Here is a 72,089-nt window from a genome sequence, read left to right as displayed (position 1 = left end):
TACTAGGTCAATGTAATTGACAAAAAGAATATATGAACATATATTATAAAAAACTAAAAGCTAGTTTGGTAAAAAAAAAAATTAAAAATACCCATCTTTTTCATATATTTTTTTCATTTTTGGAGCAAAAATAATTTTTAAAAATTGGAAAATATTTTTGGGTAAATTACGGTGACCACACTTGAGGTTTAGAAAAATTATAACAAGCCCCATAAGTTTGACATTATTACACATACTTATATTTTAGTAAGGCTAAAAATATTAGAACAGTTTGACATTATTACACATACTTATCTTTTAGTAACACTAAAACTATTAGAATTAATGTAGATGGTTCGTAGATACATAAATAGACAAAAATAAAATATGTTTTTTAATGTAAAGGTATTAAGTGTAATGTGAATATAGATGTTGCTTTCACCAAATAGTAATGATTGGAGATCAAAAACTCATATATAAAAAAAATATTTAAAAAAATGTTTAAATTTATTCTAAGTTTGAGTTCTATAATACAAAAGTTAAATTTACATCATATACAATTTTTTATTTTATTTTCCTATGTTTGAGTTTTTAATTCCTAACATTATTATATACTAAAATACAAGTTCTAGGACGGCACGTTTTTAAAAGCATAATTTTCTGGATCAAGTTTCTTGGACATAGAGGTTGGTTATCTCAAAAATACTGCTAGTACCTCTGTAGGCATAATACATACCACTTCAAAGGTTCAAACATCTTTCTTTGTAATATGGTTGAGCTCATTAAATTCCTATGTTGTGTGTGTGATTTTATTTATTTATTTTTGTTTTTTTTTTTTTTTTTTGTGTGCGAAAAAAAAAATAAAAATAAAAATCACAGCTACACGGAAGCAGTGAACAAACAATGAACATGGACACTTTATGCATAACAAAAAGGTGAGGTAATCAAAGTAAAATTGCAAACTGTATTTCTTTCTTGTCTTTTTGACAATGAATAAGTTTAGAAACACAAAAATCAATTACACAGTCAAACAAAGAATCTATATGAATGACCGAGATTTTTAAGAAGTGGAATCCATGCATCCAATTCTTTAAATTTTATCTAGTCATATATATTTAGTGTTGATAACAAAATTATTTTACGAATAGACTTCTCTCTAGCCCAGATTAGAGGGTGTTGTTCGGGCCTGTGGGTTCACCATGGGCCCTATTTCGATAATCCGAATTGTTAATTTTGTCGAGTTTTGTGTGTATGTCATCCACACAAAAAATTAGCTCGATTCGATAATCTTAACTTGTTCAATTTATTACATTTGTCTCCAAAGAAATAGATGGTAGGTGTGTTTTTTAAAATAGGTTATTCTTTTCTTCTTCTTTTTTTTTTGTGACAAATGCAGTAAATTGAATAGGCTATAATTATCAAATCGATTTAATTTTTTTAGTGAATAATATTCATGAATGGTCCGACAAAATGAACGATTCAAATCATTAAAGCGGAACATGCATTCTAAATGTTTAATTTCTCAACCCACCTAATTGACAGGATGTTGATGAACTCTGTCTTCTGCTTTGTAGGTTACTCCTAATCTTTATGGTTAAAATTTCTCAACCCACCTAATTTTTTTTTGTTGTGAGGCTACATTCAATCTAGTTGTTCTTCTTCTTCAGGACTGATGTATTTTAACAACTCACTAATGATGATAATGTTTTGGTGACTTCAGGTAACGTTGTTGCTGATCATGCTAAATTTGAGCAAGGTGCTTCGGCAGGAAAACCCAGTTGCTCTCCCCTACCGCCATGCAGCTCCTCCTCCTCCCCTTCTTTACCACCTCCTCTGTGCACTACCAACTCCTTCATTGCTTGTAGAATCCTTTTCATCACTCAAGCTTTAAGAGTAAAAATTCAATATCACGGTAATACTACGTCATCATTGGTCCACAATTTCACCAATTTATAATGAGTCTAGCTCATCTGAGGTAAAATTGTACAGTAAACTATTTTATTTTTATTTTTAAAAGCTGTTTATTGAATTTTCAATTCGTATTTTTTTAAGTGAACTATTTTAATAATTTTTTTAAAAAAAACTTTTCAGATGCACATAACTTAAATAAACTTAAAAAGTATAATATGTGAAAAAATCTTTAAAAAATTCAAAAAAATACAAAAAAAAATATATATGAAAATTTAATATGCTTTCGTATTTTATTGTATTTATTGATTTTTTAAAAATATTTTTTCACAATTTTTTTAATTTTTAGTAGCATTTAAATTAAGTGTATCTAAAAAGAAAAAAAAAATTAATTAAAATATTTGAAAGTTCACTGAAAATATAAAAATACAAATTAATATTTTGAAAAATAATTTTCGAAAACTAAAACCAAATAAACTAGTAATTTTTATTGGGTCCACATCTCGTGGTTGCTGACATAGAGGAAAACGGACATCAAGGATTCGCTAGAGTGTTTTTTTCCTAAAGTTTTCTAAAGTGGTGTATTGTGTGGTTGAGATTTAATGCTGAAAAATTGATATGACTTATCATTAAATCTCAACCACACAATACACCACTCTAGGAAACTTTAGAAAAAAAAAAAAAAAACTCTAGAGAATCCTTACTCGAAAACGGAGCATTGACGGCTCGGTTTATTTTGAAGTATAATTCCTGATTCAACTATAGACTATAGTACTATGTGTGTTTGATTTTTACAATAGTATTGTCCTAATATAGGAGTACTTGTATGTATAGATAAATGTTAAATACACACTAATTTTTATATATCAAATCATATATATGGAAAAAGTATTTTAACAATTATAAATTATAATGATAAGACCTTTTAATTCTCCATAAATAATCACATCATTATGTACAAAATTTTGAGGTTTTTTTTTATTTTTTATTCAGGCACAGCTTGTTTCTAGTTCAAATCTGGACTGGAGCATGTCATGCGAGGCCATGGGCATTGTATGAATAATCCGAATTATTCATTTTGTCAGGTCTTTCGTTTATATTATCTACACACAAAAATTAGATTGATTTAATAATCACAGTCTATTTAATTTATTGCATTTATCATAAACACAATAGACGGTTTATTTTCAAAAAAACACTTACCATCTTTTTTTTTTAAAGACAAATGTGATAAATTAAATAGGTTAATATTATCGAATTAACCTAATTTTTTTTGTGTGGATGATATACACACAAGACCCAACAAAATAAATAGAATCATTTAAACAAAACTTATGGTGGGCCCCACGAGCTTGAACAATACACCCCAATCCAGATTTTGGATTGTAGACAAGCTATGCTTTTTTTATTCAACTGTCGAGAAATGTTAATTACATAATAATTTTTATATAGCCAATCATACAAAATCATATGGAAAAAGTATTTTTACAATTATAAAACACAGGCTAGATTTTTTAATTTTTTTATAAATAGATCACATCATTAGAAATGTATTTTTATAAAACGAAAAATAAGGAAAGGAACAATAAAGAGGATGTGCTCCTTGTAGTACTTGATCTATCCACTTGGCATTTATTGGCTTACTAAGCAGAGTAAATGATCTTTGACAAAATCATAGAATCCCAAAATCAACTCAACAAAAGAAACTAACTTCAAGCAAGTGACTCCACGTAAATATTATATTTAGTACAACTCTCTACATGAGAACCCCAAAATCATAAAGAAATAACATATATTACATGAAATAGAATGAACAAATTAGGGATTACAATTCCTCATTTATGTATGTAATGACAAATTAGATTGAAATTACAATAGAACTTATCTTAGCTTAGTGTGCATATGGTTGGGAAAAAAAAAGTAAAAATAGAAATTACCATAGAACTTATCCTAGCTTAGTGTCGTCGGATGATCTCACTCCAGTTGTCTGCAAAATTGAATCGTTGTAATGGTGTATTAGTAGTGGACAACACACTCTCACACAATGGTTTCTCTTTTTAATATGCAATGGCATTGTCAAATGAGAAAAAAATAACAACGAAAATGAGTAAACTTAACAATGTACTAATTGGAGAGTCGATCACCATGGGGCCATTATCACCATGGGTCTTCTCAATTATAGCACCCTTCAGCAAAACCAACTAAAATCTGAGTGTGAGAGTGCAATCTAACAAACAATCAAAGTAAAATTCCTTTTTGGAGTCTAGTTGAAGATTGACGATGGTTGAGTACCGAGCAGCCATCACTCTAAGATAGAGTTTAATAAACAAAAGCCACTTAATCTAACAATTGCTAAGTATAAGAATTCACAATTTAGCAATTGCTAAGAATCAAGAATAATTTAATCTACATTTACCTTTTTTCCCCAAATAATGATTGAATCTATCATAATTTAATATCTTATTTGATTCTATCATAACATTGACATGACCAACACTTAGAGCATTCAAGCACTATTAATCAAACTTGATAGGAAAGGTTGTCAAGTCATTTACTTGGCCTGTTATGATAGATTCACTCACTATTTGACCAACAAAACAGTTGAATTATACAAGTAGTTGGTTTAACCAAAAGAAAATAAACTATCATAATTGAGGCATTTTACAGAACATGGTATATGCACAAAGATACAAATTATAAGAGCTTGACTGTACCAAAATAAGCAAAATACCCATAATGAAATTCTCAAGTTTAGAGAGAAATGAGGAGATGGAAGAGGAGCCAAACTAATTTGTAGAAAAGTCCTCAAGAAGCATTCAACAAAATTTCAAGTGGCATTTTGAACACAACAATGTGAGATTTTATTGGCAACAATGCACATAAAAAATTAAATAATTAAAAAATTAAAAATAAAAAAAAACCACAAAAAAGGAAAATAAAAAAGAATTAGAACACAAAAAAAGAAATAGAACACAAACCCAAAAAAAGAAAGAGAAACCCAAAGACATAAATAATGAAAGATAGAGTTTAATAAACAAAAGCAACTTAATCTAGTCAAGGTCTTCAGCAGATGAATTTCACAATACCTCTTTAGATCTTCAGGGCTTTCCTAGAAATCATGAAGTTTTACCTGATTTCAAGCTAATTTAATCCCTTCATGCTTATCAAATTATCTAATACTACACACACACACACACACACACACACACACAAAAAAAAAGAAAGAAAAAAAAAAGAAGAAGAAGAAGAAGAAGAAGAAGAAGAATTCATTACATGAAATAGCAAGTAATGAAAAAAATATTAATTTTGCAATCTTAATGATACGTCAAAGTTTCCATAAATTCAGGACTTTTTGCAATCCTCAAACCAATGCTCAATTCCCATCCCATCATTTACCTTAGTGTTAAATGATTTTCGTAATGAGAGGAGAAGTGGAAAAAGTGAAGAATAAAAGGTATGCTCGTCCCTAAAGGCACGATGTAAATAATATTGAGATCAAAATGTAGTTGAATACAAATATAATTTATCAAAAAACATACAAAAAACTTAAAGACACTGAGAAATAACCCCCTCCCCCCCTAGGCATAGGTATATCTATTGTTTTTAAAACACTTCCAACAATTTTTTTGGTATCACACTCCACAGAACTCAATTAAAAATAACAACCACTAGGCATGGGTATATATATTTATTGTTTAATAAAAAATATTTCGTTTTCATTATTCATTTGTTACCAAATAATACCAATCAAAGCTATGGCACATATATCAATACTTTACAATAAAAAATAAAATAAAAAAAAATTGCCAAACACCAAATGAAGCACACCAGTCAGTGCTATGCAATCCTTAAAAATAGAATTCAAAATTAAATAACAAACAATGCACACAAGCCAGTGCTATGCAGTACCAAAAAATTAAATTCAAAATAAATAATAAATAATGCACACCAGCCAATGCTCTGCAATCTCAAAAAATAAAAATAAAAAATTAAAGTGAAACTTCATAGAAGAAGAGATTCGAGACTTTCCAAACTTGAATATGAGACTAAAATTGTCTTAAACAACGGTCACCTGGACAAAATAGAAAATTTTTTTAGAAGGAACTTACAGAGAGGAAAAGAAGCGTGTTTAAAAAATATAAATAAAAAAAGACCACCTACTTTAATATGCGGTACACCATTGATGTGTCGCATAGAACTAATGTAAGAGTGATAATGATATGAACAATTCTGACTGATTGTAAGCAATGGACATTTTCAGAAATTGTATTTTTTTTTTATTATTGTATAGAAGTGAATGTCTCTATTTAATCAGATAGACCAAAATAGCAATGGAATAAAAATTGTCTCAATATCTTACCATATTGTGACTAGATGTACTGGAAGAATTTTTTGCTTCATTTGGTTCAATGTTCAGCTTCAGATTAGACCACAACAAAGTCTTAAGATAAAAAACCTGTAAAAAAAAAATAATAATAAATGACAAATTTTATCCTAAGATGTTTTATGTATCATCAAATCAAATATTCAAACAAAATCACTTCAAGGATACAAAATTTTCATAATGGTGCAACCGAAAGATGTAAATCAGTTCGCACCCTCCTAAAGCACATGAAATAAACAAAATGAGTTGAAGCAGATTCTTTAGGGTAGTTAACAGTCAATGGCTAAGAACTTGAAATGTCCGAGAATATCAATTTAAATTTAGATAGGGATTTGAAAAGGAAAAAGAAAAGATGAGGAAAATATAAAGTTATTATGATTCAAACACAGCCTTACATATTTGTTGATGGAATGGTACCAATACATGTTTTATAGAGGGGCCAATTTGAGAGAGAATAGACAAATGCATGCTCTTTACAAATATCAATTAGTAACCAAACAAATGTGACATTTCAATCCACAAATGTAAGTGCCAAAAAGCATGAGAAATCATTTCTATGAACATATGAAGAAACAAACCAAGCCGAAGGTAGTAAATAGCAATTAAGCACAATCACTGTTTCAACCTTCCATATTGAGTGACAATTTTTGAACTTGAAAGATCCATTCATAGAAAAAGACTTATCTCATCTCATAGCAGAAAAACAAATAAAAGTCACCCATTCATAGAAACTCATTTCATTGAAAAAGACTTATCTCATCTCATAGTAACCTATTTCATATTCATATAAATGAAATCAAAATCATAAAGAAACACAAACAATTATGGCCAACTTCTCTGCACTCCCCTTTCAGTTATCCATAAAGAAATTGAAGAAAAAAATTTTAAATCAACACTACATAAACAAACCTGCTTAGCAGCTAAAATGACTCATGACAAATAATAGGGAACTATAATTAGACCAAGCAACCACATGACAAAACAAATGTTCTGCAATAAGAAATAAGTATATATGTTTTATTTCAGTAACTTAGAAATAACAAAATTAAATTTAAAAAATTTCGTAAACTAAAAAAAGATTGAACAATTTAATTCCCAATGGAAGCCAAGCATCCTATTAAAGAATTAGGATACCTTTAATGGGTTAACATGGTGCACTGAAATGCTACGAACAGCAACTGCAAAAAAAAAAAAAAAAAAAAAAAGGCTCAAATTCAAATCCACCCATAAGCAAAATATGAAACCAACCTTTTGAATCCATTTAATTTGCTCATGGAAAGCAGCCAACCCATTGCCACAACAAAAACAAAATTTAGATTAAAAATAAAATTTGATTCCCAGTTGAAGCCATCGAAACCATTACATACTGTCAAAGACACACACTCACACACAACATCACATAACATCATAGATTCCTAGGCAAAGTCACACACACACACAACATCACATAACACAACATATAATATTGTCAAATTTTAGTTCCAAAACTGAATCTAAATTGGGGCCTTTTACCTGACATCACAGATTAGTTCCATAGACTAGTTCCACAACATCACAGATTAGTTCCATAACACTGTGATTTTGTTGTCCTCATATTCAAAGAGGTTAAAAAAGAGAAGACAGAAATAGAAAGGAAAAAAGAACCAACAACTAAAGTTTTCTCTTAAATAAAATGTAAATTTATAAATCCTGAAGATATATGAGCAAAAAAACCAATTTAAGAGACAATTAGATATCAATTTTGATTTTGACAATAGGGGATTCCAAAACTTAACACAAAGTTATTCCCAAAATAACTCAAAATTTACCAAAATTTAGCAATAAAACAAACTAATTAAAATACAAATCCAGCATAATTAATTACAAATCTAATTAATTAAGGTTTCCAGCAACTTTTCCCATGGTTTCAACATATCTGGCATAACTAACTAATTAAAATACCTATTTCAGATGACATCTCCACCAAGACCAAGACACTGAAACAGAGCCAGCAAGACCAAGACGAATATCCACAACCTTTATCTGCTCCATTGTCGCCGTTGAAGTCGTTGCACCATATGAAGCAGAAAACATAATGGTGCTTAAAGATAGAGTAGAAAAAATATAAAGAGATAGATTAATAGTGCTCAAACAAATAACCCAAGTCAATTAAGAAAAATAACAATTAAGAACATCAACACTTGTTCTTGAGTACAAAATCCAATAAAAAAAAATTAATTTTGATAAAAATACAATCATAACAGACCTTTCAGTCAAACCCATAAATGACAGCAACCAAAATTCCATTTTCTTTACTTCTACCGCCACTTTCTTGGCAGCCAAACAGAATAGAAATATTTTTGTAGAACTACATCTAATAAAAAGAATGGTATCTATGCTGATAACAAAAAAAAATAATAATAATAATAATAAAAAAAAAATAAACCCAAATACAAAAAGGGAAAAAAAAAGTGTGTGATCGTTGAAGTGAGATGAGCAAACTAAGATGAACAAAAATTAGAACAAAATTGAGAGAGATGAACAAAGTAAGATGACCAGAATTAGAATAAGATGAACAAAATTGAAGTGTGATTCTGAGAAGTAATTGAAAACCCTAATGAGATTTTGATGATAAGTAAAAACCCAATAAGCGTATTGAGTACTAGAGAGAGAAATGGACCTGATTCGAGATCTTTAGTGTAATCATTGCCCCAATTCGTTCGATCGATGTTTTGTCTGTGTTTTTTTTAACAGAGCAAGCCCATGAAGACATGAAGACAAAAATAAAATTGGTTTAAAATTCATTCTTCCGATGTCATTAACTAGGGGTTTAAAATTGGTTTTGTTGATTAATATGGTAAAACAGAAATAGAAAAACGGTCTGATTGGAGAAAAAACAACAAAGAAAAACAACCGAAGCAACAAACAACTGCTACTTGAAGGCGAGAGTGGGGAGTTTGAGGTAGGGTTGGGAAGAGAGGGGGGACTGAGACCTTGAGCGGAAAAAAGAGGTGTTACTTGAAGGCGAACAGCTGCTACCGACGACAACCACCGAAGCAACGAAGAGCCGGTGAAGAAACAAAGAACCACCGAAGGAGTGATGAGGAATGGGCTTGAATACAACCATTGTAGAGATAGAGATGGGTTTGAAGAGAGAAACAGTTAAATGGGTTTGAAGAGAGAGATGATGAAAGCTTCGTTTGGGAAGAAGGGTTGAGGCTACTTTAGCCACAAAAAGATAAAATAGGCTTTTAGTCCAATAAGATAAAACATCACATTTAATTCATAATCATTACATTATTTCTCTTACAAAAAGTCAAAAAAGTCAAAAAGTCTTTTCCAAACGAGGCTTTAGCCTCAGGCAAAAATAGCTAAAAAGTCAACCCACTTCCCAAACAAACTCGAAATGACTGAAATGGGTTTCAAAATTGAAGTGTATATCCAACGGTCAAGGTAAAAAGACAACTCTCAAATTAGTCTCAGCCTTTCAATCTCATTGTCACTTAAGATAAATGTCTCATCTAGTTTGAAAAACAGAGCTTCCTTATTATATAAATATAATATTATTAACTAATTTAATAAAATAAATAATTAAAATTATCAAAATGAGGCACGGATTGAGATGAGTGATGAAAGTGGACAGACATGAGCACGTGAGTGATGACATCACCATCGTCAATATCTATGAGAGTTGTGTCCACAATGCTGTGGTTGCAATTAGTTATCTATTCAAATCAATAAAAAGAAAAAAAAAGAAAAATGTTAAAAAATAATCTATAAGACCGCTGGTAATATTAAAAAATAATGTAAAAAAAATATATTGAAATATATAAAAAACTATTTTAACATTTTGCGATTTTTAATCACAGTAAGGCTTGGTTTGGCATGTCCTAAATAATACAAAAAGTCAAAAAGTCACTATCCTATTTAAGTCACATCATCTTATTTAAATCACATCACCTCTCTAACACATCACATCAAACCCAACCCAAACCCAACCCATATAAGCCAATAAGTCAAAAAGTGCACTTTTTTAGAACATCCCAAACCAATCCTAAATCAAAGAAAAACCATCTACTCAAAGTTGTCTCTACATAAACTTGTTACAGAGATTGACAGCATATATAAGTTTGTCGTTTAATAATAGTTAAAAAAAACAATAAATGTCTCCCTAATATATGTTTTCCCAATGTTTTACTAAATAAAAGCTTAAAATTATTTAATTTTTTTATCGAAGCGACTGGTTACAACTTAAATCTTTCCCTTAAGTTTAATTTTCACTATTTAGTTTCAGGAAAATGTCTCGTAACTCAAATTTTGTGGCTCAAATGGCCAAAACGAGTTCTGTACTCAAAACGATGTCGTTTTGACCATTTGAGCCACTTTTGAGCCACAAAATTTAAGGTACGTAGCATTGTCGTTAGTTTCACGTGTATTTCTCTCTCTATCTCTCTCTCTCTCTCACACACACACACTTCTTCGTGTTCTTCTTTTATTTCTCTTTCTGTTTTATTTTTTTGTTTTGGTTTTGTTATCAATTTGATCTCTATTTGATTTCTTCTTCCTTTTTCCATACCTCTTTCAAAACTTCATTTCTTTTTTAATTCTTTCTCCTTTTCTTATTTCTCTATTTTGGTTCTTTCTTTTTTCTTCTTATTCTCCATCAATCTTTTAAAAATTAAAAATGTTTGCAAAAATTGAACAACCAGTTTAAGGAGGATGTGATGGAGTTACTTATTATTAACTTTGCTTCATATTCTAGGATGGTTATATGTTTTTCAAAATTGATGATATTTGCAAGTGTCTAAATAAAGTTTTTCTCAATAACTAGCAAAGTAAGAAAACTGAATTTGAAATTTCAATTGTAAAATTATGAGATTTATATTCTGGAACAACTTTTGGTCAAAATAAAAATGTATGATGATCGCCTAGTAGGCCGATAGTAGTACATTGCTTGGAACGAAGCAAGGGCCAAGGAAAAAAAAGGCTTGTGCAACCTATCGTACTGATAATGATAATGAATGGCTCTATCTATGTCCTATAATTGTAAAAATAAAGTTATAAATAAATGAGTGTGACAAAACAATGGGTTGCGTTCTCAAAATGGAAGGGGTTTTTTGTTTTGGTAAGATAGGACAAAAGGTATTTTAGAACCACTATCAATCATTATTTCTATGGATACAAATCTTTGCCGGTTAGACAAGAGAATAACAAGTTATAAATTTTATGTCGATAGGATACGTATTTCTATAACTATCAAATTCATAAATGAAGTAATGAATAGTGGCATTACAATCCCAACCACCACAACAAAATAATGCACGTTAAATAAAAATATATAATGATATAATTTTGTGATATTTTTCACATTTTGTATTGATGAAAATTAATATTGCATTTCACATGTTTTTTACAAAAATTTCTTAATTATATATCTATTCTATTATATAATACAAGAGCCTGAGATGTTGACACTTTTTTGTCATAAATATTTACTCCCAAATTACCCACAATTCAAATTCTTCTGTAACTGTCAATTTCAACTCATAAGGAAATTTTAAGCACACCCATGTAGGTGTGCACATCTAGTATATATATATATATATATATATTGTTGGAAATGGTTTTAAAATTTTGGATAAAATTAGAATTTTTTCCTAAGTTCGGTCTATTTTTTAGGTGGGCCCCGAGTATCAATTTACTCGGGTCAAAGTGGTAACGCGTTCTATGCCGCGTTGTGATTCACGTGGTATATTTGGTTGCTCAAAACCATTACCGAGTGAATGGGAAATTGAAGCCAAAGTGTGCTCCATGGAAATGGAGTTATGGTAGAAATTCCTTAAAGTTGTAAATTGGCTTGTCCCACATTGATTTGGTGGGAAGTTTTGAAAGGGTTTATAAGGTTTAGGGTGAGATACTTGGGGTGTGCCCCAAGGGGTACCCAAATGTTTTAGAGGGAGAGGTTATGGGCAAAATGGGCTAGACCCATTGGACCCAAAAATCACCACACGCGCGCGTTGGGTTGGGCTTCTAATCTTTTTGGGCCAAAAACATTTGAATTTAATTTTATTTTTTATTAAAATAAAATCCAGAATTCAAATTAAACTGGTTTGGATTTATTGTTCATCCAAACAGAGCCCTTCCCGTTTTCAAACAGAATTAAACTGTTTTGGATTTATTGTTCATCCAAACAGAGCCCTTCCCGTTTTCAAACAAAATTAAACTGTTTTAGATTTATTGCTCATCCAAACAGAGCCCTTCCCGTTTCTATCTGTTTGAATAAACAGATTCAAATCTGTTTAAATTTGAATCTAACAGGTTTCATACCTGTTCAATTCAAAACCAAAAGCCACCTTTACATCTATAAATAGACTAGCCTCCCATTTGGATTTCATTCTAATTTTCGTACTCCATCCTCTGCAAATTATATTCTTCATCTTGCTGCATTTTATTTCCGAAAGAAAGAGTGTAAACACTTAGTGTGTTCGTAAGGCAAACAATTTGTAGTGCTGCTATTGTTTGTGGTAAGATCATTTCATCCTGAGAGATAGACGTCCAAATTCTGAAAGCACCGTGGAGAGGACGAATCTGTCTTAAGGACACAGTGTTAAACACTGGACTTGATCAGAAAAGTTATTCAAATAAATTAACCAAGTAAGTTGTTTAATTTTATTCTGTTTTTATTTGTTTATTTAATCAGATTTTATTTTTGTTTTTGTAACAAAATAAAATCTGTGGTTTTATTTATTTATTTTTATTTCGAGTTTGATATTTTGTAATCAAACAAATTCTCTCCTTTTCTTTATTGCTTTTATTCTTGTTGTTGTTTTGTACACAACAGAATTTAATCTTTTTAAATACAGTGAAGATTGTCCAACAATCTTAAGACAGATTCCTTTTTGGGTATCTTCATTGTATTTAATTTTCTGTGTTTTCAAATTAATATTCTGGTTGGAAAAACGAATAGTGATTTATGCTATTTGACAGATAGTAGTAATATACTGTCTCTTTTCTTTGACAACAACTAGTAGTACGATACTGGTGTCATTAACAATTCAGAATATTATTTGGTGTTACAGAAAATTATTTTGGTATTTTAATTTCCTAGTTTTAGTAACAAGGAAAATAAAATTATATTATTTTCTAGTTTTAGTAATAAAGAAAATAAAATTATTTTGTGTTTTAATTTATTTTCTGATTTTGGTAACTAGAAAATTATTTTGTGTTTGTTCTGATTTTTGTAATCAGATAGTTTTGTGGTATTTTATTTTCTAGTTTCAGTAACAAAGAAAATAAAATTACAGTATTTTCTAGTTTTAGTAACAAGAAAAATAAAATGATTTTGTGTTATAATTTATTTTCTGGTTTAAGTAACTAGAAAATTAATTTATGGTTTGGTTTTCTGATTTTTGTAATCAGATATTATTTCGGTATTTTATTTTACTAGTTTTAGTAACAAGGAAAATAAAATTATTTTGTATTGTAATTTATTTTCTGGTTTTAGTAACTAGAAAATTAATTTTGTTATTCAATCATGTAACTTTGTGACTCGGTCACAATCTGTTAATTGTATAAGTGACTTATGGTTTCGTTTGGTAGACCACTTATTTTTTGAACTCTTTGTGAAAAGGTGTTAATTATTTTGACTTTATCATAGTTCATCGTGAGTATACATGGAAGAATTTGTTTCTAGAGTAAAATATTAGTTTTACAAACTAATTTTATTTTATTACAATGTGGATTCATAGTCTTGAATTGTTTCTGCACTTGAGTCGGAAAATATATATATATATATATATATTCACAAGAACATTTTAATGCATATTTAATTTGTTTATTTATGTACAAATCAAACTTATTAAATGAAGGTATATTTTGTCATTTTGAAGTTTAAAGTTTAAATGCGTTGGATTTTATTTATGAGTTGAGAATCCTTTTATTTCATGATGCAAGTGTTGGGATCGTGCATGATTAATTTATTTTGTTAAATTCATTATTTTTAGTTGATGCGTTTGATATGCATGTATGATATCAATTCAAGTTATTTCTTAACAATAATTTCAAGTGATTTGGAATGATAAATTGTTATGTCGACTTTGGACATAAGCAGGTTAATTTGAATATTTCTAATCAATTTTGAATGGGTGTTTAAACACCAGAGAAATTTAAACATGAAGATATATGTAATTATATCAGTCTGTTTAATTGGAAAGTAATTTAAGAAATCTTTTATGTTGATTATTGATTTATGTGACATGAGATGTCATTAATAATTATTTTACTTGCGTAGTAGAATTTGTTAAACCATGAACCATTTTATTAATATGGGGGTGTATCTCTTGCATTAGTTGAGATAATTTAATTTTCTTCTGTCACAAATATTTTTATGACAGTGACATTTATTTTGTTATTGAGTTGCAAGAATGTATACAATCAAATGGGTTTTTGAATTGTTTGATTCTTAGGCAAAATTTTTTATGATGATATGATTTTGTCAAAACATTAATTCTGACTTGAGTAGTCATAATTATTTTGGTTTTTTCTTGAATTTGTTTTAAAATTCATTGATTTATATTAGAAGTGATAGGGGTGGTGAATATGATGCACCATTAAATGAATTTTGTGCACAACATGGCATTATTCACCAAACTACAACCCCTTATTCTTCACAGCAAAATGGAATTGCTGAAAGGAAGAATAGAACCCTAAAAGAAATGATGAATGCCATCTTACTAAGTTCAGGCTTACCACAGAACTTGTGGGGAGAAGCAATATTGTCTGCTAATTTTGTTCTTAATAGAATACCCCACAATAAAACCAACAGCACTCCTTATGAATTGTGGAAAGGTCGATTGCCTTCCTACAAATACTTAAAAGTGTGGGGGTGTTTGGCAAAAGTTGAAGTTCCTGTTCCTAAAAAGACTAAGATTGGACAAAAAACAGTAGACTGTGTGTTTATTGGTTATGCTCAAAATAGTAGTGCTTATCGGTTTCTGACTTATAAATCAGAAATACCTGATATAAATGTGAACACTATTATAGAGTCAAGGAATGCTGTGTTTTTTGAACATGTCTTTCCTTACAAGAAAGGACAGGAATTAAGTTCACAGAAAAGAACTTATGATTGTACACAAAGTCAAGAGACTAATGACAATCAAACACAAGAGACTAGTAATAGTCTCGACCAACAGGATTTAACTAATGATGAACCAAGACAAAGTAAAAGAGCGAGAACATCAAAATCCTTTGGTCCAGATTTTCTTACATACTTGTTAGAAAATGAACCTCAAAGCTTTAAGGCAGCAATGACAGGTCCTGAAGCACCTTTGTGGAAAGAGGCTGTTAATAATGAAATTGAATCCATTATGCAGAATCATACTTGGGAATTGGTGGATCTTCCACCAGGTTCTAAACCTCTTGGATATAAATGGATATTCAAGAGAAAAATGAAAGCAGATGGTTCAATTGACAAGTATAAAGCAAGACTTGTTGTTAAAGGTTACAGACAAAAGGAAGGTCTGGACTATTTTGACACATATTCCCCTGTGACAAGAATAACATCCATTCGCATGCTTATTTCTATAGCAGCGTTGTTTAATTTAGAAATACATCAAATGGATGTTAAGACAGCTTTCTTAAACGGTGATCTAAATGAAGAGATCTATATGGAACAACCCGAAGGGTTTGTAATATCAGGGCAAGAAAAGAAAGTTTGTCGACTGATAAAATCTCTTTATGGATTAAAACAAGCACCTAAGCAATGGCATGAAAAATTTGATCATGCAATGCTTACTAATGGGTTTAAGATAAACGAATGTGACAAATGCGTCTATGTTAAAAACACTGACCAAGGATATGTCATAGTTTGTCTTTATGTGGATGACATGCTTATCATTGGAAGCGGTCAAAACATGATCAAATTAACTAAGCAGATGCTTAACAAAAGATTTGATATGAAAGATATGGGGGTCGCAGATGTTATATTAGGAATGAAAATTACTAAAACATCTAACGGATATGCATTATCTCAATCTCATTATATTGAGAAAATTCTTGATAAATATATCAAGGATGATTTGAATTTAGCTAGAACACCTGTAGACATCAGTCTTTATTTATCAAAAAATAAAGGTGATGCAGTGTCTCAGTTAAAATACTCCCAAATCATTGGAAGCCTAATGTACCTAATGAATTGTACTCATCCTGATATAGCTTATGCTATCAGTAAATTGAGTAGGTACACTAGTAACCCTGGAGAAGACCATTGGAAAGCGATCATTCGAGTTCTTAGATATCTAAGGTTTACTCGTGATCATGGTTTGAACTTTACTCGATATCCAGCAGTACTCGAAGGTTATTGAGATGCCAATTGGATATCGGATACTAAAGATTCAAAATCCACTAGTGGATATGTCTTTACTCTAGGAGGCGTTGCTGTTTCTTGGAAGTCCACGAAACAAACTTGCATCGCACGATCCATAATGGAATCCGAGTTCATTGCTTTAGACAAAGCAGGTGAAGAAGCAGAATGGCTTCGTCACTTCTTAGAAGACATTCCAATGTGGCCAAAACCTGTGCCAGCTATTTGCATTCATTGTGATAGTCAATCTGCAATAGGCAGGGCACAGAATCACATGTATAACAGTAAGTCACGACATATTCGTCGTCGACATAATACCATAAGGCAATTGTTGTCAAACAAAATAATCTCAATAGATTATATAAAATCTAAAGAGAATATTGTGGATCCGTTAACAAAAGGTTTGACAAAAGAGCTAGTGTATAAGTTCATCGAAGGGGATGGGATTAAAACCTATTACATAAGAGTCGTCATAATGGTAACCCTACTTATATGACTGGAGATCCCAAGAACTACGTTCAAAGGGACAACTAAGTTATGTATGGCTCACCAGAAATCACCAAGGGATTAAAAATTCCCTACCCATTCCTATGGTGAGAGTGATATCTGCAACATATGTTGTATGCAGGGGTATAAGGATAAGCTTTGCTTTTAATGATTACTTATATCTTGATTAAGGTATAAAAGCAAGACGAGTATAAGGAGATACTTACAATAAGAATCACCTATATGAGTGTTGAACTGGGGCCGGTTCTATGAGAATGAAAAGGCTAAATTCTCTAGAAACACTTATGAAAACCAGGCGCGTTCAAGGCCAAAATGAACACAACAGTGAGAACCACGATGTGTTAGAAGATATTTTGTGTGAAATCTATTGTCTTGGCTTACACAAACGGCTGAACAATTCAAGGCATCGCGTCCATTGGTTAGCCAGTAAGTCCGATAGGTTATCACTAGGGAAGGTTCAAAACCGAAAACTACCTATCCTGATGCAAGATATTTTCGACTTATACTCTTTCGTTAAAGTCTGCATATTGTTGCATTTCCGTTGTCATCAAATTCCATTCATGTGGGGGATTGTTGGAAATGGTTATAAAATTCTGGATAAAACCAGAATTTTTTCCTAAGTTCGGTCTATTTTTTAGGTGGGCCCCGAGCATCGATTTACTCGGGTCAAAGTGGTAACGCGTTCTATGCCGCGTTGTGATTCACGTGGTATATTTGGTTGCTCAAAACCATTACCGAGTGAATGGGAAATTGAAGCCAAAGTGTGCTCCATGGAAATGGAGTTATGGTGGAAATTCCTTAAAGTTGTAAATTGGCTTGTCCCACATTGATTTGGTGGGAAGTTTTGAAAGGGTTTATAAGGCTTAGGGTGAGATACTTGGGGTGTGCCCCAAGGGGTACCCAAGTGTTTTAGAGGGAGAGGTTATGGGCAAAATGGGCTAGACCCATTGGACCCAAAAATCACCACACACGCGCGCGCGCGCCGCCGCCGTCCGTCAGGTCGGGCGGGCTGGGCTGGGCCTGGGCTTGGGCGTGGTTGGGTTGGGCTTCTAATCTTTTTGGGCAAAAAACATTTGAATTTAATTTTATTTTTTATTAAAATAAAATCCAGAATTCAAATTAAACTGGTTTGATTTATTGCTCATCCAAACAGAGCCCTTCCCGTTTTCAAACAGAATTAAACTGTTTTGGATTTATTGCTCATCCAAACAGAGCCCTTCCCGTTTTCAAACAAAATTAAACTGTTTTGGATTTATTGCTCATCTAAACAGAGCCCTTCCCGTTTCTATCTGTTTGAATAAACAGATTCAAATCTGTTTAAATTTGAATCTAACAGGTTTCATACCTGTTCAATTCAAAACCAAAAGTCACCTTTACATCTATAAATAGACTAGCCTCCCATTTGGATTTCATTCTAATTTTCGTACTCCATCCTCTGCAAATTTTATTCTTCATCTTGCTGCATTTTATTTCCGAAAGAAAGAGTGTAAACACTTAGTGTGTTCGTAAGGCAAACAATTTGTAGTGCTGCTATTGTTTGTGGTAAGATCATTTCATCTTGAGAGATAGACGTCCAAATTCTGAAAGCACCGTGGAGAGGACGAATCTGTCTTAAGGACACAGTGTTAAACACTGGACTTGATCAGAAAAGTTATTCAAATAAATTAACCAAGTAAGTTGTTTAATTTTATTCTGTTTTTATTTGTTTATTTAATCAGATTTTATTTTTGTTTTTGTAACAAAATAAAATCTGTGGTTTTATTTATTTATTTTTATTTCGAGTTTGATATTTTGTAATCAAACAAATTCTCTCATTTTCTCTATTGCTTTTATTCTTGTTGTTGTTTTGTACACAACAGAATTTAATCTTTTTAAATACAGTGAAGATTGTCCAACATATATATATGCCCATTTGCCACCTGATAGCTATATACAAAATTTCATTTAATCTCATGTATTTTCATCTCACGTTCTCATGGTGATATGATAACTTGAACAGGTTTATGAAGTTGATTTTGTGATCCATTGCGTGGGAAGGTTTAGTGGGGTTCCAAACATTCCAGAATTTCCTCCAGGGAAGGGTCGTCAGGTGTGGGAAGGGTCCTCAGGTGTTTGAAGGGCAGGTCCTACACTCCATGGACTGTGCTTCCATGGATCATCAGACTGCTAAAGAATTGGTCTGAGGAAAGCGTGTCGCCGTCATCGGCCTCCAGAAATCAGCACTTGACATTACCATGGAGTGCTCCACAGCAAATGGTGAGAATTGAGAATACCACACAAAAAAGAAAAACACTCAAAATTTTTCAGATCATTTGGTTTTGCACCCCCTTTTTCCGTTGTGCACAGTATGGGTTGGCCCCAGGCCAGCCTGCCCGGCCAGGCCAGTCTGATTTTTACCTAACCCAAGCTTGTACCTCAAACAGGCTGGGCTTGAGCTGGATGCTAGGTGTTGAAACCTGAACATGCTCGATAGTCCAATTCATTGGCCCGTGAGAGGCAATCTACCTGCCTAGCCCGCTAGCCCAAGAGAAATAATAATAAAAAGTAAAACTTTGTTTATTTGAAAAACATTTTCCTACAAAAGATATTTCTCACAGAAAATATTTTCCTATGTTTGGTTGTGAACTAATGTATGTGGTACTACCAATAGTGGCAGTGGTGAGGTGGCGGTGGTGGTGCTATGGTAGAAGTGGCAATAGTGGTGCTAATATGGTGGTATTGGTAAAATTTTAGTCTGAAAAACTTTTACTTTTTAAAAGAAGAAAATATTTTCTGCCCAAAAAAGTTAGATTTCATTGATTCACAAAAAATATTTTTGTTGACTTTCGTTTTTTGTCAAACCAAAAGCCAAAAAAAAAAAAAAAAAAAAAAAAAAAAAAAAGCAGAAAATATTTTCCGCTGAACAAATCTTAGCTAGTTGGGCTTAACCCACAACCCAATCTGTTGGGCCTAAGGTTTCTTGCTTTCGGCCAGCTGGGCAGCATGGCCTGCCCAGAAAAGCTCGTCAGGTATGCCTGGGCACTAATTTCACAAGTTGGGCCAGCCTGGCAAAACCCAATGTTGACCCTTAGTGCACAATACGGTCAATTTCGCAGAGCTGCTCTGAACAATTTCATAACATCATTTTCATTTGCAAGGTTGTGTTTGTTTGTTATCCATGTTTTCATTTTTTTTTTTTTTTTTTTTTTGGGGTTGATTTGCAAGGGTGGATCATCCATTTACAGTGATATGCAGAACCGAACACTGGAACATCCCTGTCTACCAGCCATGGGGACTTTCCATAGCATATCTTTACCTTAATCGCCTCTCTGAGCTATCGGTCACAAGCTAGGTGACGGGTTTCTCCTCAGTCTCCTGGCAACATTGCTTTCACCTCTGGTAACCTCTCTCCTAATTCACAGTTCCCAGATAATAAATTCAATCCTCTAAATAATGAACCTAATTTAAATAAGGGAAAAGTTAGGGATCATAAAAATTTTGTCATGAAAATGATCATGAAAAATTTATGATCTATTACCTTGATTAGTGTGTGGTGCTTTATTCTAAGTGTAATCCAAGGGTCACGAAGCTTTCATGATTATTTTCATGAAAGGTTTTTCATGATACCTAGCATTGCTGTTTAAATAACAGAGATGGACGTTTTCGAAATTTGTCGAAACTCAATACAACACAAGCTTCGTCTTGCTCAGTTCAGTATGGTCCCAAAACACAGTTTTTTTACAAGAACTAAACTCTTGTTTGATCTCAACCGTGCCAGAGGACTTCTACAATCGGGTTGAGAAGGGAAGCATCAGATTGAAGAAAGCTCCAAGTTTCAATTTCTGCAAAGAAGGCATTTTGGTTGATGGTGACACTGAAGCTGTAGAGATGGATATGGGCGCCCATGTGGCATGACCATTAAATTTGATTTTGAATCCTTATCCAAATAGGTTTTGATTTTGAAATCAAACCTATTTAGGATAACCACTCTTGAAACAGACGTTATCAGTTTGAACTGATATAGATAGATATAATATATATTAGATATTATCTGTATCTTAACTGATATGGATAGATATTATAATATATTAAATATTTGTTATATGGTTATGGGTAATCCAAGAGAAAAACAACGTTGAGTCTGTTTCAACCCATACACTGACTCTCTCCCAAAAACACAACGATCAAGTCTTTGACACTGTGGTTAGTGTGGGTGATATTCAATCTGTGATATCACTCCACTGCTGGGTTGGTTCATCAAGAAGTTTCCTGGAAGCACGTGATTTATCCAAGAAGGTTCTATCATCAAGAAGGTATGATCTGATCATTTTAATCCGCTGCATATTCTGTGTTTTTTTGTTTTGATTTACATTGGTATCAGAGCCAATGATGGATATTTTCGTGCTTTCTTTTATCATGTGTATATTTATAAAAGATGTGGAGATCCAAAATATTTTATTTTTATGATCATTAATGTCATTTTTAAGAGCATAAATGATTTTATTTTGGAAAAAGGAGTCCGGCAGTACAAAAATCAGAACTGTCAGTACCCTGGAAGGCGGCGCGTGGCATTCACGCGCCACCACGCCGAAGCCACGCGCGCCCACGCGCCTACACGCGCCAGATGCCATGCTGACGCGCCTGCACGCGCTATCACGCGCGCGTCGGCGGTGCTGTCCACGCACGCGCGCCGTCCGCGCCCGCACGCGCGCCGCGTGCTGGAGCCGCGCGCCGAGCCGAGGCTGAGCCGCGCGCCGAGCCGAGGCTGAGCCGCGCGCCGAGCCGATCCTTGAGCCGACTTGCGCTGAGCGGAGCCGAGCCGAGCCGAGCCGAGCCGTTTTTCCGTGCTGGCTTGGCTCTAAGGCTCTGTTTGTTTGTTTTTTAATTCTGAATTGCGTTAATTGGCCATAATTTATTCGTTATAGCTTTGTTTTAAGCATGGTTGGTACCCTTAGACTCAGAATTAATTTTTCTATATTATGTAAAATTTTGAAAATTTTACGAAAATATGTAATATTTTTCCTGTGTTAATAATGCATTTTTTTTTGCTTTAAAATGCATCTTGTGTTGCATGATTAATTTTCTGGGGTTGAAATTTTTATTGTGGACTTCTGAAATGTTTTAATATCTACTGGTAATATTGTCTCATTTTATCAGTTTCTGGATTTTTTATTTCTAATTTTATGTGTATTTATTAGTCATTTAAAATTCCAGAATATTTCAGAAAAATTTCAGAATATTTCAGAACAATGTACATTTTAATTATGGCATAATCTGAATATTGTTTCTGTTTACTAGTTTCTGGATTTTTTATTTCTAATTTTATGTGTGTTTAATTAGTTATTTAAAATTCCAGAAAATACCAGAAAATTCCAGAAAATTTCAGGATGATGTACTTTCTGTTATGGCATAATTTAAATATTGAATACAACATATTTTTTTGGGTTTGTAATATGTTGTAATTAGAAGAGCATGATTATTTATTTATTTATTAGAATTCCATTATTAAATAAATATAGCATGAGTTATTTGTAGATTTACATTAAAATGCTATTGTATGGAATTTATCATGCTTTGTATATGCCATAGTCAGTGGGAGGTTATTCGGTTGAGAGAAATCTTTGTAGATTAACTCCCGAAAACCAATATTTTGCGCATAAATTAAACTAAATTTTGGATAATTGTCACTTGTGGCGCAAGAGATGATTACGAGCATAGCGGATTTTCGATCTTGCGACTTGTGTAATATTGTCACTATTTAATTTAGATTTTTGCGGCAAAATTATATTATGCTAATCAAATTAATCCCAATGCGAATTTCTCTCTAAATTGATTTAGCTTATGGAAGTTAATTTGGTTGACCTAGACTTAGTAGAGATGTTCAAATGTGAACAAACTAATCCCATTCTTTAGATGAGAAAAAGTCTTGGAGACTTTAGGTCAAACCTTAATTGAGCCAAAGTAAGGAAACATGACTCAAAGTCGCCGTGTTTTTGTTGCCTTGTTTGGCACAATAAAAACTAATGTGTGCGCTATAGTTAGCGGCACGCTACATAGTTTTGGTTGGCGAGTTTTGGAGTTATGAAATTAGTAAGCCCTCAATAGATCTGTATATGATCTTGACTAATGAGCTGCGCGGATTGACTTTGTAATTTGACTTGTAAATAATGTTACATCATTGGATGAAGTAACATTCAAGAGTCACGTCATCCAAGAAATGCGAGCTTAAATAAATTAGTCATTAAGTGTAAGACGAGTAGCCAGTACGAGCAGTGTTTTGCTCTCTACCCAATTATTGGGAGTGGATTGAGCGAAATTTCATGCACTATAATAGTGTGCGTTGAAAGATCACGTGAAGTTAAAAGATTAGCGCTTAGAAGCTGCAAAATCTATTAACACTGAGTGAAAAGATTAGCGCTTAGTGGCTGCAAAATCTATTAGCATTGCCAACTTGTCTAAGTGTGGACACTTACTGTTTCCACACTTGAGTGTGAAACATGGATGAGGTGCTTCTTTGTGTGATTCCTTTACTAGGCTAACGTTTTTGAATAACATTTACCACTAAGCGCAAACGTTGCAGCATAGTAATGAAAAGGTTAAGGCTGACAAGGTTGTTATGACTCTAAGAATTTAACGCATCGCTTGTAAGAGCATTGTGTTGAATTAGACTCTTTAGCCTAATTCGCGCTTAAGTTACTTCAGGAGCTATCATAGTTGATAGCTTATTCTCTCCTTCTTGTGGATAGTAGAATTAATTGCAAGTAACTATGAAGCGAGAAATAGAGATGGCAACAGGAGTATCGTCATCTTTCAACTAGATGTATTAAAGTGTATGGAGAATAAAATTGACTTGAAGGTGCAGGGGATTAGCACTTACTAGTTAAATTTGCGACTTAGGCGCAGTTGATATCTCCATGACATCCTTTTTATGATCTAGTGAATATGACTTAGTCGTGAGTCATTACCTAGTTGGGCCTAAACCTTTAAAACTTGTCTTCGAGAACTCACACATTAAGATGATTGGAATTAGTTTATGACATTGGTCATGAACCAGTGGCTTATTATACTTAATCACATTAATGAGATGATGACACGATAGTTTGAGTAGGCCTTCTCGGGCCCACTTGCTTATGACATCCTGCTCTCATGTGAATGTGTAACTTTGTTCGCAATGGGTGCGCACAAGTAAGTAGGAAAGCCGCAGAAGGTCATTTGTTTTGGCGCATTTAGTCCACTATGATATTTTGTGACTAGATATGTGTGAGGGTATGATAGCTAAGCCTCAATCTCGACACATTTGTAGATTACGATACGCATCTGAGTCAAGACTATTTGATCTCCCATAAGTCAAAAATTTTTGAGATGATTTTTGACATTGCACATATAAGGTCGAGATCAATTAGATAAGAGTTTTTTGTGCTTTTAGTTTTGACCAAGGTGGCGAGTATCTATTTGAGTTATTTTTTCAGAAAAACTCTGTGAAGAGAGATGGATGCTTAGAACATTGATTATTCCTAGTACTCAACAACACACTGGTGTAGTAGAGATAAGGAATTAAATATTGTTAATGTTAGGTAGATAATGGCGCAAAATGTTTCCCAATTGGGAATTGCACTAGTTTGTTGCCTATATCCCTAACTAAGTGCCCTCCATATCAGTTTTTACACTCCATTTTGAGTAATGGGTTAGCAGAGAGCCATCTATGGGTGATCTGTAACCATTAAGCAGCTTATCTTTATTCTACTTCTCATAAGATTGCGAAGTTAAGACCTAGGGTTCTATAACGCATTATTGTATGCTGTCTTGTAAACACAAAGGGTCGTGTGGCGCATTATTGTATGCGGTCATGCAAACCCTCCGGGTCATGTGCATATAGGTAAGCAGCTTTGTGGTAGTGTAACTAAGTCACATAAAGTTTTATTAGTAAAGGTGACGTGAATAGAGTTTTCGGTATAAGATGGAGAATTCCAAGCATAGCGCTCTATGTAGCCTAGTTGAGAATGGAAAGAAATTTCCAATATCCTAGGGACAGTGGGAGCGATGTGTCTACTAATGGATTACTCCATTAGAACAGAATACTCTACATTCTTAGTTGCGTGGTAGCAAATGTGAAAATTTTCCACGTCATCACTGGGTGATTGAGAGGGAAACATTCATGATTGCTCCGCAAGATGATAAAGAGCCTAGGATAATGCCAAAGGCTCTAGTCTCCTGTTTTTAGAAAGTGGATCAATGTTGCGCAGTTTAAGACAAAGTCTTTGAGGATTAACCATTTTTATAATTTGGTTGACTTTCCATTATGACGCAAAACTGTTATAAAGTTATGCGTAATTTGGATAGTCATTGTTGAGGCATAAGGCTCGCTAGATACCGAATGGTCGCACCATTGAGGAAAGTGTAGACCATGAGAAGACTTCCTCCTGGGGAGTGAGGTTATTTTGACTTAGGCTATAATTGACATAAGTTCGGAACATTGATTTGTGGACATTGTGACCTGATTTCTCATTAGAGAATTGGATAAGTAGATCCGTAAGGATTTACCTTCTGCTTTTATAGTGAAAAGTTAGGAGCGCAAAAAGGTTGCTGGTTCCAATAAATCTTTTACAGCCTAAAGCAGTTATCCAAACAGTGGTTCTTAGATTTCGTCAAGCCATGATAGGGCAACGATGATCGATGAAGACCACTGAGGCATGATCAATGGTCCAAAAGAAGTTTTTCCTTACTTAGTCATTATGAGCCAGGAATTTATAAGGTTGTCACCACCTAGGGTGGGCAGTCCTCTATTTTAGATATGATGGACATGGGTGATGTAATTTATATGCTCGGATGTACGATCCTTAGGGATTGCTTTGGGAGAATTCATGTTTTGTCTTCGATGACTTACATAAGGAATATCCTAGAACGATTCTAGATGCAAAATTACAAACCCATTGACTTACCTATCGGTAAAAGCCAAAGCCTTAGCTATTAAGTGAATCCTCGGATTGTCTTTGGGAGAAACAGATGATCTATATTCCTCGATCTTTTCTTTGTTGTGGGAGCCTAAAGTACGCTATGTGGGCGTATTCGGCATGATAAGTGTTATCTTTGGTAAATGATCAACTGAGTTGTTTAGACATTGACCTTGCTCATTAGACTGTGGATAAAATGCTTTATTAGAAGCATATTAATTTGCTCCTTGTAAAATTCAATGCGCTAGTTGGGCGCATCTGCACTAGTTGGGCGCATTAAGAATGAACGCAAATTGGTCACCAAAAATATCTTTAGAGAGGTTATTGCGCAAGAGGTAGTGATCTTAAATCATTTCATGTGAGGCGCACATGGTGGATTCCGTTGTATATACTTATCGCAAGAGGTGCTGATAAGGCTTATGTTTGGAATCTATAATTGCGCAAGCTGTGGTCAATTTTTTTTTTTTTTTAAATCGATCACTTATTTTGAGATGATGGGATGTTGACACTATTATGGTTTGTGTCATAATGATTAGCAAATGATGATGTCAGCAGGCAAGATTGGCTCACTCACACGAGCAATCGCCCCTGGCACTTGGGAGCGAGCAAGGATGAGACTGGTGGTTTATTTTTATTTGGAGCCAAGAGAGGCTTAAATCATCCACTATGTATGTCGCCTTGGTTATAACCAAGATGAGGTCGTGTTAAGGACCAAACATGGATGTTAGTACCCACTTTTCATGTTGTGCCTGTTATGATTAGCCAGATACGAGATCTCATTTGGCGCCTAGAAGGCGAGCAAATAGAGAATTCGGGTTAGGCGCTAGAAAGCGACTAGACTAATATCTGTACGGTGTATCAAGTATGACGTCACTCTTTATGGAAGAGGTACTCCACCGTAGCATGTATTCATACTATATGTGCTTGGCGACCGAGTAATGAGGTGAGAGAATGGATCCCTGCTTCCTCACCGTGTGAGTATTACGTGTCATTATTGATATGACTTTCATTTATGTACCCTTTTGTGACTTTTGACTATGTCATAAGGTAAGGGGTTGATGTTCTGCTACTTTGGTATGTTGCCTGCGGTCATGCATGATTCGGCCTTAAGGGACATCACTGGGAAAGCGGTCAATTCTAAACTAAATGGCATGAGTGCAAAGGGAAGATCATCTAGTATTACACCACTGTTGTATATTCACTGCCGGCAACTCATATCGCTCTGTATGAGAGGCGAATTGAGTGTGAATATATTGCAAGAATTGAGAGGGTCAAACATGCTCTTTTTGAGGGATTAGAGATGTTTTTTGGACCGGTGTAATTAGATGGGTCTGGGGTATATGAGACACTATTTCTTTTCTTTTTTGGGTTGATGTCTCTATGCTGGCTCATTTTGAGTTTCTAGTATAGAGCTCCCACATGCAGGTGTTCTCAGCGGTCGCACGGTGCATTGGCTAGTATGAGATTGTTCGTTTTTGGGGAGATTGAGATAGAGATGTGGCAGTGTCATGCCAACTCATGTGCGAGTGGGAGATGTTAGTAATGGGCGCCCATGTGGCATGACCATTAAATTTGATTTTGAATCCTTATCCAAATAGGTTTTGATTTTGAAATCAAACCTATTTAGGATAACCACTCTTGAAACAGACGTTATCAGTTTGAACTGATATAGATAGATATAATATATATTAGATATTATCTGTATCTTAACTGATATGGATAGATATTATAATATATTAAATATTTGTTATATGGTTATGGGTAATCCAAGAGAAAAACAACGTTGAGTCTGTTTCAACCCATACACTGACTCTCTCCCAAAAACACAACGATCAAGTCTTTGACACTGTGGTTAGTGTGGGTGATATTCAATCTGTGATATCACTCCACTGCTGGGTTGGTTCATCAAGAAGTTTCCTGGAAGCACGTGATTTATCCAAGAAGGTTCTATCATCAAGAAGGTATGATCTGATCATTTTAATCCGCTGCATATTCTGTGTTTTTTGTTTTGATTTACATGGTCATATTGGCTACTGGGTTCAAGGGTGTTGAAAAGCTCAAAGACATTCTTGTGTCCCCAACCTTTTAGGACCGCATAGCAGGGTCACCCGATTAAACAGTACCTCTACAGGTTAGCATCTAACATCATACAGCATTCTGCAATATAAGTATAGATTGATATCTAAGCATTGCATAGAGGTTGATATCACAGTTCTAAATCACAAGAGAAGCATATCAATACTAACTTTTTGTTTTAAAAAGGAATGCATTCATCCCCGAATTCCACAGCTAGCGGTAATTGGATTCTCAGAGAGTGTAGCAAACCTGTATACTCCGGAGATAAGGTGTCTATGGCTAGCAGAGCTTCTTGATGGCACATTCAAGCTACCCAGCATTAAAGAGAACGAAAAAGATGTATTTTAATGGGATAAATACATGAAGCAGAACTCTGACAAGTACTACCGGAGATCTTGCATTGGTGCCCTTCATATATGGTACAATGATCTACTCTGCAAGGACATAGGATGGAACCCTAAGAGGAAGAAGGGATTCATTGCTGAGTTGATCGACCTTATGGCCCAACGGATTATGCTCAACCTCAAAACTAAAGCTCAAGGTGTGCTAAAAAAAGGTGTTGGTGTGCAATGGGTTGCTTAATTATTTCATTTGGTTGGTTCAAGTCATTTGAATTTCTTTTCTTTCTTTACTTGTAAGAGGACTTCTTGTCCTCCCTTTGCATCTCCTTTTCATTATTAATATACACTTTTTGTTGCTGATCCAAAAAAAAAAAAAAAAAAAAAACCGACCATGAATGAAGTTGGAGAGCTAGAAATCATGTTCCTACTAAACAAACTAGGATTGCGATGTCTAGCTCACTTTCCATAATTCATCAAAGCATGTTACGGTCATTTCACGGACACAAAAGTGTCCAGGATAATGCCACAGATGAATACTATGTTGTTTATGAGATCTACTCAAGAAGTTTAAGAGCTCATATCAACAATTTGAAGAACCAGCCTAGAGTTATGTTGTAGTTCAGAAGCCGTCAGAGCTGGATGTTGTTTACATTACCATCTCGACAAGGTATGAATAAAGTCATCTAGCTCGAAAGGCTTCTGAACTCCAACATAATTCTAGACTAGTTCTTCAAATTGTTGATATGAGCTCTTAAACTTCTTGAGTAGTTCTCATAAACAACATAATATTCATCTGTGGCATTATCCTGGACACTTTTGTGTCCGTGAAATGACCGTAACATGCTTTGATGAATTATGGAAAGCGAGCTAGACATCGCAATCTCAAATGAAGGAAGATTTCGTTCAAATGCCTTCAGAGCTAGATGACTTCATTCATACCTTGTCAAGATGGTTGTTTTATATTACCATTTATTTAAATTTATTTATAAGTGATTTTGTTCACACCTGTTATTTTGTTTGACAAGTACACCGATGAGAACTTGGTTCACAACCATTGTTGCCTGTGGGAATCAGAGGAAAGATTTACCTTCATGAGAAATGTTTGGGACATATGGCATTTCCTATCAAGACTTGATAAGCAAAGGCACAACTCTGCTGTGGCAAAAATACGTTTGCAATGGTATGTTGCTAACCACCGCATTTGGAATAATTTTACACCAAAACCCAAACCGTTGAATGATGTATATAGATATTGTCATTATGGTAACACTCTTGAGGAACTTGTTTACTTTATAAGAAATGTGGTCATCCATATTGGAAATTATTCAAAGAATGTAAGTTGCTAATTATTTTTTAATTTAGTCAATATTATTTAATTATTTGTCAATAATAATTAATACTTAATATATTTTTTTGAATAGGGTAAGCTAATCAACCGTACAGAAGTTGATGGATTGATATCAACTACCTTTCCTATGTTGATGGTGGAACTACAAAAGTGTCTATATTTTGAAGGATTTGAACATGGAAGATTTCATGAGAAGTTAAATTGATTTTTTGTAGCTCTTCGTGTAGGAATGTATGCCCACGATTGTAATGAACTTCTTTTATGAATGGATGTGAATGATCGGTGTCAATCAACAATTGCAAGAATTCAATATTTTACATTCACTTATCGATAAATTGATTTTAACTACCTTTCCTATGTTGGTGGTGGAACTACAGAAGTGTTTGTATTTTGAAGGATTTGACAATGAAGATTTCATGAGAAGTTAAATTGATTTTCTGTAGCTCTTCATGTAGGAATGTTTGCCCACAATTGTAATCAACTTCTTTTATGAATGGATGTGAATGATCAGTGTCAATCATCAATTGCAAGAATTCAACATTTTACATTCACTTACTGGTAATGGCATCAAATTATTCTTATGCCCAATCTTCATCTTTTTTGTTCATAGGACCATAAAATGATATACACTATTGAAAGGAAAATGGACATCGTCCAATTCTTGACTTAAACCTGATGGGTATTATTTAATAGTCTTGTAATATCAAAATTTTACAGTTAAAAATATATTCTATCTATCTTAGTTATCTTATCTAATTGAAAAACAGAAGATGATTGGATATTGAACCTGGCACTTTGATGATAAAACAACTTGTGTTGGGTGACTCAAATACACATCATCAGCTTAGCACATGGCTCAAATAGGATCACCAATGTTTAGTTATATCTTTAGTCATATCTATTGAGAAGCAAATTCATATACGAATGCCTTTGCAAACTTGGAACTATTGCGGGATGAAGATTTTCATGTTTTTACTTTCCCTTCTTTATGTATTGCTAAATTGTTACTTGATGACATTAGAGGGTTCACACATCCCCGTGTGTATTGCAATGTTTCTTCTGCTTAATGAATGAATGCCCATCTTTACCACAAAAAAAACAAAACAAAATGATTTGTGTTTTTGCTGTTCTTTTATTTATTGAGTGAATCGCACAATCACATTAGTACTATTACATGATATACTACAATTATCTAATAAATTTTTAAACATGACAGCTATTATCATTCGGGACCTTAGACAATGCATTCTATATTCAATAAATCTAGGGACAACAAAAATTCTATCTCAAATTTTGTAACAACACTACTCACTGTTAGACAAACAAATAAAAACAAACGGACACAAATATTTCACTTTTTATTTAAAGAATACAACTTAAAGATATGTACGTGTACTTAAAAATATTTAAAAAATTATTGTGTAGTCTAGGTTTAACTCATATACTGTGTGACCTACATTTAAAATGAATTGAATCGAGTTACACAATGATTTTATTGGTATATTGATTACATGAGTTATATACCTAAATAATGAGAGCCATGTGTTACCTTCCACACTTGGCACACCCAGTTCAACCACCTCATCCAACACATGCAATTGTGACTAAAATAATATAAGAAGCCCACCTCTCAAATACCTCCATGCTCATAGAGCTAAACCAATAATTATTAATTAAGGAAAAACGAGTACAAGAGTAAAAGGGAAAAAGGAAAAAAAAAAAGAAGGAAACTTACTGCTCCACCACCTTCTCTCAGCGTGATAAAGTGTAAAAATGAGGTGGAGATGGTATGAGGTGGGTAGGATGGTAAGGGGTCGGTAATGGTGGTTGTGAAAGATTGAAATGAGAATGATAGTGGCAGTAGTTGGGTTGTTGATCTTAGAAATAGAGTCTAATAGAGTTAAGAGCAATATTGTAATATCAACCTTGGGTATTTTGGCCATTGTATATTTTTTGTTTATTTGTTGGACACCCAACTCTTTATTTCTATTTTTTTAAATACAATTCTATCCCTAAATAAAATTACCAAAAAACCCAATTCAAAACCCTAACCCCCACCCAACCTAGTTCCGGCGCCGCAACAATCACCGGCAGCACCACAACTCCCCCTCTTCACCATTCTCCAGCTTCCATAACCACTTCCCAGCCTTTTCCCACCTCCCGCCGCCAACCCCAGCCCCTTTCCAGTTCATCATTAACCCCCAAACCCTTTTCTTCGCAACCTGCAAGTCGCCATTTCCTCCCCATTACCGCCACCTCTTGCTCCCTTCTTCTTCTTCTTCTTCTTCTTCTTCTTCTTCTTCTCCTCCTCCTCCTCCTCTTCTACCATCGCAATCCATTCCTTCTCCTCCCTGTCCTCTTCTTCTTCTTCCACCGCTCACTACTTTTTCTTCTTCTTCTTCTCGTCGTCCCCTCTTACCACAACGACCTACTCATCTCCTTCTTTTTCTTTTTTATCTTCTTCGCTACGGTCTCTCTCCGCCGCAAAACCCTAATCCAGCCACCACCCCCAACTCAACTCCTCTTCCCATCATGAACCCCTTTCACAGCCTCTCATTCACTGCAACCTGCTTCCACTATCTTCCATATCGAAACCCTAGATCTAAGGTCTTTAAATCTAGGATTTTGAAAGAAAGAGAAGCAAATGAGAAGAGGAGGCTGTGGACGACAAGATGAGGAGGAAAATGAGAAGAAGAGAAGGGGACGCCGGTGGCAGTGGGGGAAGAGTGGGGTAGGGAAGTGGTGATGGGTTGTCAGAATAAATGAGGATAAGATTGGGATTATTTGGGGTGTTCAACAAAATTTCCAAAACTTTGAATTGTTTCTTTGGATGTCATAACCAATGGGGTGCCCAACCAAACTTTTGAGGTGCATTTAGAACCACCCTTCAGTTAAAAGACAAACATTGATTGGGAGGTTAGTGTAATTTTTAAAACGTTGAGGGGGAATCTGTAATAAAAGCAAACTTTAGGGGGGGGTGTCATAATTTACCCAAAAGAAAAAAAAAGTGAATTATATACGCATACGAACAACTCTATTCTCAACCCTAGGGTTTCGATCTGCTATTTATTGCGTTTGGGTCTTCCTAGGGTTTCAATCGATACGAACGCTCTCTGCAATGGAAAAATGTATGCTCTTTTCTTCTTTCCTTCATGCACGTAGCCATGCCATTTTTCTTTTCTTTTTTTTCTATTTGTTCATTTTGCCGTGTACGTAGCCATAAATACACACTCGCATCTAAGCATATGTGTATGTATATATCTAAAAATCAAATCTCCCTTCTCTCCAATGCCTATTTCTTGATGTCGACAAAGAGGACTGTTTCGTGTGTCCAGCTAGACTTGACATCAAAGAAATCAAGGATTGAAGAGGATTCTATATACTTGCTTTACTTTCATGAGAAGGGTCCCGTTGGATAGGTACATGAAAATGCCAGTAGCGATGCTGTAGCAATCGGTCATGTACTTGAATTACCTAGAGACCATTATGCTAGATTTATGGCCGCTTTTGCATTGGGCTCTAGAATTTTTCTGATTGAGGGTGAAATAGGAAAAGATGACGATGACTACTACCACCACGACAAGGCAACTGTGCGTCTTTCTGAAATGGTTTATGTTTGTAATATCGCCTCAGCCTTGCTCTTGTCAATTTCACAGGGAACTCCCATGAATGATGGGAAGACATTTCCCACTATCATCCCTGTTAATGAGATGATATATGTAATTTCAGAATTACCTACCTGGTATACTTATCTTGATGAAGATACTACATTGTTTGAAGTTTTCGACCTCAATGCCAATGAAGGAAAAGGAAAATGGTCTTCTTTGTCAAACCCTCCATTCTATCCTAGTTCCTGTGATGATTATGGTTATGGGGCTTGGTATTGGTCTCATGTAAGCAAGATTGTTTCTCATGTTGTCGTCGAGTGTCACATCTTGTTCTAGAAAATCTCACATGCACGCTTTTGATGTTAATTGCAACACATGGGAGCGTTTTGATATATATCATCCGATTGGTGAGGTTCATTCTCCTTTCAGAAATGGAGCAATGTTGATATCTAATAAGTCATGGGCTGCCACAGGTGCTTACTCTGAATCTCCTGTATGCACTTCTAATCTCACAACAGAATTTGGATTTGTTAGGAAGAATGTCGAAAATCTTGAGGCCATTAGATCTCCTAACCTGCATCTGGGTTATTATGTGATGGACCATCAACTGCTTGACTCATCGAATGGATGGTATTGTCTTCTCCAATTCGGCACCGATGATGAACACTTTCGTAGAGGAAATCAATACATTTTTGCTTTTGTGTTATATTTGGTCAAAATTTAATGATGTATATCCTTGGCCATGTCACTGTAAGTCGTTGACCAAAGATTCTTGTGACGTTGAAAAGAGTATAGGGAAGATTGACGTATTTGGTGCTATAGACCTACACAACTTTCTGTTTTCTATTGGGGCCAAAAGCTTCATAACATACCTAGTCGCTTGCTTCCCCATGTAAGTTGCTTCACCCCTTCATATTCTTTTGGTCTAGTCTTTATTTAAGTTGCTTTAGTTGCTTCAACCCCTTCACATCCACCTATGAAGCACGGATACTCTGAAATGGCCCCGTACGCGTATCGGATATGTATCAGATACGGATATGCATCTGATACACCAGGATTCGTATCAGATACGGTAAAGAAGTATCCCAATTTTTTTTTAATTTTTTTAATTTCAGATACGTTTGGGATACGTGAGGATACTTCAAGGTTACGCTTGGGATAATTTCGGGATACGGCGAGACAAAAAAATAATTTTAAAAACTTGTAACGAGAGAACAGAAGAGAAATTAATAGATCTGAACCCAAGAAATTAACAGTAACGTTTCGTATTGAACCAGACGAACAAAGCCCGAGCACTAATGGATCAGAAGAAGAATCAAGAGTCTTCAAGAAATGGAGGAAAACTAATTACGTGCAAAAATCAGGATGAAGAACAAGAAATTAATCTATTAACAACAAATCTACTACTTACCTTGATAGATCTTTTGATTTCGAGTCTAGCTTTGACCAAGATTCACCCATGGCCTAAGAAGGATGGGTTTTGAATCGAAGATCGGAAGCGAATCGCTCAACAATGATCTAACTTGATCTAGAGACAGAATTCAAAGGTGAGAAATCACCCATTGCCTAACTCGATCTGTCGTCTTCGCCTTCGTTTTTCTTCCTCCTGTCTCCCTCGTTTTCTTCCTCCTTCTCTCTTGCATTGTTTCCTTTTCTTTACCCAGCAGATGAAAAGGATGTTGATTTATTATAAGGAAAATGTTTGGTGGCCCGAATTTTTGTGCCTAGAATGGCTTGAATGTGTCAAAACGACGTCGTTTTACACTCAAAACAACATCGTTTTAGGTGTTTCGAGTCATTCGAGTCATGATTTTTCGAGCCACCTAGCATTGTTGTTATTACAATATATATAAAATAGGTTTGTGGGGCCCATCCACCACCATCTCATTTACCTTTAATAATACATTCACCTTCTGCCTCTTTTTATCATAATATTATATATATAATATTTTAATATTATAATACTCTACACCAATAAAAAAAAAAATTGTATTGTGTTTATTAATTTTATTATTATTTTAATTTTATAAAAATTAATATTTGATTATTCAATGTTAATTTTATCATTTTTAATATTTTTGAAAGTTAAATCAAACCAAACTATTCATATTTTATATTTTTAAAAGTAAAGTAAAATCAAACCAAATTAATTATATTTTTTATTTTTAAAAATCAAATCAAACCAAACTAAATATATATATTTTTTTTCAAAAATATTTGAAAAGTTATTTACAAATTATAAAAATAATATTTTTTACGAACGTATTCTCGTCGTACCCTTGTACTAATTTTTCAAATTTCGTCGTATCGCCGTATCCATATCGTACCGCACCCGTATCCGTGTCCTTGCTTCCTAGATATCCACAAATGGAAGCTAGCTATATGTGGTAGTTTTTGTTGGACTAGTCTCTATTTCCCATCTTCTTTTTCTCAGTTTTCACTTTGTTTGCCACTCTAATTGACATTCCATCCAAAAACTCTGCATAAAGAACACCCTGAAGGCGTCCAAGGATAATGAACATTATGAAAGTGCTCTCTCTATTCACTTCCACTTCAATGAATATTTTAGCCAAAGTTAGTCTTGTTTTATTTATTGTCATCACATTAGTAGATATAGGTCTTCCAACAACACTGGCAATATAGTTGAGACCTTTTTCTATTTATAGTTTCAAGGAGATTTTATAAAATTGAGCCCATAGTTTCAAGGAGACGTTTTAATTTCAGTGACATCTTTTAGTGAAATTCAATAGTCATTACTTCCAACCATTGTTTGTATAGAGCGTGTTTCTTCCTGTTTTTGCTGAATCAGGAGCAGGGGAGTCCCTTGCTTTATTATGATTTTTCTGGGACAGCAGAGGATTGCAACTCAAAAGCTGTGTGTTGGGACAACAATGGCCTCACTTGGTCTAGGCACATTGGTTTCTTCAGAAACTTAGATTTCGAGTTGTTGACGTATCAAATTCGCCAAACGGTATCAGATTAGCATGAAACTTGACACACATGACAAGCTAGGCACGAGAGACTTGTGAGAGAAGACTAGACTCAAATTGGGTTCTCGATTTGGGAGATAGAGCTAAATTTCGGTCTAGGCACACTAGTTCATTAAAAAACTTAGAATTCGAATTGTTGACGTGCTAAAATCACCAAATGGCATCAGATTAGCACAAAACTTGGCACACACAACCACCAAGGGAAGAGAAAGTTGTAGGAGAAGATGGGACTCGAATCGGGTTCCCGGTTTGAGAGTTAGAGTCGGATTTTGGTCTAGGCACACTAGTTCCTTAAAAAACATAGAATTCGAGTTGTTGGCGTGCCAAAATCACCAAACGACATCAGATTAGCACGACACTTGGCACACACGACAAACTAGGCATGAGAGACTTGTGGAAGAAGATGGAACTTGAATCAAGTTTTCGATTCAGGAGTTAGAGCCGGATTTTGGTTTAGGCCCACTAGTTTCTTAAGAAACTTAATATATATTCAAGCTGTTGACAAGCCAAAATCGCAAAATGGCGTCAAATTAGCATGAAACTTACCACACACGACCAACTTGGCACGAGAGACTTGTGGGAGAAGACAGGACTCAAATCGAGTTCCCAGTTTGGAAGTTAGAGCAGAATTTTGGTCTGGGCATACTAGTTTCTTAAGAAACTTAAAATATATTTAAGGAGTTGACGAGCCAAAATACAAAATGACATCAGATTATCACGAAACTTGGCACACACAACCACCTAGGCACTAGAGACTAGTGAGAGAAGACGGGACTTGAATTGGGGTTCCCGGTTTGGGAGTTGAAGTCGGATTTTGATTTAGGCATACTAGCTTTTTAAGAAACTTAATATATATTCAAGCTGTTGATGAGCAAAAATCACCAAACGACATCGGATTACCACGAAGCTTGGCACACACTACCATTTAGGCACGAGAGACTTGTCGGAGATGACAGGACTCAAATTGGGTTCCCAGTTTAGGAGTTAAAGTCGGATTTTTGTCTAGGCACACTTGTTCCTTAAGAAACTTAGAATTCGAGCTGTTGACGCAGCAAAATCACCTAACGGCTTTGGATTAGTACAGAACTTGGCACACACGACCAACATGGCACTAGAGACTTGTGAAAGAAGACGGGAATCGAATCAGGTTCCCGATTAGGGAGTTAGAGCCGTGTTTTGGTGTAGGCATACTCCTTTTCTTAAGAAACTTTATATATATTCAAGCTGTTGATGAGCCAAAATCGCCAAACGGTGTCGGATTAGCACGAAACTTGGCACACACGACTAACTAGACACGAGAGACTTATGGGAGAAGACGGGAGTCGAATTGGGTTCCCTATTTAGGAGTTAGAGCTAGATTTTGGTTTAGGCATACTACTTTTCTTAAGAAACTAAATATATATATTTGAGCTATTGATGAGCCAAAATCACCAAACAACATCGGGATAGCAAGAAACTTGGCAGGCACAACTAACTAAGCATGAGAGACTTGTGGGAGTTAGAGCTGGATTTTGGTCTAGGCATACTACTTTTCTTAACAAAATAAATATTCAAGCTGTTAGAGAGCCAAAATTGCCAAACGACGTTGGATTAGCATGAAACCTGGCACACGTGACCAACTAGGCACGAAAGACTTGCGGGAGAAGACGGGAGTCGAATCGGGTTCTTGGTTTAGGAGTCAGAGTTGGATTTTGGTCTAGGCATACTACTTTTCTTAAGAAACTCAATATATATTTGAGCTATTGACGAGCCAAAATCGCTAAACGGCGTCGGATTAGCACGAAACTTGACACACACGACCATCTAGGCATGAGAGACTTGTGGGAGAAGATGGAACTAGACTCGGGTTCCCGATTTGAGAGTTAGAGCCAGATTTTGGTCTAGGCGTAGTAGTTTCTAAAGAAACTTAAAATATATTTGAGGTGTTGATGAGTGAAAGTCACGAAACGACCTTGGATTAGCAGGAACCTTGGCACACACGACCAACTTGGTACGAGAGACTTGTGGGAGAAGACTGGACTTGAATCAAGTTTCCAAATTGGGAGTTAGAGTCAAATTTTGGTCTAGGCACACTAGTTTCTAAAGAAACTTAGAATTCTAGTTGTTGACACGCCAAAATCATCAAATGGCGTTAGATTAACACAAAACTTGGTACACACGACCAACTAGGCACAAGAGACTTGTAGGAGAAGACAGGACTCGAAACAGGTTGCCGGTTAGGGATTTAGAGCCAAATTTTGGCCTAGGCATGCTACTTTTTTTTAAGAAATTTAATACATATCCGAGCTATTGATGAGCCAAAATCGCCAAACAGTGTCGAATTAGCACTAAACTTGGCACACAACCAACTACGCACGAGAGACTTGTGGGAGAATATGGGACTCAAATCAGATTCCTAGTTTGGGAGTTAGAGCTGGATTTTGGTTTAGGCATACTAATTTTCTTAAGAAACTTCATATATTCAAGCTGTTGGCAAACCAAAATTGACAAACAACATCGGATTAGCACGAAATTTGCCACACACAACCAACTTGGCACGGGAGACTTATGGGAGAAGACGGGACTCAAATCGAGTTCCCAGTTTGAGAGTTAGAGCCGAATTTTGGTTTAGGCATACTAGTTTCTGAAAAAACTTAAAATATATTTCAGGACCTGACGAGCTAAAGTCATGATATGACATCAGGTTAGCACGAAACTTGGCACACACGACGAACTGGGCACAAGAGACTTGTGGGAGAAGATACGACTCAAATCGGGTTCTCGGTTAGGGAGTTAAAGCTAGATTTTGGTCTAGGCATACTAGTTTTCTTAAGAAACATAATATATATACGAGCTATTAACGAGCCAAAATCATAAAACAATGTCAAATTAGCACGAAACTTGGCACACACGACCAACTAGGCATAAGAGACTTATGGGAGAAGATGAGACTCGAATCACGTTCTCGGTTTGGGAGTTAGAGTTGGATTTTGATTTAGGCATATTAGTTTTTTAAGAAACTTAAAATATATTCATGCTGTTGACGAGCCAAAATCACCAAACGACATCGAACTAGTACAAAACTTGACACACATGACCACCTAGGCACGAAAGACTTGTGGGGAGAAGACAGGACTCTAATCAGGTTATCAGTTTGGGAGTTAGAGACAGATTTTGGTCTAAGCACACTAATTCGGTAAGAAACTTAGAATTCGAGCTGTTGATGTGCCAAAATCACCAAACAACATGGGATTAGCACGAAATTTGACACACACGACCACCTAGGCACGAGAGACTAGCGGGAGAAGACGTGACTCAAATCGGGTTTCCGATTATGGAGTTAAAGCCGGATTTCGGTCTAGGTATACTTGTTGCTTAAGAAACATAAATTATATTCAATGATGCGCCAAAATCACCAAACAGCATCGGATTAGCATGAAACTTGGCACTTAGAATTCATGCTGTTGATGTGCCAAAATCACCAAACAACATTGGATTAGCACGAAACTTGGCACACACGACCACCTAGGCACGAGAGACTAGCGGGAGAAGACGTGACTCAAATCGGGTTTCCGATTATGGAGTTAGAGCCAGATTTCGATCTAGGTATACTAGTTCCTTAAGAAACATAAATTATATTCAATGATGCGCCAAAATCACCAAACAGCGTCGAATTAGCACGAAACTTGGCACACACGGCCACTTATGTACGAGATACTTGTAGGAGAAGACGGGATTGGAATTGGGTTCCCAGTTTGGGAGTTTGAGTCGAATTTTGGTCTAAGTACACTAGTTCCATAAGAAACTTTGAGTTGTTGACGTGCCAAAATCAACAAACGGCATTGAACTAGCATGAAATTTGGCACACACGACCAGCTTGGCATGAGAGATTTGTGGGAGAAGACGGGACTCGAATCGGGTTCCCAGTTTCGGAGTTGGATCTGGATTTTGGTCTAGGCATACTTGTTTCTTAAGAAACGTATAGTCGAATTTTCTTGCTTAATTATCATTTTCCAAACGTACAATTGTTTAATTTTTATGTTTCATGTAATTAACATATTAACATATAAATATATTATCATTAGTGCTTGATGTTTTTTGTTTTCAAATGTTGCCCAAGGACTACGAATTTGCTTGTTCATCCTGATATTCGTGGAGAATGATGCGAAGAACTTTTTGTTTTTGTTACTTTGAATTGCGGACAACATTACATATTTAAGCATTATGTAATATCCACCATAAATACTTGGGAAATGTGGTAACGTTCAGTTATGAATGCAAAAAATATTATTATTATGGAGAAAATTGTTATTTTTATACATGAAATTTTTTATTTTTATGCATTCGTTTTGTTTCTTTCTAAATTTTTTGTCCATTTAATGTACGTAATTTTAATATTTTTAATCCTTTTTTTTTTTGTGGCAGCATATTTTTGGCGACAACTTCATGCCGTCGCACCATTATTATTGGATTATTATTTTGCGACGGCATAAGGTTCTCGGTAAAAAGTACTTTTGAGACGAGTGTTATGCCATCTCCAATAGGAAGGATGATGCCATTGCAAAAATTCTTCTTTTTAAATATTTTACACGCTTGTCAAATGTCGTCGCAAATTTATTGTTAGAAGGTGATGATACGATGTCATCAATGGGAGGTGGGTCGGATTGATCCACGTGCTCCACAGGTCTGATGGTCTTCATCTTCTTGGTGCACGCCTACAAAAGGTCCGGTGGGGAGGTGGCAAAACTAGAGTGGTTTCTTCCCGTGGACTCTCCGATGATTAAGTTAGAGAGGAGGTAATCGGAAAAAAGCGAGTATATGGAGAGTTAAGAGAGAGAAGAAGAGAGTATTACTTGTCACCAAAAGTATATCGGAAGCTTCCTTATATCCGATACTAATCATTTCCTTGTCCACTCCAAACTGTCTTATTAGCCGAAAGTCTATATTCTAGTTGCCGTCGGTCATGGTGATTCTGCATACTCTAGCGTGAGAGGTCCCATTGCATTAAATGCTATGATAGCCTCATTTAATGGCCGATGTGTGGGCTCAATAACTCTATAGGATCCTTGTCTGCTACGTGGCCGACTCCCTCTCTGACAGGTGTCCAAGCGCTATTAGACGTGGGCCAGCATCGACTTCTCCTGGCTTCTGGACTTTTACCCGCGCAACTGTCTGGGGGCTTAGGACAAAGGTGGATTGGGCCTTCCTGGGTCATGCCATGAGCTAGGCCCTCATGGGCTGTGCCCATCAGTAGTCCTCCATTCCCGACTGTAGCTTTAGTCCAATGAAGGAAATAAGAGAGGTGAAGGCAGTCCCCCAAGTCGAGAAAAAGGCTAGTAGGGTGTGTAGGGAAGGGAAACAGCCAAAGGTGGAAAATCGTCTGGGCAGTCGATCGGCGAGGTGACCGACTATGGTGATGGCCGACCAACCAAGTGGCTGACCGTGGAGGTGATCGACCGTGAAGGTGGCTGACCGTGAGGGTGGCCAACCAACAAGGTAACCGACAGTGAAGGTGGCCGACAATAAAGGTGGCCGACCAACAAGGTAGTCGACTAACAAAGTGACCAACCGTGAGGGTGCCGATCAATCAGGCGACTGACACCTGCGAGCTTTGATAATGCATGGGGCTCGAGGGGCAAAAACGCATGTGATGATGTAAAGTGGAAGAGACGGGGGGGGGGGAAGAAAAAGAGTTAGTGGCGGTGAGAATGAATCACGTCCATACACGTAGGGTCATCTGGGCTGCTGATTAAGATGTTATACCATTGATAGAAAGTGAAAGGGTTTTATTGTAGGGGATGTCAAAGAGGTGGGGGTTTTAACTTGGTTTTTGATTTTGAAAACTGGCAAAGTTTAACAGCGATCATTGGAACACGGGCAAACCCTAGGCATTTCGTCTTGTGCGATTTTTGTATCTCATTGCGAAAAACTGATAGATCCCGCACTTTACCTCTTTCATCTCGTTTGATTCTCCCCTGTTTCACGTCTCAAACTTCATTTTCCCTGCAACCGAGATAATTTACAAAAACGTAAGAGAGATGGCATAAGAAAAAGCCCCTACTATGACGCCTGACACCCTGGGGATGATGACGGTATTGCCCTAGCAGAGAAGTTTAGGGTGGAGAGGTTGGTGGAAAAAATGAATGAGAGGCCACCACGACCCATTCCTATGACGATGATATCAGCCACCCAACCACTAAGCCAAATTGCCCCCGACCATTGGTATACCAAGGCGGATAAGTTGACGTTGATGTCAGAGGATCTGGAGGAGTTGTGTAGTAAATACTAGATCCCAGCAGATGTGGAGTTGAGGCTACCATCGGCAACAGAGAGGGTGTCGGACGCGAGGGCCATAGAGTTTACTCTGTATAAAGAGGCGTTCTGTAGGGATTTGAGACTGTCAATCCCCCAATTCGTCGCCGACATTCTAAATCAACTAGAGGTGACGCCTGGCCAGTTGATGCCGAACGCGTGGAAGATCTTGTTTGCCCGCGCGATCTCTTAGCCACGGGCAATCGATGGGAAAATGACGACGGTGGACGAATTTTTCTCTTGTTACAAGGCCTCAGGCCAACAGGAGATGTGGGTGACCCTGCAAGCTGTGGTAGGTAAGGGATTAGTCGCAGGATTGCCCTCGTCTGTCAAGGGGTGGTAGACAAAATGGTTCTTTGTGTCAGAGAATGGAGGGAGGGGAGCACGAACAACGTGGAAAGTCCCCACTAAGTCTCTGGAGCCGAAGTTAGATTCCGCGATAGAGGGCAAGGGAAAGCAGGTGAGACGTTAGAGGAAACAAGAGGGATTAAAGTGAGATGACCTTGTGAAGCCCTCTGCCTTGTTCGCTCTGAGGTTGGGGTTGGGGTTGGGACCTGAGCCCGAGCTTGGAGACCCTGTGCTTGAGGAAGTAGAGGCAATGAGGAAAGCCCAAGAAGCAAAAGACAGAAAGATCCTGGCAATGACAGAAAAATACAAGGAGTTGGGGGCAGCGCCTAATGTGATCGTGGAGAGGGCGGCGCGCCAGAAGACCAAGCCTTTGGCAGACAAGGACTTGAGTACTTTTTGCCGCTAAAAGCACCAGTGGACCCTCTGAAGAAGAGTAGAGTAGACATGGAAAAGGCATTGAGAAAGAAGAGAAAAGTGGCGACCTAGGGTGGGGAAAAAGAGGCCACTCAAAAGAAGATTAAGGGGGCGGCGACGGTGGTAGGCAGTGAAGTGGAAGTGGGGCCCAGGTCTGGGATGGTTGTTGGGGATGAGTTGAGATGGTGGAGTTAGGGGGTTTGGAGGAAGAGCAGAAGGGAGATCAAACTGTCAACGTGCCCCCCTCCCAGGGAGAGAGAGGGTGTGTGGCAGAGGCCAAGGCAAGAGGGAAACGTCCTGCCCAAGCGAGCACAACCTTTGGAGCCAGGAATACTGCTGCTCGCCATCTAAGTGGAGTGGTCAGTCTTCCCCAATTACTAAGATGGTGGAGTTTGGGGGTTTGGAGGAAGAGCAGAAGGGAGATCAAACTGTCAACCTGCCCCCCCTCCCCAGGAAAAGAGAGGGTGTATGGTAGAGGCCAAGGCAAGAGGAAAACGTCCTACCCAAGTGAGCACAACCTTTGGAGCCAGGAATACTGCTGCTCGCCATCTAAGTGGAGTGGTCAGTCTTCAACAGACGGGTAGGGGAGAACCTGCCAGTATGTTGGGTGATGCGTGAGCGGCTACGGAACGTGTGCTAGGGACCATAGAGGATGCAGCAGTCATGGACGTCTCCAAGTTTGGAAAGCCTAACCAGATGAAAGCATTCTGTTCTGCCCAAATGGAGTCACTGACCTTGGTGGCGACGTTGTTTTTGGGTGGGGGCAAAAATGGATATGGGCCCACTCAAAGCAAAGTTGGAGAAGACCCAGGCCGAGCCGGAGAGGGTGAGAATGGAGTGCGCGCTGGCAAAAGGCGGCACGAAGCGCCTGCTGCCAAGGCTTGAAGCATGCAAAAAATGCCAAAAAGATAGAGGTGTTGGCAGTAGTGCAAGGCTTCATAGCAGAGCACGCCAAGGTAGGAGAGGGGAAGGCCAAGGCTCAATTGGTAGAGAAGGCAGTTGAGTTGGCGGCAGAGCAGAGGAAAGCCCATGAAGTCCAGGTAGCTTGGAACACTGCAAAGGAGAGGTTGGAGGAAGCACTCGTCAACAACGAAGAGTTGCGTAAATCGTCTCTGAATGAGAAGGAAGAGGTGGATGCACGAGTAGCAGAATTGGCGAGTGTCTTGGCAGCATAGAGGAAGGCCTTGGAAGAGGAGAAAGCCAAAACGGCAGAACTGGTCATGACAATGGCCTCTAAGAGGGCTGCTTATCTCGATCTGTACGCCGCGGCGGTGGAAGAGTTCAAAGAATCGACTAAGTTTCAAATCGCAGTCGACGTAACTGTGGCCAGGAGCTTGGCTAAGGAGGCGGAAGGTGATGCTGGGCCACCAAATGTGGCTGCTACTGAACTGGTGGAGGAGCAATGCAAGTAAAAAATCATCCAAAACTTTCAACAAACTAACTATTATAAGCATCATCTGAGCATCTATTGGGATATCGGGTGTGTGAGCTTCCATCACAGGGCAGAAAAGGTCTTTCCAGACATCAACTTCACTCTCATAAAACCAGAAGAGGGAGACATCACCCAAACCATGTGCTCCATGGGTCTGATGGTCTTCGTCTTCTTGGTGCTCGCCTGCAAGAGGTTGGTGGGGAGGTACCAAAACTGGAGTGGTTTCTCCTCGTGGACTCTCCGATGATTAAGTTAGACAGGAGGTAATCGGAAAAAAGTGAGTATATGGAGAGTTGAGATAGAGAAAAAGAAGAGGGAATAGAGTATTGCTTGTCACCAAAAGTATATCGAAAGCTTTCTTATATCCCATACTAATCATTTCCTTGTCCACTCCAAATTGTCTCATTAGCCGAAAGTTTATAGTTTAGTTGTCATTGGTCATGGTGATTCTGTATACTCCGACGTGAGGGATCCTGCTGCATTAAATGCTATGACAGCCTCATTTAATGGCCGATTTATGGGCTCAATAACTCTGTAGGATCCTTGTCTGCTACGTGGCCGACTCCCTCTCTAACAGGTGTCCAAGCACTATTGGACCTGGGCCAGCTTCGACTTCTCCAGGCAGCTAGGCTTTAACCCGCGCAACTGTCTGGGGGCTTAGGACAAAGGTGGATCAGGCCTTCTTGGGCCATGCCATGGGTTGTGACCATCAGAAGATATGTAATGAAAAGAAGGGTATGCAATGAAAAGAAGGGTAAGTGTTTTTTTTGTGTAGTTTTGTGCTTAAAATTTAGACTTCTTGTAGTTCAGATTCTCAATACTTGAAAAAGATGTTTTACCCAAGCAAATGTTCACTGTCTGGGAAAGAAGCTCATAGTAACCATTACCCAAGCTGAATGTAAAAAGAGGCAAGAACCGAACATAGAAGAGAGACAAAAGTGGGGTCCACATGTGGGGCCGGGCCATCTCTTTGTCTCTTGTGTGTCCGATTCTATGAAAATTTTTAGTGCATTTAGATGAAATATCACCCCACTTTGTAGAGTCAGTTGACCCGAATTTTACAATGTGGCATTACCAAGACCTATTCCTTAGGTGTCAAATGGTTACAAAAAGCTTTTGTTACGGTCTCTATATTCCTTTATTCTTCAACTCGTTCAAAAAGCTTTTATTCTTCTGAATTCCGAATATTTTAAATTCTTTGTAATTATAAAACCAAAATTCATTTGCACAGGGGTGAGACAAAGTGTAAGCTAGGTACCATCAGTGTCACAATAACATATGACAACTTTTTTTTGGTTGTTTATTATTGAATTCAGATTCAGTAATTGCCAATGCAGATACCACCCAATTATACCAAACCAAAGGATTCACACCTGTTACATATCATTTTCCAAGTAAATTTTAAGGGTAAAATTTAAAGTAAATTTATTAACTAAGTGGTGATTTATGCATCATAATATTATTTATTTCCTACATATTATTATTTCTTTTTGGATAAAAAAAACTAAGAAAATTTGCGAAAATCTATATATTGGCAAAGTCCAAAGAAACATAAATCTTTTCAAAGATAGAATTTTATAATGAGAAAGGAAATGAACTGATTTATGAAGAAATTTCCTTTTTCATATTTTGAACTAATTCGAATTAAAAAGAAATATTATGCTATTAATCTGTTTGGTTTGATGAAGAATTTGGAAAGATTTTCTTTTAAAATGATGAGGCAAGAGAAAAAATTTAATTAATTCCAATTCTCTTGAAATTCAACCATTTTTTTAATAGAATTTCAAGAGTTTTTTTTCCTTTTCAAATTCCACTTGTATTTTAAATTTCATTCATTCCAAACATATTATTAAATTCTATTTTTAAATATCAATTCTATCAAACCAACCCAAACAAAACAAGCAACAAAGTAGTGAAACCGCAACTCGAGAATCGAGAGCTCCGCAACCAACTACTTTGGCCAGCACGCGACGGTGCCACCGCCTCCGTCGTCATTAAATACTCTCTCTGCATATGCTTATGGTTGTTGGTGGAACTGCGCGACCTCTTTGTCTCTCAAACAACCCCTAAAGAACAAACCAACGAAAAAGTTCCTATCGAACTCAACAAAGCAAGGTTCTTTCTTTCTCTCTCATCTTTTCTTCTTTTCCTTTTTCAAATGTCTAAAACCCTGAAATTCAAAGAATTGCATCTCCCTAATGAAGTTGGAGTTCCCTATTTCTCCACTTTTGACGCAATTCAGGTTTCACTAATAATCTTATGCTTTTGCTCCACATGAACATATATTTATATATATATATATATATATGTATATATATGTATGTATGTATATAACGCACAAACAGGCACATGTATTACAAAGCATCTTCTAAGGCAATACACAGAGATTTCAATTTTGAATGTTGAAAATTAAAAATCGTATGTCTTATTTGAATCTTTTATGTATGAAAATGTTATTTTGATCGCCTTAGTTATAAACTTTGATTCTGTCAAGGACTTCTCATTTGACTGACGAGAAAATTAACACCAATTTGTAAGGATGACGGTCACACAACTCATTGGTGGTACAGTCTCTAATGGATTGACAAGTACAAGTAGTGAATGGAACACTATAAACAGGATGACGGGGTCATTCTGTTCGGGACAGCCAAAAGGACCTCCTAATTTTGTTACATTAGTTGATAAGAAGAGATTGAGCCATGGTGATGTTTTTCAGCACTGCAGTCTAGCCACAAACCATGAGACAATGTCGTTTCCCTCAAGATTGGCTCGCCAAAGAAAGCACAATTTTTTTGTGGTCAGTAATCAATTCAGTTCAGATTGTGGTGTGCATTCTTCTTATGTGGATGAGAGTTCTACTGTGGAAGAACATTGTCTAACAAGTTCAATGGAGTAAGACCTCTAATCCGTCATGTTATTTTTCATTTATGGGACTATGCACTACGCAACATATTTGATTAATTGTATTGGAATTCTTCCGTCATTTTGTGTAAGTTTTACTTTGGATAGGGAGTGGTTTTATCAAATTTTGATTCTAAGATACTAGTAATCCATATTCTAACTTTGTTTACAGTGTGTTCACCAAGAATCCTAGTTGTCAACCACATGTTCAGAATGTCAAACAAGAGCTTATAATGCTTTCTTTGCCTACAATTGTTGGACAGGTTATTGAGCCATTGGCACAACTGATGGAGACAGCCTATATTGGTAGATTGGGTAAGGAGTGTATTTGATGTTTAATTCGCTACTCTTGTTTTTGATGGTTGTGGAGATAATTTAAATTTTCCCGTTAGTTTTCTTTTTGTTATTATTTGTATTGCATTATATTAGGAGAATCAATGAGCTCAAGTAGTAGGAGGCAAAACCTCAAATAGAAGTATGAACTAGACAAAACCAACAAGGCTGCACAATACCTATTGTAACCAAATTCCAAAGCATATTGTAAAAGTTGTCCCTTATGAAGTGGGTAAAGGTCACAAAACATTGAGAAACACTTGGGAAGCCATTGAACTAACTGCATGTTTTGCAAGCATTTTGCGCTACTAACATCATTTTCTTTATTCCGCTTGGTTTTAGTTCTTCGTGTTGATTTTTAATCTACTTGGGATTTTGTTCTCTACTCAACTTAACAAAGCCTTGCTCTGCCCTGTCTATTTAGGATTGGCTACATGAAGTCTAATTCATTTGGGCAAATTACATATACCTCCTTCGAGGTTTAGCTAAATTACAGATACCCCCCTAAGGTTTATATTTTCATAACAATTTGCCCCCTAATTTGTTATGCAAATATAACTTTCAGGGGGGTATCTGTAATTTCTCAAACCTCAGGGGGGTAACTGTAATTTTGCTAAACCTCGAGGGGGGTATATGTAATTTGCCCAATTCATTTTTACCCACTTTCTTGTTTTAACATATCATTCTCAGTGTCTTTATTTTGGACATGCTCATTTTGTGAGCATTTTTATTGGTTGCCTAGTATCTGCGTTGTGGAACATGGTCTTGTAGCCATGCTCCACTTAACACCACATAGTTGTTCTTACACTCTTACAGGATTTTGCTTACAACTTCATAGATTTGCATTGATGACACAATACATTGGAAGCATTCTTTCACTGAAACCAACCATGCTTCAATTATATGAGCGCCATCATCACCAGTCTCTTTCTCTCTATCTCTTGGCCTTTGAACATTATTACTCCTTCACTTGAACATTATTGCTCCTTCACTTATTCAATTTCAGTCATCTTAAATATCCCTTAATTTTGCTCTTGATGTTTGTGATTCCTTCATTTATGCATTTTTCCGTTAGATAATGAATCGCTAAACTTATTTAATTGTGTGAATGGCTGTTTAAATTTCAGAGCAATTGAGTTGGTTTGTCTTACAAGGGCACTTGCATGATTGCTTTCCCAGGTAGATGGTCATATAGACTTATAGAGTAATTATTTGCAATAGTAATTGATTCATGATTGCATCATATTGTTGGGCAGACACAGGTATGATTCCACCTCAAGCTATTGTTCTTATCAGCTAGGAGGATTGATGTGAAAAGCCTTCAATTTAAGGTAGGGTTACTATGGTACAGATATAGGGCACTACCTAAGTTACCAGCATGGATTGTAGTTATTTTTTGGCTATGGATTGTAGTTATTTTGGGGCTAACTTTATGCCTGAATTTTGAATCAATACATACAACTCGTCAGGATTCTGAATCAGTAACTACATGCCAATACATGATGGTAATGCACATTCTACATTCAGGCTAACATGGTAGATTGAATGTTTCACATATGTAGAAGCTGATAAATATACTACACCACTAAGTGATATATCATTCAAATTAAAATTATGACTATTTGGCCATTCTAGTTCTGCGTCAGCCAAAAAATCAGCTATTTTTGTTGTTCGACAACAAATTCATGTAAATTCAAATGTATTAGTTTAGCAGCTTTGGCATTGAAACAACACTTACGAATTTAAGCTCTCTTGGATGTTTATTAGGCTGACTTCATCGGATGTTTCTATAGATCAAGATTTTGAAAGTTGATCCTGATTATTGGCAGTTATACTATAGAGTAAATGTGTTACATCTGTCTACACCTTGATGTTAATTGTTTTGAAGGGAAAAAAAAAGGAAGAAAATTAACATCACAAGACTTCCTTAATGACCAGTAGTGGCTAAGTATTCATCCCTAATTTACTTGAAAACAAAACGAAGCCTAGATGCTTAACTTAAGCATTTACATATATGCAGATGATGGCAGTAGGCCAGGAATTGAAGCTCCAAAAATTTAGTAGTCCCATTACAAATACAAATGAGGCTGTACATACTTGGGAAACCGAGGCTATTTTAGGCAAGTATCCCTTCCTGTCCTCACCAAGCTGAACATAGAACCCAAAAGGACCATTCTTCAAGAGAATCTAAAAAATAAAAATAATTCCAATACATAGTAACAAGCTTCTGAAGATGATAAAAATTCATTTTTCACATAATTGATGTTAAATCAAATCAAGGAAAACCTTCCCATTTGATCCAGGGTAAAGACTTAAAAATTTTGGCTCCTCCACTGTGCCGCTGTTCTGAGGAGTAACCTCTTCTTCATCATCACCATACAATGTCTTAGGAAGCACGGGTGCAGGTACGCTGATACAGCAAAACTCAAAAAAAGTATGATACGAGTACGGCTACGGTACACCGATATTTTTTTTTTAAAATTATGGTTAAAGGATCCAACCTACAAATTAAAATTAAATATCAAAACTAAAAAGAGAGCTACAAAACTAAAAGACAAATATTAATATATTTCAATTCAACAATGCCAACACCAAAGGAAAAACAATGCCAATTCAATCCATAATGCAAGCATAAGAAGCACTTGCAAAGGAAAGACAAATATTAATATATTACACTTAAATTTTGTATTATCACTTCTTCTTTACCCCCTTTTGACTAATTTTGTAACATAGCCCCAAAGAGGAGCATTTTCATCCCTAGATTGATCAATGGAAGGAGCAGAAGAAGCACTTGCAGATGAACCTAAACTGCTTGATGAATTCATTTTCCTATAATTTACAACCATTAAGCATTAAAAATAATATTTGTGAAATCTCACTTTGACATGTTATGCACTATGAATCTGTGATCATAATTTATTTTTAAAATCGTTCTTTTTGCTCATCAAATATTTAAATAACAATTTGGACAGATCTAATATATTGCATATATTGAATAAAATATATATTCTAGTGACAAGTATCATATTGCATATATATATGGCATATATCAAAAAGAAAAAAAATAAGGACAAATCTTAGTTCAAGAAATCTGGACAGATCTTAGTTCAAAAATCTGGACATATATCAGGAAAAAAAAAAAAAAAAAAAAGAGTTCAAGAAAAATAAAGAAGAAGAAGAAGGATAAAAGAAAGAGAAAATCAAAGAGGAGAAGAATCGATCGTTTGCTGCGAAGAAACAACACAAAAATCTGGACAAAAAAATGAAAGAAAGAGGATGAAGAATCGAAGAAGAAGAGGGGGAAGAATCGAAGATGAACTTACCTCTTCAATCGCACCTTCGAAGGAGAGAATCAATCAGCAGCACCTTCGATTAAACCTTTCAATCGCACCTTTGAAATGTTCTTCAGACTCTCTTGGGAGTATTTCTGGAAGGAGATGATCGAATAGACATGGAACCCTAGCACGTTCGAAGTTCTTCAGTCTTGGAGTATTTCGGAAGGAGATACTAGAAGGAGATGAGATGATCAAATAATATAGAATAATGGCACCCTAATTTTATTTGGTTTCGTGTTTTATTTATTACAAAAGAACCGTAGATTTTTATAATTTTTTAAAAAAGACATAAAAAATTGCTCCAGGGCGCTTTAATTTATAAAAAATCTCATTTTTTATCCCGGAGTATCCAAAAGCGTACCCATGACATACCCATTACTATAATGACCATATAAAACGTATCCAGTACATTTTTGGCATATTCGGTACTCGTGCAACCGTACCGATAAGCGTACCTGCACCCGATAAGTATCTGGTATGTATACGACAATATTTTTGGAGTACCTGTGCTATTTATAGTGACCAAATAAATAAATATTATTTATCAATAAAGGTTTCTTGCAATCAAAACTTGAAAAGCTTAAAAATTATAAATGAATAATTACTACTAATTATTTCCTACAATCAAGAATACAAGAAAATAGGTAAAAAAATTTTTTGAATCCCTTCATACCAAAATTGTTTTACATGTTACTTCTAGAATTCATTACAATGAGTGTAATATTAGTGTTATACTAATCTTGCTAAAACCATGAATGTACCAAAGCTGTGACGATAAAAATAATTATATGAAGACTAAAACATGAAACAAGATTTATAGAAACTCATTTTGATTTATGCTAAAATTATCAACAAACAAAAGTTATGTCCTCGCACTACAAAATAGAAGTCTAAAAAATAGAGAAAGGCTTTGGTAATCACCAAACTACCAGAGGAAAAAGTATAGCATAGGGTCATTGACCTGCTATATAAAAATTGCAATGTGATCTCAATAAAATGGGTTATCCACTAGATATATCAATCTCACCAAAAAGTGTGTGAAATCAAGCACTAAAATAAAATATAATTAAAAATAAATAAACAATTACAAGAAAGACAAATAGCCTTAAGCTAGAAAGGACTAGTACCAACTTTCTACAATGAAATCAAACTAGATGGATGACATTTTCTACACATATTTCCTTGGTTTGTGACTTCAACTTTTACTCCTCCCAAAGCTTTCTTAACCTGTTACACAAATAAAGCCAAATTACCCAGATAGATTACTCAAATTTTTAACTTAACTGCATGCAAGCTGCATGAAATTGCCTTGACAAAGCCCCATTACCCTGAGGAAAAAAAAAATGTAGAAGATGAGGAACTTTGAAATAGAAACCAACATTGACTAAATAACATTATAATAAGCCCCCTTAAAAATCTAATTGTACATTTTTTGCCATCAAAGGTTGTAGGAGAGTATCATATGGCTGATGAAGTTCTAATTTCTACTTACAATTTCAAGTCCAAGCTCTATCTTTCTCGTACCCAAACAGTCTAACATTGTTCTGACCAGTTCAGCTACACTATTTGCTTCTACACCATCATTCGATTCTTCTTCTTCTTCTACATCATCAGCAAGAGAGGGGCTAGCAATATCAACAGCTCCTGCGACCTGCTTTCCATATATCGAAACAACTGAAAATGTAAATCATAGAAAAACACATTTATGAAAAGAAGACAAAAAAAAAAGAAAAAGAAAAAGAAATCAAGTTTTTAGAATTACTTACCTCCTCACCATCAAAGTCATTTTCACCTTTTGAGTCATTATCAGAGTTGTTGGGGTTCACATCATCATCACCATCATAAACAATTGGCCGAAACTTATTCTAATAAATTCGTATTAACTTCCAACTCAATTCCAGATTCGGTTGATTATTGTCTTGTGCTAACTAATGTTGCTCAATTCCAAGATGAGAAGCCCAATACACTTTCATCAACCAATTTGTCTTTCTCCCTTCATGCCTATCAAAGTGATAGTATGTGACGGACCAAGCTGAGATTATTGCGACTTGTGCTCCAGTTACAACATCATTCATTGACGAGCATTGATGCCACTCATATCGTCCTGGAATATAAAGAGTTGGTTCACGCGCAAACAAGAAGTATAAGCTTCCTACCCAGTTATAAATATCAACTATTGCTTGATTCAAGTGTGTAGGGTTCATAGGCAAACCCAGTGACAAAACCCTAAAGATGGGGTGTTCTCAAGTTCATTGATGTTAATGTTCAAAACTCTATTGAAAATGTACGCCGTGATCAATTGTATTAAGTTCACTTGTCCAATCACTCCCCATCCAAAGTGTATTATATGTAACATCTCCAAAATCCTTTGTGTTTCGACTTGAATGTCAAAACCTTGATCATCAGCTCCTTGAACATTTTCGATTTGTAATGGTGTCTTCATATAAATTTTCAAAATTTTCCAACCTTCTGGAATATTTGCATTTGGAACCTAAGGTACTGCCCTAAAGACATCCATATACTAATCAATTTTTCGAATCTTCATTTGAATATACATGTCTTTCTCTTCTAGCAGATGATCCCCCTCATAAACTACCCCTAGGTCACGGGTTATTCCCCCTTTTACGCACATCTGCCATCTATAATTTTGTCCATCGGGTTTCAAATCTATTTCACTTTGCAGGCAAAAACACAGTGCACTTGCTCTTACAAAAATAATATGTAAGTCTAGGTCCATCTGACGAGGACCTAACTGGAACTCATGTGGTGCAAACCTCAATATGGAGATTCAAAAAATACATTACCAACATCAATGCCATTAACCAACGGGACCAAATAAGTGTGAACCAAATCTCGGTCAGATAAGGTAAGACTAAATTTCATGGTATGTCAGCTAGAACAATCATAACCCGACCAATCTCCGTATCCATCTACAAAAATAGCTACAAAACATCATAATTTAGCTTTATTTTCCAAAACTCAGTTGGAAAGTTCTCAACAACGGAAATAACTTTTGGGTTGAGGTCCTCAAAACCAAGTACTTGAAAAGAACATTACTATTCAAGACAAAAAAATTAGATTCACTTTTCAAGCCTAATATGTGGCAATCAATTAGGACATTAAAGGTAATAATCATATGACTTACACATCATTGGGTCCAGAAAATGGATCTAAAAAGTGGGCTTAGATATCATTTTCCATTTGAAAAATACTAACTTCTTTAACTAAAAGAAGAGACTGAGGGCTTCTAATGTGTGGAGAAGTATGCTGAAAATCAAAAACACCTAAACCACTGAAACACCCACACCATTAACATCTATCTAAAATGAAATCAACAGCATGTGAGAAAGTTGTCTTAACTTCTCCATTAAGAAAGAAGACGAAAAGAGAAATCAAAGCCACCGGAAGATAATCCAAAGATGCTGTGATCTAGATATTTTCAATTAGACCAGAATTTTAAGATTAGTATGCTTATTTTGTACTAGTGAAAAAGATCATTAAAAATTTTAACTCAATCAAACTTTAATTACACATGAAAAAATCAACAGGACAAAAAAAAAAAAAATTTGCAAACAAGTCGCTCATATGCAAAGAACAAAAACAGGAAAAAATCCTCTGATTATATGAAAGATTGATCCTAGGATGCACAAAGCTTCACCTCCCAAGAATGGGAGATAGTAACATGATATTCAGAAAACATAACATCTTAAATAACATGTCACGCCCCAAACTCGCCCCTAAAAGTTTGGGCATGACCAATTCAGAAACAGACATAGAATTTGATATGTATAACATATGGGGCCTGAATGGAAGCAATTAACAACATGAAATAACATCCATTGAGCTAACACCTATATGCCAGGATCGCAAATGCACCATCAAACCGTTCCAACATATGATAAACAGACACATAAGAAACAGATATTCAGATATACATGTATAAATATATATACAGATCCAGCCCCGCACGTGAGGGTGCAGCAAAAATATTGGTAGGGCAAGTTATACATGCTTAATCACATTAGACAAAAGACTGGTGACCAAAGCTAACGGTTGTGAAAGGAGCTCCACAAAATGCATAGACTTCACCAACTGCTTGGACACGGTGAAGTTGTCAAAAGGAAGCAACCAGAGGTGAGCTAAGACTGACCTCCGGGTCGGTTACCTACAGAGACAGACATGATACAAAGTGAGCAAGACTCAGTGAATAATAGTAACTAAAGAATTCAATGAATAAACTTGAGTTGTAATATTTATAACGTATATAAGTGCAGAGGTCATATGATTAATCTTATCCTGTAAACATTTTCAGAATGGCCTTGGGCCCAATTATTATACAGAGAGGCTTCAAGCCCAGTATCATGCAGAACGGCCTCAGGCCCAACATATCTTACAGATCGGCCTTGGGCCCAGATATCAACAGATTGGCCTCGGCCCATATATCAACAGATTGGCCTCGGACCCATATATTATACAAAACGGCCTTAGGCCCACATTTTATACAGAACGGCCTTAGGCCCGCATATCAACAAATTGTTTACACCTTAGAGGACAGGTAGAACATCAACATATACACTACCTCCCTTGTCCGTAGGCCTCAATATCATAATCAATCCAAATCAGAGCAGGGTCGGTGAGACATCAACATGACATCACCTCCCTCAATTCTAGAAGGGTCCACATTCAATGGCTGATAACTGAACGGCCTCGGGCCCATCGTTAACAAAGCAGAATAATCTCAGATTCATACGGATGCACATAGATTTTCCAATCGTTCGTTATAAGTTGACATAGTTAACTTGCGAATAACCGAGCGTTAATAATAACTATGAACAATAAGCAAAACGTACTACTACAGTACTATTACTCATTGTGTTGTGGCGGAGCGGCAGTTCTTTCCGGTATGTGCCTTACATACACATGCAGCTCAGAAATTAGTCAATTTTCCTTTTTAAACAATATCTGATTCGTTTCGCTTCGAATGAATTTACAACATTTTAAAAGCATCAAATACAGATTTTAATTATACCAGAGGGTTAAACAAGGAAAACGGAGCAGACAAAGTTTTTGCACATGGGCCGCACGTGCGAAGGCCCTTCGCTACATGTGCGGGAAGATGGCCGCACGTGGGGCGCACGTGCTTTTATTTCAGAATGCAAGCCTTGATTTCCCCTGTTTTCCGCACGTGCGGCTGTGAGCCCCGCACGTGCGGCCATGACCCCCGCACGTGCGGTCGTAGCCCCTGTTTTGGGCAGTTTGAATATAGGCACAAATTCATCAAATTCTCAACATCACAAAGGGAAGAAATGGGGTAAACAACACAATAGAATGGCATAACAATACCATAAACAAGGATTACAAGTCATAACACCATATAATCATAATCTAACCCCTCCACTTGGTATATAAACAATAAAGATGTATAAACATGTAATTTCAACATAAGAATTCAAGAAGTAGATTTCAATTCCATCACATAACCCAAATTACTTCCAAAACAACTCAATGATAAGAAAACCCTTCCGATCAAGTGATTATCATACAAACAAGAAATTCTTACTCAAATTCAAGAGAAGGGTTGTACAAGGTGAATTAAACTTACCTTGAGCTTCAATCTCTAGAAACCCTCTCAATTCTTCCTAATCTTCTACCTTGTTGATCTTCTTCCTTCTTAGTTCTCTCTACTCTTAACTCTTCTTTCTCTCTCTTCCAAGAGATATTTTTGAGTTAAAGATTACTAAGTCAAATGTTTAAGGGATTAAGTATATATAAAAGGTGAATAAAGACAAAAATCAATCAATTTAATCAATCCAAATCAAATTTTTACAGAAAATCATATTATGATCTAAAAATCATGCTGATCTCAATTATAAGGTCAATTTCAGATCATCAAGCCTCTAAGGCTTCCAATTTCTAATCTGAACATCACATTTGCAACAGATATTTCTCTTATTAGACAGATATGAATCTATAATCATAAGATTCACTCAATTTAACTTAATTTCACATGGAATTTCACAGCAAGCACATAAATGCACAGAGTAACGGACTGAAAGCATACCAGAAAACATGTACGAGGGTCGAGTTATTACATAACATATGTGTGTAAATGTAAAAATTTGTATATCAATTGATATTCATCTATCAATAACCGAAATATATATATATATATATATAATTAAGGAAAATGAAAACACTTAGGAACAAAAAATCAAGAATTCTAAAGAAAACTTCAAGAAGCAGAGTCATGAATATTCAAAGGGAAAAAAATTTCAGTAAATATATGATAGATTGATTCCAGAATGCACAGAGCTTCGCCTTCCAATATTACGAGAAAACACAATATAAACTCGGCGTTTGTTAAATTTCCAAACACGTAAATTATTGAGTGATAATCTCAAACTAACGATGTATATGTAGAGAATTGTATATATATGTATTGAAACACAGTTTCAATTATGCTCTATCAGGAAAGTGATTCAGAGTCAGAGCAATTCTAGAGAGAGAGAGAGAGACAGAGAGATTGAATTTTAAAACTGAACTAGTTGTTCTTGAAGTAAATTGAATTTGGTAAATACAGAGGTGCCAAGAAACATATATGTATCAAAATATGCATATATCTCCATCAAGGATTTATGAAAAAACATAAAAATAAAAATTAAAAACGATAGTTTCACAGAGAGAGAGGGAGGAGCTTACTTGATGAAATTGCTTCTCTAGCTCTGTTCGTAGTTGAGTTTCAAATTGTGTAATATATATATATATATATAGAGAGAGAGGATGTTAGTTGGAGAAAGAGAGAGAGTGAAAGTTGAGATTATTTCTATGGATAGATACTGAGTTACAAAACTAAGTTACAAAACTAGACATCATCAAAGAGCTATATAGAACCAAATCATCATGATAAAGCTATTGATAGAGCGGAATAACCAAATCATCATAACAAAGCCATTGACAGATCGGAATGAGAATGGCGTATTAAATGAATGGTGTATTCAATGAATACCATATATGTATATTACCTTCATTGACCTACTATATATAACCAAATCATCATGATAAAGCCATTAACAGAGTGGAATAACCAAATCATCATGACAAAGCTATTGACAGATCGGAATGAGAATGGTGTATTAAATGAATACCATATATGTATATTATCTTCATTGACCTACTATATATAACCAAATCATCACGACAAAGCCATTGACAGAGCAGAATAACCAAATCATCATGACAAAGCCATTGACAGAGCGAAATAAGAATGGTGTATTAAATGAATGGCCTATTACCTTCATTGACCTACTATTAAAGGTAAGAGATTATTTACATAAATGAATGGTGTATTACCTCCATTGACCTACTATAGCTTTAGGCGACACGAGCTATAGTGCACGACCATTTTTTTCAACTGAGCAATGGTGTTGAATCAATGACATTGCAACATGTCTTCTCAAACTACTTGAACTCGACAGCTGGAACAAGCAAAAGAGTAAAAGATAAATACCAACTGAGAAGGACCATCATTGAAGACTTAAAGAGTTCCATGGCACAAAAAGAATAAAATCATAAATCTCCTGGATTGGAACATAAGATCACAAATCAAAACCTTGTGATTGGTTTTTGAAAACTCATTCAAAAATTCATAACTCAAAACCCAAAACTTACTTGGTTTAGGGTTTTTGAAAACTTATTCCAAAATCCAAAACCCAAAACCTGTTTAGTTTAATGTTTTCACAAAATTGACTATTTTGGTTTTCACAAATTGGCCAAATAATTTTTTATGTTTTACAATTTGAAGAACGCAAAATCAAATTTAATAAATATATAAAACATTAAAGTTGTATTAATTTTTAAACTGGGTCAATTTTTTGTGTATATTTTCTATTCTTCAATAATTTTATAAAAAGTTACATTTAAATGTGAAACGTTTTAAATGTATATAAATTGAGTTGATATAAAACTAATAAAGAAGTATTAAATTTTTTAAAACATTCATAAAAAATTAAAAAAATAGAGTGAAACTTTGCCCTATATTTGTTTCCATTTGGCATATTAAATGAATGGTGTATTAAAAAATCAAAAATCATATTTGTTTCCATTTGGCTTCTAAGCACTGCAAAAGATATTTATTTCTTGTTTTGTTGCACCGTAATGAAGTTGGTTTATCTATAACAGTTGGGGAAGCATGATTGGTTATAGTAGAATATCATTTATTTATCAGAAAAGAAGATAAATAATATCTGATTATTTGTCATATAATTGGTTTTGGATGTATTGCAATCTTTTTTTTGATAAATGGTTTTGAAAGTATACTGACCTTGCAAAGAACGGTTTTTAGAAAATTTTCAATAAAGGTTGTTTGGCACATGGGGTGATTAGTGACCTGAACTGGCTTGCACTTAGGACATTTTGACTGTTAAATTATAACCCTTGTCTGTATGACAAGTTGAGAATCTCACAAAAATGCTATTAAGTGAAAGAAACTAGAGCCCCAAATTATCCATGGGTGGCAAGATGAACTGGTCCACTTTGAGTCATCTTTTCTTATTATGCTTATTGGAATTGTAACTTGCACTAAATAAAATAAAAAAGACAAATGAACATTCATTTTTTAGATTCTTATAATGGATCTTAATTGCACGTGTTTGATTTATCCTTGGTTGTACATCAGTGTATATCTGTCACGACCCGCTCCCCGTACCCAAGGGTTAAGCATCGTGATGGCCAGTAACTGAAGTTACCTCCGACCAATTCTGAAACAATTTATTAAACGCGAGCAGAAAAAAATATTTAAGTGAGGGTACCAAAATAATCATTCGAGCTTCTATTTAATTAAATTGTCAGATCAGAACTATGTCTACAAGTGCTTTGTGCCCACCCCACAAGTTGGCCCTGACGTCACCTGAAAGTGGTAAGCAACTATAAGCACATGGCAGAGTGAAAAATATTATACTAATAGCATAAGGGTATAAAACCATCGTGGATAATTATTGGCTAAACAAAGTTTGATATTAAAATAAAGAATATATAATACATGAATCATTTGATATATAATACAGAAATCATATAAATAAAATAATCATAACCACGGTACAGAACGGAACAGAACAGATGTATGGACTTAAGAGGTGGCTCGTACAAATTCTAGAGATGGCTCCCACCATAGTGTAGCACTTAGTTCCATACTGCACTTTGCTCCACATCAGAAATCATAACCACGGTACAGAACAGAATAGATGTATGGACTCAAGAGGTGGCTCGTACGAACTCTAGAGGTGGCTCCCACAATAGTATAGCACTTAAGCTCCATACAGCACTTTACTCTACACCAGAAGTCAGAGTGTCAGTGGATCCATGAGAGACAGAGGGTCACAAAGTAACTAATCAGAGGGATAATGGTTATTTAACTCGCCCAAAACATAGGATCTCTGTGGTGGTATTTACAAAATAATTACTCAAAACACATTTTAATAAATAGTTATATCTATGGGTTTTCCTTATTATATAAAATAAGGTTCATAAAATAAATAACATAACTAAAACACAATTTACGTAAAAAAAATTATGGTAACTGAAAACATACGTAAAATATATTATGACTCACCCCACACACTCAACCTCTTGGAGAAGCTTATGGTAAGGCACATAACCAGGATGACCCTTCTGGAGAAGCACATGAACACGTTTAACCGTTGGGAGAGAAGTACACTAACAGGATTAACCTTCAAGAGAGACACACAAACAAGATTAGCAGAGAGTCACCTAAATAAGCATACCAGAGCCCACTACAATGTTGTTAGTATGTTACGATTCATTATACTTTATCTTTCGATTCGATACTTTTTTAGAGATAAATTGATATTATCATCAATACCTGACTTTTTTTGAAAGGAATTAAAAGTCTTCTCTAGGCTAAATTAATTTTAAAATGGGATAAAAGTTAATTACAAGATATGATTGAATGTGTCAAATTAAAACAAATATATCCAAAAAAGTGACAACTTTATTACGCTTAATTGCCTTTTCATTAGTTTACAACAAATTACTAAATCTACTTTCACGTGTGTATCAATTGGTGTCAAATCAATAATTTTTGCATTTTACTCTTACCCTTCTATGAGTTCTTTTATTTTATTTATTTATTATGAACATATTATTTTGATAAAGGAAATAATTTTGGTTCTTGGTAAACAAAAAAACAAATAGAGAGACTGCACACCCAGAATTTATACTCAGAATTTTACTAAAAATAGTGGAGAAGGATGTTCATCAATGGTGGGACAACAAATCTGAAATCTATGGTGAATTTCATTATCTTGTTTTGTAATTAAATCTATCTATTCTATTTCCGATGATCAAGAACGCATGTCGTATATCCTTATATAGGCAGCTGGTCTCTCCATTCTCCAAAGAGGAGCGTATTGGTATTGGTCATGATCTAGCATTATGTCTCATAAATAGTATACCTTATATGAAATTAGTAAAATAAGGAAAAAAATTTAATTTTATTAATTTATTGGTATTGGTCGCGGTGTAATGTTTTTGAAATCAAGAAATTAACTTTTCATTTTTTTTAATCTTTTAACCTCTCACAAGGAGAGTATTGTGTATAAAGTTAATTACCAAGATATGATTGAATGTGTCAAATTAAAACAAATCTATCCAAAAAAGTGACAACTTTATTACGCTTAATTACCTTTTCATTAGTTTAGAACAAATTACTAGATCTATCTTCACATGTGTATCAATTGGTGTCAAATTAATAATTTTTGCATTTTAAGATATTATTTTAATAAAGGAAATAATTTTGGAGCCAAAACTTAATAATTACATATAAATAATTAATGCTATACCTATCATATTTTTTATGGCCAAGATTTTTTCCCCCTTAATTAATGTAATTTATTCATGAGAATGAACGCATAATAAATTTAACGTGCACGAGCAAAAATAATTATTTAATTGAACAACACTTTGCTCCATACCAGAAATCAGAGTGTCAGTGGATCCTTGACAGATAGATGGTCACAAAGTGACTAATCAGAAGACCAATGGTTATTTAAGTCTTCCAAGGCATGGGACCTCTGTGGTGGTACTTATAAAATAATTACTCAAAATACATTTTAATAAACAGTTATATCCATGGGTTTTCCTTATTATATAAAATAAGGTTCATAAACTAGAAATGCTAATATAATTTATAAAACATAATTTACATAAAATAAACTATGATAACTCAAAACATATGTAAAACATATAATGGCAACTCAAGGTATAATATAACTCACCTTAAGATTAATACCTTACTTTTTTTTTCAGCTATCAAAAACCTTCTTGACTTCCAATATTTTCTCCATCTTTCTTAGTTTGTTTTCCTTCTTTTTCCCTTCACCCCAGCAAATCCTCCCTTTTATTGAGAGATAGTCATGGCCACCAAGCCACCAGGTTGCCACGTGTCATTCTTTGCAATAAGCCACAAGGCTACGTGTCCCAAACCATTAATTCATACTTATCTAAAATATTTAACTTTAGGTTTAATTCTACTTTGCCCAAATCTTAAATTAATTATATGCCCTTTTTTTTCGAAAATATATAATCCCTAATTTAATTACACTTTATCTCATATACCCATAACATTTAATATTTTATTTTACGCTTACAAAATATTTAATTAAACATTTAGGGTTTTTCTCATTTATAATTAAATAATACTAAAATAAAATTTAAGAGACAACGTAAATTTTCGGGTTGTTACAATCTTCTCTCCTTTTAAAAATTTCGTCCTCGAAATTTGTCATATGTATAAGCTATCCGCTACACACTCTGATAAATATATCTATATAATAAAACAGAACTGTTTTTGAAAATGTATCAAAATGCATCAAAGATACATTTTGATTCAATGGCTGAGATGATTCCTATATACTATCTAACGGCTGAGATCATTTTTATTCCCGCCCAAACACTCTCTGTCTCTCTCTCTCCCACGTTTGCCCAAACCCCTCTTCAACTTCCTCTCTACACGTTATCTCTCACATTCTCTCTTCAACTCCCTCTATGATCTCTCTCTCACATTCGAAATTCTTTCTTTTCTGAAACTACATTCTCTCTTCAACTCCCTCTGTGATCTCTCTCACATGTTTGAAATTCTTTCTTTTCTAAAACTAGCTAACAGAGGTAGCAGATTAGAGAAACATCTTCCAACAATTTGATTCAAACAGAGACGGTGGTCTCAACAGGGCTCACCATCGCCGCCGCTGCTCATCATCACCATCGCCATTGATCAACACTCACTCTCTCTCGGCTCCCATCCTCCCAACATCAGAGGTATTTTACATTTTTTCACTTCTTTGAGGCGTCGGTTTTAGGGCTAATTTTTGTATCAATCGTCCTCCACAATTAACTGGTTTGTCTATATGGTTTTGAATATCATCATTGAGTGTACGAGCTGGTTTAATTTGATTTCCCTTTCTCTCCTTTTCTCCCTTTCTCCTTTGAGTAATTTAGTTCGCATGTTCGAGTTTGGTATCAAGTTCGCTGATTTTCTTTGTTCAATTTCATGAATTTGCTGTTTGATGTGTTGGTATAGGGTTCACTGACTTCTTTTTATTTTTTTTTTCAAGCACGTTAGTTAGATATGAGAAGCAGAGTGGCAATGGGGTGAAGAAAAGTGCTAATATGATGGCTTATACTGCCATGGCCACAACATGTTTGATAGTTTGCCTATGAGAGACTTCTAAGTTGCTGCTTCTTGGTTGTCAAAATAGCACACACACTTGGTTGTTGATTTAGATTCCCCCCTCCCTAATTCACAAAGGAATGTTAATTTGAGTTGATAAAAAAACTATAATTAACTTTGTAATCTTAAACGCACCAGCAAAAAATAATGTTCAGAGTCATCACTTAAAATGTATAATGAAGAAGTTGGCTAATATATAATGATTCCAACATATAATCTAGCCTAATTCCTTGGCTTGACCACAATTTCAAGTCAATGTTGGGTTTTATAATGTCTAATGAAGTCTGTATATCACTCAACCAAATGATATGAAATTATTGGTAGCATTCATGGACCAAAACAACCCAAACCACACAAAGAAAGTGCTGCTGGAGTTTTTCTCCTTGCTAATAAATATAACATATTGTTTATAATTTGGTTTTTAGCATTTAATCAAAACTGATCAGTCAAGATATATTACTTTAGCTAACGTTTTAGTACCTAAATTGAATAGTGCAGCACTTGAAACAGAAATTTTTAGCATATATATTATAGTTTTCAGTACTCACAGTCACTTCCAGCACTTAAACACAACATTCCAGATGCCATGAGGATTTCATCAGCATACAAAAAAGTCAATATTTCAATGCTCTGAATTTTCGCTGAATTTTCTTAAAAGAAGTTGAATGTTTTCTATACTGTGAGAAAAAGCTAGAGCTTGACACTGGAATTTTCCAGTGTCAAACATGTCTAAATTCCAGTGTCAAACATGGAGTTGGTTGTATAGATTCATTTTCTCTAATTAGTTCCATTCGTAATTATATCCTCAGTTGTAGCTAAGATAGTCATGTCTTTTTTATTACCTCAACCCAAGTTCTCATTGTTTTACCATATTCCTTTTACAATTATTGGTGATATACCAAATACCAAGAATTGTTGACCAATTATCATATTTCTCAACCATGTTTTGATGCCATAGTCTTAACCACCTCATTTGGAGATTCGACTCATTGGGATAAGTTGAATCTCACCAACCTTGGAGAAATACAAATTTGCAGTTGGATATTTTTAAGTTACATTGTAAAAAAAAATCTTATCCCACATATTTTTGTAGCTAACTCCGAATCTTTATCAGTTGGCAAACTTCTATATTAGGATAGAGTTCCAAACAAGATTTGGATTCTTGAAACTTTTCTGATTTTGATCACTTGTGAGTGGTAACTTGAAGGCATCGATTGTTGTTGTGTGTTCTCCTTTGCTATGTGATTCTCTCTCTGTATGTATGTATGTATGTTTGTTAAGGTAAAGGTAAGATAATCTGTATTATGCTTTGTTCCATTTCCCGAATGATCTAATAACTGAGAGGCTGATTTAACCATTTAAAGATGGCTATTAATTCTGCAGAAGAAGCAGTGGCTGTGCCTTTCCTATGGTGATTGCAGGACATCCATCTCAACCTAATCAAATTGTGCTTGGAATGAGTGATGGTGCAGTCTATGTAATCGAGCCATTTGATGCAGAGCAAAACTGGGGTCGAATAGTGCCTCTGTAAAATAGAGGTTTTCCCCTTCATCCCGTAGAATTCTGCTTTGAATAGTCAGCCATCTGAAACCCCGTGCTAGGGATATTTGTCGTCTGTAAATTTATATATCCAATGTTGTTATAGGTTTTTTTTTTTTTTTTTTTTTTTCTAGACAATTCTGAGTTCTATACATCGTTGAATCATGTGAACTTCTCGAGGTATGATCAAACGATTGTGAGTCAAATAAGATAAAAGGGTTATAAGTTTTCCGGGACAGGAGATCATTTCTGAAGCATAGAAGAGTCTTTTTTATGAACAAGGGAATTTGGAAGTTATGGTTGTCAAATAAAATTATATAACTAATTTAGTCTCTGCCATTGTGTGATCTTTTTATGTTTTAGTGTAAGCAACAATGTTATGAAGATACAGAGGGTCAATGATCATGTCGACTATGCATTAAAGTGGAACATGAATAATATGACGGCTGAAATTTGGTTTTCAATCTAAATTTTATTTTTTGAATCTTTTATTTTTGTTTTTAATAAATTTTTTTCATGTTTTAAATTTTTTATTAGATACACTTCATTAATATCTTTCCAGTGTCAAACATTCTAAAAAATTCACTTCCTACTCTTTGAAAAGAAAAAAAAAATTACACCGTGCCTTTAGGCACGGGCATACGCTAGTATATACATATATCAAGAATAAATTTGATGATTAATCTGATACAAAATATTGCTAAATCATTACCTCAAAAAAAATTATTAGAAATAACTCACTGTTTATTTGTCAAAAACTGTGTTGGGTCAAAATGAGAAACAATGAGTGACTTAAAAAACTTTTCATTGGTTTTGTTTCTGAAAAGAAAAAAAAAACTAAAATGAGACACAATTAAACAAACGACTGGAAATGAAATGACAGAATCATATGCAAGAGTTGAAGGAATTCGAGATGGACTTTCATTTCTTTTATCCGTGAATCTTCCATTGATAGGAAATAGTTTCAAAATTAGTATCTTTAAAATTTGAACTCACTTGTAAAAAGGCGAAACGATTTTTTTTTTTTTTTGAATACTGAACTAAAAATTATATGTATTTAATTATATTATAATTTTGGTAGGTGCTTGAACCCGACACCCTCTATATATTTTCTTTCTTTTGCTATAACAAATAAAAATTATATCTAATATCCCTCACAAATTATGCACAAAAATATATATATATATATATAATCATATAAAATTATAATATAATTAAATTGACTATCAAAATATAATATTTGGGTACTAATTACCCACTATCCTACTTTTTAAATGTGCGTGTGTCCTATGCTCCAATGATAATTTATTTATTTATTTTTATTTTTCTTTTTATAAACCATTGCTCTGATACCACTTGTCACGACCCACTCCCCGTACCCAAGGGTTAAGTATCGTGATGGCCAGTAACTGAAGTTACCTCTGGCCAATTCTTGAACAAATAAATAAATGCGAGCAGAAATAATATTTAAGTGAGGGTACCAAAATAATCATTGGAGCTTCTATTTAATTAAATTGTCAGAGCTAAACTATGTCTAACAAGTGCTTTGTGCCTACCCCACGCGGCGGTCCTAACATGTCACCTGAAAGTGGTAAACAACTATAAGCACATGGTAGAGTAAGAAATATTATACTGAGAGCATAAGGGCATAAAATTCACCATGAATAATTATAGGGCTAAACAGAACTTCATATTAAAAAATAGAATATATATAGTACTGAAATCATTTGACATATAATACATAAATTACGTAAATAACTATAACCATTGTACAGAACAGAACAGAACAGATGTATCGACTCAAGAGGTGGCTCGTACGAACTCTAGAGGTGGCTTCCACAATAGTGTAGCACTTAGCTCCGTACAACACTTTGCTCCACACCAGAAATCAGAGTGTCAGTGGATCCTTGACAGACAGAGGGGCATAAAGTGACTAATTAGAAGGCTAATGGTTATTTAAGTCTCTCAAGGCATGGGACCTCCGTTGTAGTACTTATAAAATAATTACTCAAAATACATTTTAATAAACAGTTATATTCATGGGTTTTCCTTATTACATAAAATAAGGTTCATAAACTAGAAATGTCAATATAATTTATAAAACATAATTTACATAAAATAAACTATGATAACTCAAAACATACGTAAAACATATAATGGTAACTCGAGGTATAATATAACTCACCTTAAAATTAATACCTTACTCCTTTTTTCTACTATTAAAAACATTCTTGACTTCCAATATTTTCTTCCTCATTCTTAGTTTGTTTTCCTACTTTTTCCCTTCACCCCAGCAAATCCTCCCTTTTATAGAGAGATAGCCGTGGCCACCAAGTTGCCACGTGTCATTCTTTGCACCCAGCCACAAGGCTACGTGTTCCAAACCATTAATTCATACTTATCTAACATATTTAACTTTAGGTTTAATTCTACTTTGGCCCAAATCTTAAATTAATTATATGTCCCTTTTTTCCCGATAATATATAATCCCTAATTTAATTACACTTGTCATGATCCGCTCCCCGTATCCAAGGGTTAACTATCGTGATAGCCAGTAACTGAAGTTACCTACAACCAATTCTTGAACAAATAAATAAACGCGAGCGGAAATAATATTTAAGTGAGGGTACCAAAATAATCATTGGAGCTTCTATTTTTATTACAAAATTTATTGACCAAAAGGCTGATATTTACATATAAAAATAACATAAAGTGTTGTGTGTGTCTATTCCGCAGCCCCGTGTCTAAGACTTTCCAAAAGCTATTTCTGAATTGCATTGTTTCCTAAAAATTGGTAAACAGCTATAAGCACATGGCAGAGTGAGAAACATTATGCCAAGAGTATAAGGGACACAAAATAACCATGGATAGTTATGTAACTAAAATAATTAAAATAACTTTGTCTGAACAAATAATCATTTAGGTAGCAAAACTGAGATTATGTAAATAAATAACCATAACCACAGTACCGAACAGAATGGAACAGAGGTCACAAGAGTGACAGTCAGAACAGAGATACGGATTCAAGAGGTGGCTCGTACGAATTATAGAGGTGGCTCTCACAATGGTGTAGCACTTATCTACGCACAGAACAGAGGTCAATAGAGCCATGACAATAGAGGGCCACAAAGTGACCCAACAGAGGCCAATGTTTATTTAAGTCCCCCAAAGCGTGGGACTCCCGTGGTGGTACTTACAAAACATAATTATTTATAAGGTCATAGTCAAATATATACTAAAATTTAAACAAACATATCCATGGGTTTCATTTTAAACAAATAGAGTTCAGAAAATAACCCACTTAATTGAAATATTAATATAATTTATAATAATTTATAAAACGTAACTTGTATAAAATAAATTATGGTAAATCAAAATATACGTAAAATATATTATGGTGACTCACAGTATAATATAACTCACCTTAAAATTAATACCTCACTCTTTCTTCTTTACTTCTAGTATTTCTTCCTCTATCCTTACTTCTGTTTTTTCCTTCCTTTCATTTACAGCCCTACTCCTTTTATACTAAGTGCACTACTTGCTCAGTAAGTTTGGGTGCCACGTTGCCACACCAGGTGGCCTCTCTATATTAGGTGCATCATCAAGCTAGGAATCTTATTCCTCAAATCGATAAGTGCAGATTAGTTCTTTAGTTATACTTTGGCTCCTAAATTTCGTACTAATTACATTGTTTTACAAATTACACATAATAATACAAATAAATCGTATATTTTCCCAACTGTAATTAAATAAATTACTAGTTTTTTTCCCAATTAGAACAGAACAGAACAGATGCATGGACTCAAGAGGTGGCTCGTACGAACTCTAGAGGTGGCTCCCACAACAGTGTAGCACTTAACTCCGTACAGCATTTTGCTCCACACCAGAAATAAGAGGGTCAATGGATCCATGACAGACAGAGGGTCACAAAGTGACCAAACAGAGATCAATGGTTATTTAAGTCCCCCAAGGCGTAGGACTTCCGTGGTGGTACTTACAAAACATAATTGTTTATAAGGTCATTGTCAAATATTCTTTAAAATATAATCAAATATATCCATGGGTTTCATTTTAATAAATAGAGTTTAGAAATTAATCCACGTAATTGAAATATTAATATAATTTATAATAATTTATAAAACATAACTTGTATAAAATAAATATGCTAAGTCAAAACATACGTAAAATATATTATGGTAACTTAAAATATAATATAACTCACGTTAAAATTAATACCTTACTCTTTTTTTCCACCATGAAAGACCTTCTTGACTCCGAGTACTTTCTTTCCCTTTCTTTAATTGTTTTCTCCTCCACCTTGTTCACAACGCCCCAGCTCCTTTTATACAATGTACAATACTTGCTTAGCAAGTTTAAGTGACACATAGCTACAACACGTGGCCCCTATATTTAGCTGCTATCACCGGCCTCTACATTTGAAGCTTATCCCCACGAAAAGATAAGTTTAACTTAATTATTTATTTATACTTTGATCTCAAATTTTTTTTTAATAATTATATTATTTTATAAAATTATATGTAATAATATAAAATAAATAGTATATTTTTGTAATTGTGATTAAATAATATTAGTATAAATTTTACAGAATAATAAAAAATCTAGATTGTTATAATCTTTCCTCATTTTAAAATTTCGTCTTCGAATTTTGTCATATGTATAAGCTATCCGCTGCGTACTCTGATAAATATATATTAGATGATTAATCTGATAGAAAATATTACCTCAAAAAAAACTTTACCAAAACAACTCATTGTTTATTTGTCCAAAATTATTTTGGACTAAAATGAGAAACAATCGGTGACTTTAAAAAATTTTCATTAGTTTTGTAATAAAATAAAATAAAATAAGAACACAATTAAACAAGCGACTGGACATGAAATGACAGAATCATATGCAAGAGTTGAACGAATTTGAGATGAGCTTTCATTTCTTTTATCCATGAACTTTCCACAAATAGAAAATAGTTTTAAAATTAGTATCTTTATAATTTGAACCCACTTTTAAAAAGTCGAAATTAATTTTTTTTTTTTTTAAATACCGAACTGGAAATTATATGAATTTAATTATATAATAATTTTGGTGGGTGCTTGAGCTCGACATCCTTTGTTTCTTTTCCTTCTTTTATTATAACAAATATAAATTATATCTAATATCCTTCACAAATTAGTCATACAAAAAAAATAAAATAAAGTAAAAATTAATATATATATATATATATATATAAAATCATATAAAATTATAATATAATTAAATCAACAAACAAAATATAATACTTAGGTACCAATTACCCGCTATCCTACTTATTAAATGTGTGTGTGTTCTATGCTCCAATATTTACCTGCTATCATCGGCCTCTACATTTGAAGCTTATCCCCACAAAAGGATAAGTTTAACTTAGTTAGTTATTTATTTATACTTTGACTCCTAAATTTTTTTACTAATTATATTATTTTACAAAATTACGTGTAATAATACAAAATAAATCTTACATTTTCCCAACAGTGCGAAGATAAGTGCTACACTATTGTGGGAGCCACCTCTATAATCCGTACGAGCCACCTCTTGAATCCGTATTTCTGCTCTGACTGTCACTCCTATGACCTCTGTTCCGTTCAGTTCAGTACCGTGGTTATGGTTATTTATTTACATAATCTCAGTCTTGCTACCTAAATGATTATTTGTTCAGATTAAGTTATTTTAATTCCTTTAGTTACATAACTATCCATGGTTATTTTGTGTCCCTTATACTCTTGGCATAATATTTCTCACTATGCCATGTACTTATAGCTATTTACCAATTTTCTGGAAACAGTGCAATTCAGAAATACCTTTTGGAAAGTCTTCGACGTGGGGCTGTAGAATAGACACACACAACACTTTATGATAGTTTTATATGTAAATATCGGCCTTTTGGTCAATAAATTTTGTAATAAAAATAGAAGCTCCAATGATTATTTTGGTACCCTCACTTAAATATTTTTTCCACTCGTGTTTGTTTATTTGTTCAAGAATTGGCCGTAGGTAACTTCAGTTACTGGCCATCACGATACTTAACCCTTGGGTACGGGGAGCGAGTCATGACAAGTGGTATCAGAGCAATGATTTATAAAAAAATAAAAATAAAACAAATCATCATTGGAGCATAGGACACACGCACATTTAAGAAATAGGATAGCGGGTAATTAGTACCTAAATATTATATTTTGTTAGTCGATTTAATTTTATTATAATTTTATATGATTATATATATATATATTATTTTATTTTTTTTGTGTGCCTAATTTGTGAAAGATATTAGATATAATTTATATTTGTTATAG

At 35.0% G+C, this 72,089-nt stretch overlaps 2 long non-coding RNA genes across 3 annotated transcripts; both read left to right on the top strand.

Moving 5' to 3' along the window:
• Positions 1 to 19,067: 19,067 nt before the first annotated feature.
• LOC145806507 (uncharacterized) lies at positions 19,068 to 20,994 on the top strand. Of its 2 annotated transcripts, none has more exons than XR_014349800.1 (3): positions 19,068 to 19,373; positions 20,322 to 20,495; positions 20,875 to 20,994. It is a non-coding gene; the product is annotated as an uncharacterized LOC145806507 (long non-coding RNA). The 2 variants fall into 2 exon arrangements; XR_014349801.1 differs by having other exon boundaries at positions 20,748 to 20,988.
• A 7,076-nt stretch (positions 20,995 to 28,070) lies between these two features.
• Positions 28,071 to 30,452, top strand: LOC114317382 (uncharacterized). Its single transcript, XR_014349802.1, has 3 exons — positions 28,071 to 28,664; positions 29,490 to 29,644; positions 29,886 to 30,452. It is a non-coding gene; the product is annotated as an uncharacterized LOC114317382 (long non-coding RNA).
• The last annotated feature ends 41,637 nt before the right edge of the window (positions 30,453 to 72,089 follow it).

This window comes from Camellia sinensis, chromosome 13 (genome assembly GCF_055761805.1).
Source record: "Camellia sinensis isolate YWXY chromosome 13, ASM5576180v1, whole genome shotgun sequence".
Taxonomy (NCBI): domain Eukaryota; kingdom Viridiplantae; phylum Streptophyta; class Magnoliopsida; order Ericales; family Theaceae; genus Camellia; species Camellia sinensis.
Note: the sequence above shows the minus strand (reverse complement) of the source record. Positions and strands in the feature narration are given on the sequence as shown.